Here is a 72,089-nt window from a genome sequence, read left to right on the forward strand (position 1 = left end):
TAATGATTCAAGGACTAGGTACCATTTGAGTTTCCACTAACCAAAATTGAAAGAACTCACTGAACATATAGGAAAATCAGTAAAGATCTTAAAATGGTCATATCATATAAATCCAAGGGTTTATTATTTATAGATAATCTAAACAATATTTTTAAAAGACTTAGAAGAAGCAAGCTTCAAATGGATTGTTCTATGAGTAACTCAACCGTTTGCCAAAAATATTTCAACACTATTTAAAAGAATACAATAAAATCTGGCACTCAACAACAAAAATCCTGTAATATTTGTCATGCTGTCAACAATAGAGACATACAATGAAGCTTATAACCTGGAAAATATCAGCTAACAGACACAGGCAAAGGAATTATAGATAAGAGAGAATTAGCAGAAAAAAAAAGCAGTAAGACAAATATAATTACAAAGAACATTATTGGGTAAATGAGTACATCTTAGTAATATTGATAGTTAAAATGGAAATAGCCTATATGGGAAAGGCAGCTTCCACCTATGGAAAATATAGACCTGGAAATCAATCGCTCACTAGATGAATTTACCACCAAACCAGAACCTAGTGGAAAAGAAAAGAAAAGTGAGTTTAAAGGTAAAACAATAGAAACTAGCAAAAATAAAGAACATAAGGTAAAAAAGACTAAATATACACAGTGCTTAGTGACTTAAAAGAACATTAAGTTGTCTAACATTTGAATAATGGACATTCTAAAGGGAGCAAGGGATAAACACATTACAATATTTGAAAAAACTCTGAAACTTTTTTCCAACTCTAGTGAAAATTAATATCAGTCAAAGTAGACTTCAGAAAATTAGATGATGTGTGCATCGCCATGTCTCCACTATCTTGTACCTCATAAAATGTATGACTACAATCATTAATAAAAAATTAAAAACAAAAGGAAATATGTGCATAGATTTTTTAAAATAATGGTTCTATTTATCAAGGTACAATGATAATCCCAAATATACATGTACCTGGTACACTTCAGAATGGTTTCAAAACACATGAAACAAACCTTAAAAAATTAAAATGATAAAAGAGACAAAGACATAACTGTAATTGGCTATTTCAACTTTCTTTTATAGAACAGCGGTACAGAGAAGCAGTAAAGTTATAGAAGACTTAACAGTATTAGCCAATTTTTCTTTTGACATATATAGAAAAACATACCCTACAATTTTAAATATATATTTTAATCTGGGCATGGTGGTGCATGCTTGTAATCCCAGCATTCAGGAGGCTGAGACAGGAAGCATCACGGCTTGTGGACAGCCTCAGCTACTTCTTAGTCAGGCCTTTTCCAACCCAGTGAGACCCTGTTTCAAAATAAAGAATAAAAAAATAGAGCTGGGTGTGTCCTTCAGAGGTAGAATGCCCCTGAGTTCTATTCTCAGTACCACACACAAAAAAAAAATATATATACATATATATGTACATATATACATATATATACACATATATACACATATATACACATATATACATATACATACACATATATGTACATATGTACATATATACATATATATTAGGAGTACATAGAACATGTATGTCAATAATTATTTAAAATAACAAATAATCTTGGAACAATGTCATTATATTTAAAATCAATATAAACATACAACTACTATCACTTTTTGGCTATCTTGAAACATATTCTTTTGTTTATTGCATTTTTAAGGAGTCTTGTTACACTGTTAATCAGTTTTGAATTATTATAACAAAATGCCTGTGATATCCCCCTTAAAGAGAAAAAAAGTCTGTTTTGGTTCATGGTTTTAAAAGTTTTAGTCTTTAATTGGTTGGTTGAATTGCCTTTGAACCTGTAGCAAGAAGACACATTATGAACTTTCTCTTAGTAGTTATATAACAGGGGAACAGAAAAGCAGTAAAGTTATAGAATACTTAAACAACAATAATAGCCAATTTGTCTTTTGACTTATATAGACTTATCCTATAATCTCACTTATCCTACAATCTCATGTCTCCAAGTCTCTCACATCGTGGTGACTGGGAAAAGAGTGAATAGAAAAGACTAAGGTCTCACCATCCCTTCTGAGAACATGCTCTTAATGGACTAGGCTTTCCCTGCAGGTCTGTCTTCCTTCCTTCCTTCCTTCCTTCCTTCCTTCCTTCCTTCCTTTCTTTCTTTCTTTCTTTCTTTCTTTCTTTCTTTCTTTCTTTCTTTCCTTTTTCCTCTCTTTCTCTTTCTCTTTCTTTCTCTTTCTTTCTTTGGTGGTACTGGGGTTCCTGGAAGCCCTTTTACTTCCGGGCCACACTCCCAGACCCATTTTTGTGTTTTTATTTGGAAACAGGGTCTCTTAAGCCAGCACGGCTGGCTTCGAACCTGCAGGATCCTCCTGTCTCGGCCTCCCAAGCGCAGGGGTTACAAGTGTGCGCTACCACGCCCGGCCCCTGCAGGCATTTCTTCTTAAAGATTGTTCTACCTTCAAATGACACCAAGCTAGGAGACAAAACTTTAACACAATAAACTTTGGGAGGAAATTTGAGATGCACACTGTATCATCAGACAAAAGTAGGCCCAGATCTAGACTGGCCAATGAAATTAGACTATCCCAATGAACATGTTCCAAGCAAGAACTTATTTGTGATCGATTTGGACATGCGCAGAAAGAGGATTTTATACTTTTTTTTAGGTTACTACTATAACAGAATATTTAAATGGAATTTCAACTAAAAGAGGCAAATGAGCTGTGAAAATTCCAAACTAGATTATTATACAAAGAAAATAATCAGCATAAAAAGTGTCGACATCTCTGACCTCTTCACCAGACGAAGTCTATAAGAGTGTTCAGAGCTTTAAGAAAGGTAAAATGTTGTAAGTAATTTCTCTGGAGAGCATTGCTGCCATCCCCCAAGCCTCTATCTCCAAAGGCGAAAAAGCTTGGGACTTGGGTAAAAGAAATGAGATTTCTATGTGGCCTCTTGGAGAGTTCGATATGCTTATATACAACTGGGAGCCACAGTGCTGAATTTAGTCACACCTAAGTTAGCTAAAGTAGCTTGTGCTAAAAAGATAAAGTTGCAGAGCAGGCATCTGGAACTCTTAGGACTACAGTAAGCCATAGTATTCCTCAGTGTCTCCTGTGGACCCAAATGGAAAGAGAGAGTGGAGGTCTATCAAAGCTGCTTATGGTTCCATCCAATATGGCTTCTTAGAAAAGTAGAAAGACCATGGCTGCACCAAGTGAGATGTGGATGTTGGAGTCCTAGGTTTGCCAAAGATCTGCTAAGCAACTTCCTAAAATGTAGACACTCCATCAGATTAAGAAAATGGAAGTGTTCCTCAGCACTAAGATATTCCAACTCCAAAAGGCAGTGTTTGAAAATACCTCAAAATCAAAAGAATTAGTTTTCACTAGCTTTCATACAAAGAGTGTGTGAGATACCCAGTCTACTAAGAGCTGGTCTCCTGTATGCCCCTCTTCTATCCTTTGTAGTCATCTTTTTAAAAATATTTTTATTGGTGCATGGTAGTCATATATTTTAATGGGGTATAAGATGGTAAAGGCAGACATGCACAAATCCCTCACTTAGCCCTTCCCCAATTCCCTCCCCATTTCTTCCTCCTTCCCTCATTCTCATCTTCCTAGTCATCTTGGTAGGCTTGAATAGAGAAAGTATAGAGGACCTCACCCCTTTTCAGAGGCAAGTAGTTGTCAACCTCTGATTTTTTTTCTTTTTTTTTTTTGGTGGTACTGAGGGTCCTGGAAACCCTTCTTCCTCTGGGCTACACTCCCAGACCTATCTTTTATATATATTTTTTATTTGGAAACAGCGTCTCTTAAGCCAGTGAGGCTGGCTTTGAATCTGTGATCCTCCTGTCTCTGCTTCCCAAGTGCAGGGATTACAAGGGTGTGCCACCACGCCCAGCTTAACCTCTGATCTTAGCTGGGCAATTTCCCTTTGCACTTCTTGAGATGGTATCTCTTCTCCTTTTCCATCTCTCTCTGCCTTATAAACTGGTTTAATCACAATTGCTATTACTTGGAACACATGGAAAACTCGTACATGTCACTTTCTCAGAATACAACCCAAGAGTAACCAGTAGCTTACTATCTTGTCATTTCATTTGGCATTATACTTGAGAATAGGATTTTAACAAGATTGTGAATAAAACCAAACTCATTATAATTTAAATATTTTAATTAGATGCTTTTTCCAACAATAAAATCTACTAGTTACTATGAAACAAAATGATCTGTCCCTTCTCTCAGCGCCATTGAAAAAGTTGGACTAAAGACCAGGCAACAAGATTCGGATATTAGCAACCACCGTTCTAATCTCAACTTCTATGAAATCAATTAGTTTAGATTTCGCATATGAGTGAAATTATGCAGTACATTTCTTCCTGTGCCTGGCTTCTCTCATTTAATATAATAATATCCAGTCAAATCCATGATTTTGCAAATGACAGAATTCCATCACTTTTTTTTTTATAGCAGAAGAGTATTCCTGTGTAGATAGAGACCACATGATAAAAATGTACATTTGTATGGAAACAGCACACCATACTCCATAAATATGTACTGTCTTTAAGTGGCAGTTAAAATTTTGAAAAATTAAAAAGGCATATGAATATTTAAAAACACAAGTAGATAGCAGAATAAGATTGCCAGTCATTATATAGGTCAATATTGTTTTCCCTTCTGCTTTAAAATTTTTAGATATATCCAGTATTCGCTTATTGCATATCCCTTGTACAGTATGAATAAACGTTCAGCAGGTTATAGCTAACTTACCATCATTTCCTTTTTTTATACATACTCCTTGGGATCATAATGTGAAAATCAAACGTTGTTTTTTCTGCAAATGTTACTTGGTTGAACAAATTTGCCTTAATGAGACCCTAAAATTGCTGCTTCACATTTCAGTTGTATTCTGCACAAGTCACTCACTCTCGAGCTAACCACGGAAAATTATGAGAGAAACAAGGCAGGGCTTGATGGTTCAAAATGAATTATCTCTTCCCTTTCATGTACAAGATTAAGATCCAAACCCATTTTTAAAGATTTAAAAATTTTCCTATTAGAAAAGAGTTTCAGAATAATTCAGTTTTATTATGTGTAATTTCATATCCTCGTAATAAAATAATCATAATGAATAAAATTAGGCACGTCCAAATTTAGTATTGTGGGATAATTTTCATGTTATCATAAGTAATTATTTGAATCATCTCAATGTCTGACTATCAGAAATTTTACGTGCATATCCTTACTTCTTTTGAACTTTCCAAATTATACTTCCTCATCAAACTCTTTCAGGCTTCCTGTGCTTGTTCTTAAAATGTTTCTCCATTATGACTATGTCTCAATGTTTTTAGGGATGGAAGAGAACTTTCTTCATAGAAAAAGTTGGTATACTTTCAGTGCCAAAATATGTATTTTAAAACCTACATCCTTACTTTGTGCTCCAAAGACTAAAAACAGATTTAGAAGTAGGGATTTAAGTTATATTGTTTTAAAAAGTCTACAGCTGGGCACAGGGGTGCACTCCTGTAATCCCAGTGCTTGGGAGGCCGACACAGAAGATTGCAGGTTTGAGAGCAATCTTTAGCAAGTTAGTATTAAAATCATGCTAAACTTTTAATGGACATAAGAATTATACATGAGGTATTGAAATTCTTTTTTCATATAAGTTATTAAAATCTTACAAGAGTGAGGTACACTTTAGGTGCTGAGTAGCCACATATATCTTATGGTCACAATATTGTACAATGTGGAGCTGCTCTACTTAGAAGCAACCATGGACTTGAATAGTGGGTATACTGTTTATTCATATAGAACTATGAGCAGTTTCCTAACCTCAGCATTCAATCTATAAATGATGGTCACTTGAGATTAGCTCTAAGTAATATTAACTATAAATAATTAGATTTAATTATAATTCTCATTATGGCTTATGCACTCTGGCACAATTTTTAACATCTAGTTTCTGAAATCTTTCCACTAGAGTCATTCAGGAAATGTTTAAGTGAGTGTGAAAAATTAATATGAAATATTTATAACTTATCACCATAAAGGTTTCTAATTTCAAGAACAGTTCCCCTAATTGTGTTTTGTGAAATACATAGACCACACTTTATGATACGATTCTGATCCAAGTATTTCACGGTATATTTTCTTTTTACATATACTGTTATCAATTATATATTATAATGAGATTCACAGTGATGTAGGCGTACATGCACAAAGCACTTACTGTGCTTCCCTCTGGCTCTCACACCTCTCCCACCTCTTCCTAACCAAGTTAGTGAGATTGGTAGTGATACCTTCATATATGGACATAGCATTATTTAAACTGCTTCAACAGCTCTAGACTTACTCCCATCTCCCAATCCACTTCCATTGTTCTACTTGTCTCTTTCCTCATTTATCCAAAGTTCCTTGTATTTACCATTTCATCTCTAGCTCCCACATATGAGAGAAAACACATGGCTTTTGGCCTTCTGAGACTGGCTGATCTCATTTAGCACAATGATACAGCCATCGATTTTCCTGTAAATAAAATATTTTTGTTCCTCTTTATGGCTGAGTAAAATTCCATATTACATTCTGTTAGCCATTCATCTGTTGATAGACCCCTAGATTGGTTCTATAATTTGGCTATAGTGAATTGTAGTACTATAAACATGGATACCCATGTATCGCTATAGTATTCTGATTATGATATATCGCCAAGGAGTGGTATATCTGGGCAATAGGGTGGTGCCATTCCTAGTCTTTTGAGAAACCTCTATACTCATCTCCATAGTGCTTGTTCTAATTAACAATCCCACCAACAGTGCATACATTTTCTATTTTTCCACATTCTTGCCGGCATTTTTCATAGTTTATTCTTAATACTACAATATATGATGACATAAAACTCAGAGTAACCCATGTGAAAAATTATAAATTATATTTATTCTTGTAATTCTCAATCACATTTGACTGTGAAATCCTTTATTTTGTGGAACATCTATTAAAATTCTGTGAAAATGGGATATGGTTTGGTAAATATGCTGAACATACCTGTTCTAGAGGCTGATCACTGTAATTGAGAAGAGCTTTATTTCTATTCAGGTTCATCAATGCCATTGCCTTAAAATAAATAGACATGGCAGGTACGCCTGATAGATAAGTCATAGATATTGTTGAAATTGATCACCAACCTTCTCTCCATAGCCTCATCATGTTTGTTTGCTGAATATGATAAGAATTCACTCCTCAAGTTTTACCGCTAATCACTTCACACCAAAATGCTTAGGATGGGGTCATTTCACTCTTTCTCTTCCCCTCACTTATCTTTTAGAAATGTAGCTAAAATAATTCAAAATCACATACTGAAACAAGTTAATGAAAGTTTTGAAGTTTCTTCCACTTAATATTTTTTATTGGTGCATTGTAGTCATACATCTTAATGGAGGCATACATGCACACATCACTCATTTAGCCCTTCCCCAATTCCCACCCCATTCCCTTCCCACTACCTCCTTCTCATATTTGGCTTAGTGACTGACTTTGATATGTTTGTGAATGTACATTATGTACATTAATGAAAGTTTTAATCAAGTTTAATCCCTGGGCTTAGAGGTATCTTTGATATACAGAACTGTATCCCTAAAATTTGGAGTCTTATAACCAATATAAAAATAGGAAAGCCGGGCATAGTGGGACTTGCTTGTAATCCCAGCATTTGGGAGGTTAAGAAAGGAGGATTGTGGTTCAAAGACAGCTCCTTAGGGAGGCCCTTTGCAAGTCAGTGAGACTCTGTTTCAAAATTAAGAATAAAAAATAGGGCTGGCAGAATAGCTCAGAAGTAGAAAGCCCCGGGGTTCCACTCCCAGTACTGCAAAAAAAAAAAAAAAATTAAATACTAGAAATTTGCACTTTTCATTTAATATAATCCAACAAAAGATAATTTGGGGCTTGTTTTTTTTTTTTAAATCTTGAGAGAGAATTTACTATCTACTTAAAAGCTAATTTCTCAGGTAGCATTTCTTTTAGTGAATTTCGGCATTCTTTCTCCCCTCCCCTTCCTCCCTGGCTCTAGGATGCTACCTGCAACTGTATATACATGTGAGTATAACATTGTTAACATAGACACTTGGTATTGGGAGGGCGGGAAATGGGGGTGTGGGGAGCAACAAGAATTGTGTGAATGTATGCCATTGTCAACACCAGCTACATTATGAGACTATAATACACCAATAAAAATAAAAAATAAAAAGGCTAATATTAAATAATTATATTAATATATTAAGTGTATTATCTCTATAATACCTGAAAATATTTCTCCTTTTGAAATCTATCATGAGATTTATAGTAATTATCAATAGTAAACTTTAACAATAAGGTAAATAACTGCAGCCTATAGGTTTGGAGACCACAAATTATACTGTTTGAAGCACTCTATAATTTTAGCCGTAATTAAAAGTGACACAAAACTTACATTGAAGTAGCTAGAAGAGACCTATTTGAAGTGCTTGCCTTCTATCACGGGAGTCTGAAGTCTAACAACTTGGTAAAGCTCAACCCCTTCCCAGAGAGCCACAGAGATAGAGCCGTTGGAGTCTCCCTTTCCTAGAGCACCTTGACGACTCCTTCACTGTTCCCTTTTCCCGACCCTGCCAAACAAACATACAAAAGGAAAATTAAGGAAATACTGTTTTTCTATATAATAGTGAGAAAGGCAATAGTGAAATTTCAATAGTGAAATTGTTGAGTTCCTCATCATACAGATTTTCTGGTTCTCCAGGGAAAATTGCGCAGATGTTTCTTTCTGGGAGAACAGATACTTTGAGACTAGTACATTGGTAGATTTCTTGGTTTGGTTTTGGTTTTCAGGTCTAGAGAGAGAACCCGGCCCTTTTTGTGTTTTTATCTGGAAAGAAGGTCTTGTTAAGTTGCTGAAGCTGCCCTTGAATCTGCAATCCTCCTGTCTCAGTCTCCAAAGTACTGGGAGACCTGAGCAACTACGCACAACTGACTGGTGAGTGAAAAACAAGATCATCCTTATACTTAGTCTCTATATGATTTTTTGACCCAAAATATGTTGTTACTGAGGTCTGGTATTTTTTAAGGCAGAATAAAAAAGAAAAAAATCTATAGTTTTCATAATTGTTTAAAAAATAATATATGAAAAGGGAATTAAATAAAAAAGTAAAACAAACAAAAACGAATTTGAAATTCAGTACTTATAATGTTCACCCTAAAGGGCATTTTTCTACTTGAATTAGCAATTAGCACCGTAAGGGAAATGCTGAACAACTGATCTGTATTATGCTAACAATTGATTTTTTCCTTCTCCTTCTGTTGTGTGATTAATTTATTTAGCAACTTAGCTGAAAGATGCTAAACACTTACAAGTGTGTGAATACACACACACACACACACACACACAGAACAATGGTGTTATGAATCTTAATTGACTGGGTCTGTATGATACACAGCGAGTGCTTCTAACCCTAATTTTACTTAAGAAAACCATGTTATATTATGGCAATGCCATATAGCCATATAAAATTGGATCTCAGAATAGCTATCTAATTCATTTGTTTTATAGAGTACACATACCATTTAGGGGGAAATCTGTATGGGGGGAATTCTGATTTTTTTTTTTAGTTATTAGATTAAAAAATGGAAAAAGGTTCTAATAAAAGTACTTCCATGAAACATGTTTAGTTAGATGTGGACAAAAATAGGATTTATTTTAGAAGCCAGGCATTGTGGTGCACACCTGTAATCATAGTACTTGGGAGGCTGAGACAAAAGGATTACAAGTTCAAGGCCAGCCTCAGAAAATTAGTGAGAGAGGCCCTGTTTCAAAATTAAAATTAAAGAAAGGCTGGAGGTGCAGCTTATGTTAGAATGCCTTTTGGTTCAACCTCCAGTATATTAAAAAAACATTTATTCTAGAAATACAATCTATTATGGTATAATGTATGTTTTAATATGTGACATTGATCCAATGTAACTGACATATTAACAAATAAATTGAGCATAAAACTATACCTCTATACCTCTGTGTTCACTAATGCACAGTAGTGTCCACTAGTTCAACACAGAAAACTGCACCCACCAGAATAGATAAGTATAAGCATGCACACACATGCACACACACGCGCGCACACACACACTCATCAAACTACCAACTAACTCCATCTGCGTCATGTCCATCTGTATCTGGTGCTACAATTTTTGTGCAGTTTTAAATAACCCTCCCTCCACCACTTCATAATAAATAATAAGCCTCTATAAAAAGTAAATTCTTATCTTTTGCAAGGTAAATGCTGAATTTAAGATAGTATTTTCTTGTAGTTCTTAAACATTTAGTATGGGTAAAACCACGCGGCCATTTTTGGTAAGTTCCTGTCTTTCTAATTTTTATGTCACTGATGAAGATTTTAAGCATTGCCTCTCAAATTTGGAATGTCATAATGAAATACCCAATACTAGGTAAAGATTATAAATATATTTCCCACAGCTCTGGGGGCTGGGAAGTCCAAGAGCAACCTGTCACCAACTGGTGAGGCCCTGTTCTTTTCCCTCATACAGCAGAAGGATGTGGGGTAGTGTAATAGTACATGAGGCTTCTTTCTTGTTTGTTTGGGAGGTGGATATTAGGGCTTAAATCTCATGGTATTCTACCTCTGGGCTACACCTTTCTCTTTCTTTCTATCTATCTTTCTTTCTTTCTTCCTTCTTTCTTTCTTTCTTTCTCTTCTTTCTTTCTTTCCTTTTTTTCTTTTGAAACAGGGTCTCACTAAGCCACTGAGGCTGCCCTCCAGTATTTAATGCTCCTACCCTAGTCTCCCAAGCACTGAGATTACAAGTGTTCACTACTACAGCTCAGATATGACTCTTTCTTAAGAATATTAATCCCACCTCTACTGCTAGCATATTAGCAACACCTGAATTTTGGAGGGATCCATTGCATGCTTCTAGCCCAATTTCCCCCACAAGCCTTATCATTTTTATTATATCATTTTCTAGTGTAGCTCAGGGTTGAATTTTAGGAACACAAATGTTATCTTTTAGCAGAAATTTTACTTCGAAGAGACACTTATTCTGCTCTTTGGAGGTAAGTTCTCATCTACTGTTTTTGGTGACTTAGCTCCACCCTCTGGGGTTTGTTTCTTATGTTTTTCACCCACATCTGAGGCAAATGCATGTGATCTGTGCCAGTAAATCCCAGTTTTATTAGGCTATTTTCTGCTCATGGAGATGGTACATCATTGGGAGAAAAAATCCAGAACATCAAGGTAACTATGGTTCCATTGTACAATACAGACCCACGCAGTGTGGGTAGGGAGGCGGGTTCTCCTAGGAGAAAGGGAGAAAGGATATCAGGCAGATACAAGTCACTAAAGCCTGAGGGTGTGTCCTGACACAGAATCAGAGCCAAATCTCATTTTGTCCTTCTGACTACCCTGAAAAGGATGCAAATAAGTGATCTCATTCCTGTATAGAGCCCTTCCCCTGAACTTCTTCCAGCTCAGAGAGATCCACATTGGGCCTGTCTGCTCACACATTAGGACTCATTGGCCTTTGTTAAAGGAGCCAGCAAAATGTGAAAATATCCACTTTTCTTCAAAAACATCCTGACCTATAAGGGGAGTACAGGGTGTTTTTCTGTATAATTTCTACATTATAATAGCTTGACTTCATTTACCTCTATATACTTTCCAGTTCTTTTCATTATTTAAAAATCTCACACAGGAGTTCTGAGTCTCTTATTATATTACAAGTATTTCAAATTACAAAATTTCCAACCAACTAAACACATATGTTAAGGAAAATGTGAAGGTCGCATGGTCTTGTAGAATCTTTCTAGCGGAAAAAACATGAAATTCTACAACCAAGAATTTACCAAGAAAGATTAAAAACTTTATTTTTATGACATTTAAAGGCCAGTAGTTTCAATTATACTGAGAAATATTACATTTTGGAGGAAGAAAACTCACATTTTTGTAAGTGCATCACATGGAATGACTTATACCCTAACACATGGCTTGAGTTGGACGATATTCTTGTGCATTTATAAACAGGTGCATTTCCTTCTTATTGAGCGGCATAGTCCATATATGCAGTTGGGTCAAGTTTGTTGAAAATGTTCAAATGTTCTATATCCTATTCAATTAAAAGGATAAAAATCATAAAAAGCTCTTTCCCTGAGCAAAATAGAATCAAATTAAAATTCAAAACAAAAGCCGGGCATGGTGCCACATGCTTGTAATCCCCGCGCTTGGGAGGCAGAGACAGGAGGATCATGCAGGTTTGAAGCCAGCCTCAGCTGGCTTAAGAGACCCTGTTTCCAAATAAAATATAAAATAGGTCTGGGAGTGTAGCCCGGAGGTAGAAGGGTTCCATCCCCAGTACCACCAAAAGAAAACATTCAAAACAAAAAAATGGGGATACAGCAAATATTTGGAAATTAAGCAGCACAATTCTAAGTTAACCATGAACAAGGGGAAATAAGATTTGAGGTGCATCTAATACTGTGGTTTGAGCAAAATAATAGCTTTAAATGCTTACCTAAAAAAGGAGGAACAATCTAAAATTCATAATCCAAGATGATTTTCCAAGAAATTGATTGATAAGAGTAAATCATCCAGGCATGGTGGCACACACCTGTAATTCCAGTACTTAGTAGCCTGAGATAGAAGGACCCCAGGCTTGAGGCCAGTTTTAACAACTTAGTAGAAGCCTGTCTCAAAACAAAAAGTGCTGTGGGTGTAGATCAGAGGTAGAATGCCCCTAAATTCAATCCCTAGTACCTCCAAAATTCAAATTCAGAAGTAAATAATAGTCAGGTGAGAATTACATAGAAAATTTTTAACCAGAAAAACTTAAAGAAGACGAGCACTGGTTCTACAAGTTTGATAAACTTTTGTTTGAATTGAAGAAGAAAAAGAGAAGCCACAAGTTGCTGAAATTCAGAATGAAAGTTATATCAACCTTAAACCAATTAAAGTTATTATAAGAGAATATTTGGAACAAACTTATCATACTATATTAGACAATTTAGATAAAATGGATAAAGAGCTACAAAAATACAAATAGAAAATTTTCAGGAAGTAAAATCATTAAATGACCTATGTAAAGTAAAAATGAATGAATCAATAATTGAAAATATTCTCAGAAAAAAAAGCCTAGATCTAGGCTATATCTAAGTACAGGCAAAAAATCTCAGCAACTCAGGAGACTGAGGCAGGAAGATTGCAAGTTTGAGGTCAGCCTGGGAAACTTAGTGAAACCCTGTCATAAAAAAAAAATAGAAAGAACTTAGAATGTAGCTCAGTGGTAAAGCATCTGGGGTTCAATACCCAGTATCATGAAAAAGTGAGAGAGAGAGAGAAAGAGAGAGCAGAGAGCGAGAGCGAGCGAGCGAGCGAGAGAGAGAGAGAGAGAGAGAGAAGGAAGGAAGGAAGGAAGAAGAATAAGAGGATGAGAAGGAGGAGAAGGAGTTGTTGTTCTAAATATTTTCTATCAAACATTTATGTAATAGGTATTTCTATATAATTTCTCCTACTAATCAATAACTAAAAATGGGGAAAAAACCTACAACTATTTCTGGGATTATTTATGGAAACTTTTAGTGAAGCATCTCTATAACAAGTACCCACAAATATGAAATGTTCATTTAAAATTGTCATATAGGCCAGGCATGGTGGCGCACTCTTGTAATCCCAATACTTGGGAGGCTGAGACAGGAGAATTGTGTAGGTTCAAAGTCAGCCTCAGCTAGTGAAGCTCTCAGCAACTTAGTGAGACCCTGTTTCCACATAAAAAACATAAAATAGGTTTAGGAGTATAGCCTGGATGTAGAAAGCCTCTGGGTTCCACTCCCAGTACCATAAATAAATAAATAAATAAATAAATAAATAAATAAATAAATATAAAATTTCACAAGCCGGGTGTGGTGGCGCACACTTGTAATCCTCGCACTTGGGAGGAAGAGACAGGAGGATCGCGCAGGTTTGAAGCCAACCTCACTGGCTTAAGAGAGACTCTTTTCAAATAAAATTATAACATAGGTTTGGGAGTGTAGCCTGGAGGTAGAAGGGTTTCCAGGAACCCGAGTACCACCAAAAAAAAAAAAAATTTAAAGAACAAAATTAAAGAAGACCTTGGAAGATGGAAAGACCTCCCATGCTCATGAATAGGCAGAATAAATATCAAAATGGCCATTCTGCCAAAACTGTTCTATAGATTCAATGCAATTCCCATTAAAATACCAGTGATATTCTTCATAGACCTAGAAAAAGCAATCATGAACTTTATATGGAGAAAGAAAAGACCCAGAATAGCCAAAGCAATTCTCAGCAATAAGAAACATGCAGAAGGCATCACAATCCCAGACTTCAAATTATACTATAGAGCAATAGTAGTAAAAACAGCAGGGTACTGGCACAAATAACAGGTACACTGACCAGTGGAACAGAATAGACGATACAGAAACAAATCCACACATCTTTAGTTAATTAATCTTTGACAAAGGGGCCAAACTCATACACTGGAGAAAAGACAGCCTTTTCAACAAATGGTGCTGGGAGAACTGACTATCCATTTGTAGAAAGATGGAACTAAATCCTTACCTCTCACCATGCACAGGAATCAACTTGGGGTAGATCAAAGACTTAGAAATTAGACCAGAGACTGTGAAGCTATTAGAGAAGGGCATAGGCTCAACATTACAACATATTGGCATAGGCAGTAACTTTCTCAACAAAACCTCCAAAGCTCAGGAAGTTAAAGCAAGAATTAACAAGTGGGATGGCATCAAACTAAAAAGTTTCTTCTCATCAAAGGAAACCATCAATAACCTAAAGTGGAAGCCTACAGAATGGGAGAAGATCTTTACCAGCCACCACTCTGATAGGGGGCTAATATCCAGAATATACAAAGAGCTCAAAAGACTCTGCACTAGCAAAACAAACAACCCAATCAAGAAATGGGCAATTGAACTGAAGAGATACTTTACAAAAGAAGAGATACAAATGGCCAATAGATACATGAAAAGATGCTCTACATCATTATCCATTAGTGAGATGCAAATCAAAACTACACTGAGATTCCATCTAACACCAGTTAGAGTGGCAAGCATAGATAAATCAAATAACAATTGCTGGCAAAGATGTGGGGAAAGAGGAACTATTTTACACTATTGGTGGGAGTGCAAACTAGTTCAGCTACTTTGGAGATCTGTGTGGAGAATCTTTTGAAAACCGAGAATAGATCCACCATATGATCTAGCTCTACCACTCCTGGGTATTTTTCCAAAGGGGTTGAAATCAGAGAAATACAGCAACATATGCATACCTATGTTGATAGCAGCACAATTCATAATAGCCAAAATATGGAACCAACCCAAGTCCCCATCAACAGATGAATGTATTGCAAAATTATGGGAAATACACACAATGGAATTCTATTCAGCTATAAAGAAGAACAAATCATGTCATTTGCAAGAAGATGGAAAGCTCTGGGGAGCATTATGTTAAGTGAGATCAGCCAAGCATAGAAAGAGAAGAGACATATCTTTCCTCTAATATGCCCAAACTAGGGAGCATAGGGGATACCAGAGGGACTCCAAATAATAGAAAGGAAATCTCATAAAAGTTTGAATGGAAAGATAGGAGAGGAAGAAGACTAAACTTGATTAATGAGGGTCTATAACCGTATATGTGTTAAAGTATGAATATAGCATGGTTACCCTGGACAATCATTGGTGGGAGGTGGGGAAGGGAAAATAGGGGTGGTGGGAAGAGGGCACCAAGTACAGTTTAAATGTATACCATTTGTTTTCAATAAAAATATGTATAAAATTCACATAGTACTTAGCTGGATGAATAGTTCATAATTTACTAAATCAATTGCTTATTTTGGTCAAGTTTATTTTTTCTCTATTAACAATGCTATAAATATCATTGAGCACAGTGCTTATGCATATGTAAATTTAGGATATATCCTTAGATACAGAAATAGAGGAATTGATTATTAAATTTTGATTATTTTTCATCAAATTGTCCACTATAAGCAAAATATTCAGTTGTCTAAATGGTGTTTCATTTTTTTTATTAAGCTATCAAAACATAGCATTCGTTTTTTGCAGAACAAAAGGTAGAGTTGGAAACTGTACATTTCAGCTGTTATTCAGTTATTCCATCTTCTTAATGGAAGCATCACCTTAGATGAAGCAGGTGCATTCACATGTCACAGTGTGCATTTCGCAGCATTCCCAGGTCAGTGTCCTGAGGGACATCATAAGACCTGGGAGACATAAGTTCCCAGGCTGGTCAACCTTCAGGCAACTTGTTTCCACACAAAAAACTCATTTGCATGAGTACAACATCTTGTTTATAGGCCCACACAGCAGGATACCAAATCTGGCAAACATAACTGAAAGAGGAATGAAAGGCTAAGAACAGCAGTGGCTCATGAGGAAAAACTTGCTAATGATTCCTCTGTAGCAACAATCGTAGAAATTCCAATTTTGAGAACATTTTCTGGGTCTTTGGTTTCATTTCCAAATATGACTAAAATCTTTTTAACTAAAAAGTTTAAAAGAGAAACATTGGTGTTTTGGGTATAAATTTGTCAAGCATGTAATGCATGCTCGATTTAACTTTTAAAATAATATTTCTAATTAATGCTGTAAAAATGTGCTATTTAGAAAGAGTCAATATACAAAATATTGTTGATCACATGCACTATAAAGTCCATACCTGTTTAATCCTAGGTCATTTTCTTTAAAAATTAATTACCAGACACTATAGTCAATCAATTTAACTTTAATACTGTTATGTTTCTACCTTCATGCACAAGTAAACTAGATGCATAATGAAAATATACATAATATTGTTAAAGAAAATGTAACATAAAAATGTATTTTAATGTTTAAATGGGACTCCTATTTATATAAAGGGTCATTTTGAAATATCCACTTATACTCAGAAATCTGAAATTAAAATGGCTATAATTTCTGTTTCTTACCTTTTATTTCTAGGGTTAAGGCAATAGATACTACAGCACACATTTTTATACATTTCATATTTTATTCAATAGATCCAGTAAGATGATGTGCCCTATTTTTCTTTTTCTTTTCTTCCTTTCTTTTTTTTTTTTTTCTTTTTTGGTGGTACTGGGGTTTCTAGAAACCCTTCTACCTCCGGGCTACACTCCCAGACCTATTTTTATATTTTTATTTGGAAACAGGGTCTCTTAAGCACTGGTGGCTTCGAACCTGCGTGATCCTCCTGTCTCTGCCTCCCAAGCGCAGGAATTACAAGCGTGCGCCACCACACCCGGCGATGTGCCCTATTTTTCATGTGCTTGTTTACTCATACATTCATGTAACCCATATTTCTTGCACTCCAATTAAGTATTAGGAGGGTGCTACCGTTTGGTAAAAAAAAAAAAATGGGGACCATTCATCATGGTAGCTATCTTTTACTAGAAGAGAGACCTGCTTTAGAAATCACAAATTAAATGCACAAATTCAATCTTTAGTCCTATGAAGGACAAATATGAAGGAACAAGAAAAGATATCACATTGTGACCAGTTAGAAAATTTCATCTCCTCAGGAAGAAACACCATGACCTCAAGGATGAAAGCAGGTTAATTTGATAAAGCATGTTCCAGGCTACAGGAACAGCAAAGACAGGCCAGACAAAGCAACGCTGGGGGGAGACTGATGTGCAGCAAAGGCAGAGCAGCCAGTGAGAGTCAGGATTTTCACAGGCTCTGTGCTTTATTATTGGGCTTGTTCTTCCTAGGAGAAAAGAAGAATTATACTGGGGTTTTAAGCAGGGAGGTGACATGGTTTTGTTTGCACATTAAACATTTTTTATGTTTTGATATTTATTTTACTTTTATTTATTTATTTATTTTAATTTTTATTTTTCATAAGTGGAACATATTGAGAGTGGTGTACATTTACATTGTGCTTCATGCTCTTCCCCCTCCATTTCCCTCCCCCCCAGTAGAGTCCCTCTGGTATTACCACTACTCCCTAGCTTGGACATATTAGAGAAAACATACGTCCCTTCTCTTTCTGTTCTTGACTAATCTCACTTAACATAATGTTCTTCATCTCCCTCCATCTTCTTGCAAATGCTATTATTATATTTTTTCTTTATAGCTGAATAGAATTCCATTGTGTGTATTTCCCATAATTTTGCAATCCATTCATTAGGCATAGGAAATTAAAGCAAGAATTAATAAGTGGAATCTCTTCAAACTAAAAAGTTTCTTCTCATCAAAGGAAATCATCAGGAACCTAAAGAGGAAGCCTACAGAATGGGAGAAGATCTTTACCAGCCACCACTCTGTTAGGGGGCTAATATCCAGAATATGCAAAGAGCTCAAAAGACTCTACACTAGCAAAATAAACAACCCAATCAAGATATGGGCAACTGAAATGAATAGACATTTCACAAAAGAAGAGATACAAATGGCCAATAGATACATGAAAAGATGTTTAACATCACTAGCCATCAGGGAGATACAAACCAAAACTACACTGAGATTCTATCTAACCCCAATCTGAGTGGCACATTAAACATTTTACTTTAGGTACTACAGACTCAGTGAAAATTTGAGTGAGGCAAGGAAGGCTTTGGAGGACAGGGGCTATTGTTGTAGCTCGGGAGAGTAATACTCATGGTTTCAACTAGAAGGCTGGCAGAAGAGACAGAGAGAAGGGGAAATACTGGAGTGAATTTAAAATTGGAAGGATGTAATGCGTGATGGGAGAGGTGGGGCAAGGGAGATCACTGAGGCTGAATGGGTGTGCAGCAGAATGGACAGTACCGAGAGAATATCAGTGAAGACTTGATTTGAAGACATTTGATACTAGGATGGTCAAATTTGAGGCAATTTTCTTGTTGATGTGCAGGGTTAATTTTATTTAATTATCATCTTCATTTAAGAGTCGGCCTAGTAATCTCTTTGTGATTAATCTATTAAAAGTTTCTGTATTCGAATAGTAATTTTCAATGCTCTTGAGCAAGGTTATGTGCTCCAAGATGCAAAAGTCCCATGAGAAGACCTGGGGATAATTATTTTTAAACCATTAGCAATGGCCACCGTGATAAAGTGTCTCCAATGACAACACTCCAGCAGTATGGAGAAAAGTCAGTGAAACTGAATTAGTGCTACAAATGTATGAATTCTCAAAATAAAATGCATCAAATAGATTAAATGGGTCATATTTACATTTTAATCCAAGATGAAGATTTTCATAATGGCATATTCATGGTGCTGCAAAGCTTGATTATTATAGCAGTATATAGTCAGCAGAAAAGTGACTATTATCAGTTTTCCTATGACCCTGAATTACTTGCTGACTGAAGCTATCAAAATATAATGTATGTAACCTTGGAGAGAACACTTTAGAAGCCATCCATCTTTTAGTAATCAACTACTTTTGATTAATGCATAAAGACTTCAGAACATTTCTCCGCAATGACCAAGTTAAATAATTAGTAAAAAAAATGCATTTTTATTTCACTGGACATGTATCTTATTCTGAGTCCAAACTGTAAAAATATCTTCTCTTGTCTTCTCTTTTCAGTGCAAAAATTTACAAATCTTAAAGGGAAAAGGCACTTAATATAAAAACACAATTGAAAATAAAGAATTTTCTGTAAATTATCCAAGGGCAAATTTAATAAAAAACTTACTGAGCATATTTGAGTAGAATTTTAAACTACAAGGATGGTATTTTTCTGGTAATTAAAATAACTATCACCACAGAGAAGCACAGAAATCATAGGCTTAATAAAATAAGGATTTAATTGTTGCTTCTACAAAGTCTGGTGCAAGCCAGGCAACCTTCTTCAACTTAAATACTATGTCATGTAGAATGTCTTAGGTCTTCACAGCACTGAGAGAGAGAGAAGCAGCTCATTAACTCTAAAAATTGCTTAGCTTTAAAGAGATACACGTCACTGCGCCTACACTCCATCTTCTAGAACCAGTCACAGGAACTCAACCTAATTGTAAGGAAAGTAGAGGATTCATAGATAGCCAGTGAATACAAGCTATGTAGAATGAGTGATTTTCAACATTGTAATCTTCCAGGTATAGTCAGGGCTCTTTATATTTCTGTGTGGAATATGTCTTTTAATTCAAGAGTAAAGAAGTATTTTATATAATACAGAAAAATTAAAGTATTTTCATTTTCTGTTTAAATTTTTTACTTTTAGTAAACAATTTCTTTTTTATCCTTGAACATAATTATAATAACTATATTATACTATAATAAGTTATGATTCTTTACCTCCAATATCTTTAACATAGTAACTCATCCAAGGTACTATAGTTTTTCAGAAGTGTTCGTGGTTGGTGACTAGAAGAACATAGAATTATGAGGTATATTACAATGTTTGACCAAAAATATCTGCCAAAGAGTTCAGGTAATGGTGAAGGATTTAAAAAATAAAATATATTCTTTAAAAATATTTATTTGTGGGCCAGGCATGATGGTGCATGCTTGTAATCCCAGCATTCGGGAGGCTAAGACTGGAAGATCCAGGTTTGCAGACAGCCTCAGCTACTTAGTGAGGCCCTCTGCAACTCAGTGAGACCCGGTTTCAAAATAAAGAATAAAAAATAGGGCAGGGGGTGTAGCTCGGAGGTCAAATGCCCCTGGATTCCATCCCCAGACCCGCAAAAAAAATATTTATTTGTATATTGTAGTTATACTATAATGAGAGTCACATATGCACACAATACCACTTGATTTCTTCCTTCTGCACCCCACCCTCTTGCTCCCTTTTCCTACCCATCCATGATAGTGCAATTGATAGTGATTCATTCTGTAATAGTTTGGATTTGGAAGGTCCCAGGAGCCCTCATAGAAACAAGGTAGCAATGCTGGAAGCATGGCTTGGTTGCTAAAGAGGGGTCCTCCTATGCAAGCAAAAACTTTCCACTTCCTTAGCTTTCCTCTCTTCACTTCCTTCCACCATCCCTGAGATCCATGGTTACTGGCCTGCTGTGGACTGTGGACTGAACCTAAAAACTTCCAAGGAAACCATGAACAAATAAGTCTTCCTTCTTTTGAATTTTATGATCATTTTTGGATTACAGCAGTGAGAATGTTGACTAAGGCAGAAACTGCTTGACCCCACACCAGAGGAGTCGGGCTAGGAGGATGTTGAGTCTTTGGAACTCGTTTGTGAGAGACTGGAAGGGCCAGAATGTGACTAGATAAGTGGATGCTAGAGACTGTGCACAGGAGATTTTGAAGAGCAAAGAAAATGGAGTAGACACTACACATTCTGGCAAATAACTTATTGGTATTTTGTCCATGCCTTGAAACTTCGTCTGAGGCTGAATTAAAAGATGATGGACTGACGAATAAACTGATAGAGGACATTTGAAAACAAAAAAATTTCAAACTGCAAAATGGATATTAATATTCACATTCAGTGAATTAAACACTGAATTTTGGGAGCAGAAAGTAAGAAGGTAGACTGTATAGATGTGCAGTTTGACCAGAAAGGCATATGTAAATCTGGGGCCCAAAGAGATGATCCCATGAGGGAAACTAAGAGGGCTGAAGGGAAGCTGAATTTTTTGCATAGGAACAAAAAAAGGAGTGTTGTTGGAATAGTTCAAGACCATGTAGGAAACCAAAGAAATAAGGGTGGTGATTTTTACTGAGATACGTTCCTATGGCCTTGATGAAGGAGGCCCAGCACAACCTATAATGAGGATGGGCTCAACTATGGTCAAGATAGAGGCAGGCCCAGCAGCAATGATTAAAGGGGGTGTAATTACCTTTTCTGTTGATGTTCCATCTCAGGTCCCATATAATGCTGGCTGTATTGCAAAAAAGAAGTCATGAAGCATTCCCCTTATCCCCCAGATTTCAAAGAAAGGCTTGGAAAGCCAGGCAATGTGTGGCAGGGCTAGAGTCCCTGAAAGAAGGACCAAATGAAGAAATTTGTGAAGCTGTGAGGATGAAGCTAAGGGTGCCCAAAACAAAATAAAGCCATGAGGAAATTTTACAAGGAAGTAAGAGTATACTGCCTCTTGCAATCAACCAAGCCACAGGCATGGGGCTGCCAAGACCCCCTGAAGATCACTTCTCACCGCCATGCATCCCAGATACCAAAAATGGAGCTGCAGGATCAAAATGCATGTTCTTCTGGGTTTTCATACTATTTTGGTCCCATTCCTTCCTTCTGAGGTCCTATTGCTTCATTTTGAAATACAAATGCTTATCCTTATCCATTGTAATTTGGATATTGGATACATGTGATTTAATTTTTCTTTTATTTTAATTTTCCTTTACAAGGGTTCACAACAAATAGTTGACTTTCAGTCTTAGAAGAGACTTTGGGACTTCGGAGTGATGCTTGAACTCTTAAGACTGTGGGAACTCTTGGAGATGGTCCAAATGCATTTTACATGTGAGGTTACCATGAGGTCTAGGGGGGCAGGGCTGGAGGATAATGGTTTAAATTTGGAATGTCTCTTAGCCCTCATGGAACAAGGTAGCAATGTTGGAAGCAGTGCTTGGTTGCTAAGGAGGTCCTTGGGGTGTGGCCTTGGGGATTATATATTGCTTCCTCCTTACCTTGTTTTTTTTTTTTGCTTTCAACCTCCATGATGTGAGAGCAAAGCTTTGTGCACTCCCTCTCTCTGCTTCTGCCCACCATCACCTGAGATCTGTGGTCCCTGGCCTTACATGGACTAAACCTCCAAATCTCCAAAGAAAATATAAATCGTCTTTCCTCTAAATTGTATGATCAGTTCTTTGAATTATATCAGTAGGAATAGTGACTAAGAAACATTCGTATACAGACATAATATTCTTTTGTTTGTTTTCTTCTTTATGCCTCCTTTGCTCTCTCTTCTTCCCTTCCCCAACCCCCTTCTACTATTCTACTGGTTTCTCTCCTCATTTTCATGAAGTTCCATTTCCTTCCTATTTTTTCCTTAGCTTCTACATATAATAAAACATGTGGCCTTGAGTTTTCTGAATGTAGCTGATCTCAATTAGAATAAAATCTTCCACTTCCATCCATTTTTCTGCAAATTATCTAAGTTTGTTCTTTATGGCTGCGTAAAACTCCATTGTGTATATAGACTATTAAATAAGAAATACAAATGGTCACCAAATATATTTTCAAATGTTCAACATCATTAGTATTAAAGGAAATGCAAATTAAAACTATCCTGAGATTCTATTGAACTTCAGTGACAATTGAGAATTTAAATAATAATAAATGTTGGTGAGTGAGGATGTGGAGCAAAAGAAAGGCTTATTCACTGCTGGTGCAACTGTCAATTAGTACAATCAATATGAAGATCAGTATGGAGGTTCCTCAAAATACTAGAAATGGAACCACCTTAAGACCCAGCCACACCACTTCTCAATATCTTTTCAAAAGAATTAAAGTTAGAATACTATACTGACCCATGCATACCCATGTTTATAGTAGCACATTTCACAATAGCTAAGTTATGAAACCAACGTAGGATTCCATCAAAGGTAGCGGATAAAGAAATTGTGGTATAAACATACAACAGAGTTTTCTAGTTAAGTTTAGAGATATACCTCTCTTTTCTCTTCAAAACAATGCAATTTGTGTTCAAATATTAATCATCTACATTCCAATTTTACTAAATGATCAGTGAGCTTTTATTGGACTGATTCTTCTCAGATAACAACTGTACCTATAGATTAATTGTATAAACAATTATAGAAGTAATTGAAGAGCATAAAGGAAGAAGAATGATGGGAAGGAGGAGTAAGGAAAATAATAAAGGGAAAAAGGATTATAAGGGAAGGATAAGTAGAGAGCATCAGAACAGTTTGAAAGAGGAATTATTTCTTAGAAGAAGAAAGCAGCATTAGGTAGTTTCTATTTTTTATGTTCTTCTACTTTGCGGTACCTTAACAATCTGGGCCAGAAATAACGGTTAAAAGTATGATAAAAACATATCATACTTCTGGGATAAAGAAACAGAAAACGCTTCAGAACAACCATAGCCAACAGAAAATAAGATCAGATCCCAGGAAGAAGGCAAACTGAGAAAGGGAGAAGCAAATTCTATACATGAACTATGCTAAAATTTTTGGCTACCATAGAAACCACTCCTAACTGTGGCAGACTTCAAGAACTATATATAAGGCCAGCACTTAACTGAGGTATATATTTCTGCCTAAAAGAGAATTTTCTATTTAAAACAAATGAATTAATTGCTAAAACAAACAAAATGGTCTACACTCTTTTGAAAGTCTTCAGAACATAACCCTAGTTCAAGTTAATCAACATATAAAGAAGGAAATCTCATCACCTGATAAGATTCAATATGATCCATTTGTTCAGATTGAATCAGGGAGTTAAAGGCAGTTATTATAATTATTCTGAAAGATATAAAGAAATTATGTTTGCAGAGAACTAAAGATTGGAAATCTTAACCGAAAAAAAAGGAAGCAGAATCTGACCAAACTTCTAGAACAAAATAAAAAACAAAATATTCAGAATCAATTTAATATCAAACTGGAGATAACATGGATGTAAACATGAAAACCATTTTTCAAATAAAAGATTTTAGAGCTGGACATGGTTGTGCATGACTGTAATCACAGTAATTGGGAAGCTGAGATAGGAGGATCCCAGGTTTAAGGATAGCCTAAGCAACTTAAAACTTAGCAACCTAGTGAGACCCTGTTTCAAAATAAAAAGTAGAATTTGGGCCGGGCGTGGTGGCGCACGCTTGTAATCTCCGAGCTTGGGAGGCAGAGACAGGAGGATCGCGCAGATTCGAAGCCAGCCGCGCGCGCTGGCTTATGAGACCCTGTTTCCAAATAAAAAAGTATAAAAAATAGGTCTGGGAGTGTAGCCCGGAGGTAGAAGGGCTTCCAGGAACCCTCGTACCACCAAAAAAAAAAAAAAAAAAAAAAAAGTAGAATTTGTTTGGGGGTATATCTCTGAGGTGGCATAGCCTGGATTTAATCCTCAACACAAAAAAGGAAGGAAGGAAGGAAGGAAGGAAGGAAGGAAGGAAGGAAGGAAGGAAGGAAGGAAGGAAGGAAAGAAGGAAAGAAGGAAAGAAGGAAAGAAGGAAAGAAGGAAAGAACAAAAACACTAGTGACTGGTGGGATAATGTCAGTCAATGAAGAACAAATGGAACCTCCAAGGGAAGGAGGTTAGAGAACAAAGCAGAGTATATTTTTGAAGAAATGATGGCCAAAAGTTCCCAAATTTGGTAAAAGGTATAAATTTATATGTTCAAAAATTTTCTGTAATAGCATACTAAATATAAATAATACCTAGTTACATGGTTTGTTTCAAAATAAAGAATAAAAAAATAGGCTGGGGGTATAGACTGAAGGTAGAATACTCCCAGGTTTAATCCCCAATACTACCAGGAAGAAAAAAAAGAAGCAGAAACAAGGCATTTCAGATCTAAAAAAAAAACAAAAACAAAAAACCAGTTTAGTTGACATACAAATTGTAAGCCTAAAATGATCAAAGTGTATGTTTTAAAACTGTATATAAGTAAAAAAAAATCAAACAAAGATTATAAGATGTAAGATAAATAATTTATACTAATAAAAAGGTTAATTAGTTGAAAAGACATAATTATAATTGGGCATATATCTAATAATAGTTCAAAGTGAATGAAGCAAAATTAACAGAAATTAAAGAAATAACATTGAAATCTATAATAATAATTATATATTATAATGACCTTTTCTCAAAAATAGTGAGAACCATGTCTCCAAAAAGTAGATCTGAATAATAATGATAAAATTCAGCAATTATTGTATTATAATTATATCAATAATTATATCATAATTAATTATTGAATATTATAATCAACAATCTAAATAATAGTGGACAGTTTTTACTTAATTGATATTTATAGGACTGTATTCTTAATATCAACACAATGCCCATTCTTTAAAGTATACATGATACTTTTCCCAGGAAAGACCATTGTTGGACTAAATTTAGTTTATATAAACTAAAAAAGTATGGAAATCATGCACAATATATTCACTAATCACTGTGAAATAAGCTTTGAAATATAATAACAGATTTCTATAAAATCTTACTTGAAAATAAGCTTCTACATAATCTACAGCTCAAAAAGAAATCAGAAAAAATATTTAAAAAAATTTTAAACAAGTGAAAATAAAAATGCTAAAATAGTACGGAAAGCACTGTTCTAAAGCACAGATCTACACGTTCAAGTGATTAGTAGGATTACAAAAGAAATAGAGTATGTTAATAATTAAAGAAGAGAGAGTAGTTAAAACTAGAAAGTAATGAAATGGAAACAAAAAACAGAAAATAAACAAAGCCCAATGTTGGTTCTCTGAAAATATGAATAAATTTGATCAACTCTGGTAAAAAAGCAAGCAAGCAATAAAGCATAAAGAAAAAGAAAGAGAGAAAGGAAGAAAGAAAGAAAGAAAGAAAGAAAGAAAGAAAGAAAGAAAGAAGGAAAAACAGAGATAGAGTAGATAACCAATATCAGGAAGAGTAGAGTATTAGAAAATCTTACTTATATTGAAAAAGATTTAAGGAAATATCATGAACAATATTATACCACCTATCTTGATAACCTAAATTAAATATAAAATTTTCTTAAAAATATAACTCATCAAGCCGGGCGTGGTGGCCCACGCTTGTAATCCCCACGCTTGTGAGGCGGAGACAGGAGGATCACGCAGGTTCGAAGTCAGACACGCTGGGTTAAGAGACCCTGTTTCCAAATAAAAAAATATAAAATAGTTCTGGGAGTGTATCCCAGAGGTATAAGGGCTTCCAGGAATCCCAGTACCAAATATATATGTAATATGTACACAAGACAAAATCTCAATGATTTTGTAAGTACTGAAAACAACAATTTTATTATCAAAACCTTCCTACAAGCTGGGCATGGTGAAGCAGGTTTGAAATCCCAGCATTCAGGAGTCTGAGACCAAAGGACAGTGGTTTGTAGACAGCCTCAGCTACTTAATGAGGCCCTCTGCAACTTAGTGAGACCATGTTTCAAAATAAAGAATAAAAAAATAGGGCAGTTGGGTGTAGCTCGGAAGTCGAATGCCCCTGGGTTCCATCCCCAGACCCTCAAAATAACAAAAAAACAAAACAAAACAAAACAAAACCTTCCTACAAAGAAAACTCTAAGTCCTCTAGGCCTAAAAACTGATGAAAGAAGTCACATCTTTCTCACTACTTCAGAAATAGAAAGTTAGGGAAGAGTTCTCAGTTCACTTAATGAGATCAGCCTAACCTATCAACAAAACCTGTTAAGGAAAATAACATATCTATAACCCTCATAGAAATATATGAAAAAATTGTTAAGAGTGCAAAATATTACCAATAACTCATATCGATGGCTTTACAGTTTACTCAGTTTTTTTCAGCAAATATTTACCTAATTTAGGAAATGAAACCAGAATCTCACCCTGGAGAGAAAGATCTGTAACATCACTCAGTGTAATATCCCTCAGTTACAGCTTAAAATATTCTAAACACTGCATTTGCTTTGGTCTATTTGACATGTTTGAAGATAAAAGGAATTTCAACATGTTTTAAGTGTGTGATATGATCTGGCACTTATGGAAATTTATTGTGTTTGTGCTTACAGTACCATTATTTGTGTTCTATCATATATGTAAACAGAGTTAAAAGCCAGGAGAAACATAAGCTAAAAATATTGCTTTTCCATTATTATTTTCTACCTCATGTAAACAAAGATAAACATAATAAGAACAAATGGCAAGGTTTATTTTTTCAACTTGAAATTGTTATTGATAACATAAACTAAAGTGATAATTTTGCCTCACTTGATTATGAATAATCCATCCCGTGGTTCTCTGTGATTAGAGAGAAATCATATATGTATGACACAATTTATGCTTAATTACATTTATTTTAAATTATCTTATCCCTGTTTTTCTTTGGTTTATTTTATTATAGGCATGCGATTTTTTTTTTTTTTGCTTATTTCCGGGAAGGCAATTTTTATTAAAATCCAAAAGGAAATTCCCTGTATCCAACTCTACTTGCCAGATTTTCAAAACTCACTCATGACTTATGAACCCCAGATTAATATCTAGTCTAAAATACTTTTACAAGGACTTTGACTAAATACTATAGTCATACATGAGTACACTTGTTTATAGTGGCATAATCCTCAATAGCCAAATTATGAAACCAAACTATGTGCCCATCAACAGATGAATGGATAAAGATAATCTGGTATATGTGCACAATCAAGTTTTGCTCGGCTGCAATGAACAAAATTATGCCATTTATAGGAAAATGAATAGAACTTGCCAACATTATGCTAAATGAGACTGGCCAGTCACAGAAATTGAAAGGTCATATGTCTTATCTCTTATGTGGAAGCTAGATAGAAAATAAGAAACAAAAGGGACTTCAGATAAAATAGAAGAAAGTTACATTGGTAGAATAGTGAAAGGGGATGTGGTGGGAAGAAAGAGATCAAATAATTCTAAATTCATATATGATGATATCACTACTATTCTCATTAATGTGTGTGGGGGATGGGGAGAATGGTGGGAAAGGTAGTGTGGGATCTGAATGGAAACACACCAAGTGACGTGTGGGTATATATTATTTAAATCTCACTATGTTGTATAATTTCAATGCACCAATAAAATTACTAAACTATATAGAGAAATAAATTATCTAAGAAAAAAATTAACTTTAGGACTCTTAAGTATGAACTTCCCAGATGATACTTCCTCAAGTCTTCACATATGTGTTCTGACATCATCCTCGGCACAGCAGGTGCTATACTGTGACTGTGAAAGTCTACTGAAGCTTGAGCTCATGTGCTCAATGATTTTACGCCAGAGTGATGCTACTGGGAGGCTCTGGAACCTTTAAGAAGTGGAGACTGCTGAGAGATCTTCAGGTTCTCGGGGTCATGCCCTTGAAAGGTATTGTGAGGCCCTGGTCCCTTCCTTTTTCTCGCTTTTGGTCCCCAGTCATGAGGTGAATGGATCTGCTTCACCATATACTTCTACCATTATATGCAGCCTTGCCATAGACTCAAAAGCAACAGGAACAAATAATCATTAGTAATAATCCTCAAATCTTTAAACCAAAATAATCCAGTTTTTGCAAAAGGCGATTATCTCAAGTATTTGATATAGTGATGGAAAGTGACTAACACTGTAGATATAAAAGCTGTCAAAGAATGTAAAATTGTTTCCTGTTTATTTTTCTTTGATGTTTGACTAAATCAGAAAGTTAGAATTCATTCAGCCTACTTCTAAGATTCATTACCAGATCTTCTCACACTTTGTCTTCAGTCTCTGTTGTTCCATCCGGCCAGGGATTCACAATTCTCCTAGTAGGTTCCATCCTCAGTCATACAAATGTTCTTTCTGTTTATCTGAGAATTTATATGCATTTTCCATTCTTGGATTTTTTTTTAATGTTGGTGATCGAAAGATATTTGCTAAGTAAGGCTGTCCCCAAGGACATTTAACCTTTGATATCCAATTTTATCTTCTACCTAGCCTTAAATAATAACACTTCAGGCAATGTGATTTAGTGTGATTCATTTGAGTTTAGCTTTATTAAACTGAGAATGAAAAATGAGTATACTGTTGATGGGATTATAAATTAGTACAACCAATATGGAAATCAATATGGAGATTCCTCAAAAGACTGAAAATGGGTGCCAGGTATGGTGGCCCATGCCTGTAATCCCAGTCCTTGGGAAAATGAGACAAGAGAGTCACAGGTTCAAAGCCAGACTTAGTTATCTTTGAGAGACTCTTAGCAACTTAGTGAGACCTTGTTTTTAAATAAAAATAAAAACTAAGACTGAAATTGTAGCTCAGAGGTAGAATGCACATGGGTTAAAACCCTAGCAACACACACACACACACACACACACACACACACACACACACACTAGAAATGGAACCACCATATGACCCAGCTATACCATTTCTCAGTACCTTTCTCCCCAGTTAAATTCAGGATACATGTATATCAATGTTACATGTATATCAGTGATACATGTATATCAATGTTTATAGCAGTAAAATTATAGCAGTAAAAATTCATAATAGCTAATTTTGAAACCAATCTGGCTATCTGTTAACAGATGAATGGATAAAGAACATGTGGTTTATATACACAATGGAGTTTTACTTAGCCATAAAGTAGAATTGTGAAAGAGAGCTGGGGAGAGGAGGTGTGGAGGGGGAAAAAGAGGACTGATAAGTCCAAATAATGCTGTCTATACATGAAGATATTACTACCCATCTCACTGACATGTGTGGGAGGGAGGGCGAAGAAAATGAGATTGTGAGGGAGACACATGAGTATTGCGTGCATGTATATTTTTATCACCTTGAACCTCACTCTGATGTATAATTATAATGAACCAATTAAATATTTTTAAGTTTTTTGAAAAATTAAAAATCAAGAGTGGTATCTGAATATCTGTTTACTAAAAGTACCTATTCCAAAACATTATTCATGGCTAGGAATTCCTGTTAATAGATATACGTTTTGCAGTTGCCTGAAATCTTTGTGTCTGAATGGGGCCTTTCTCTCTCTGTCTGTCTCTGTCTGTCTCTGTCTCTTTGTCTCTCTGTCTCTCTCTCTGTCTCTGTCTCTCTCTCTCTCTCTCTCTCTCTCTCTCTCTCTCTCTCTTTCTCTCTCTCCCTCATTGGTTCATTATACTTATGCATCATAACAGGGTTTAGTGTGAGAGGGTACATGCACACAGTACTTGATGTTTTCCACTGAGTCTCACTCCACTCCCTACTTCATACATACATTAAAATTGGTACGGATAACTTCATATATGATAAAGGATTATTTGAACTGTTTACTTCATCGAATATCCCCTTTTACTTCCTTACCACCCTCCTCAAATCCCTTTCTACTGAGCTAGAGAATGTGTGATAGTTGTCTTTTTCATCACCCATGAGGAAGCATCTGTGATTTTCATCCAGCTGTAACAACTGGGATCTTCTGCTCGTCCTCCAGCCTCTCAGTTTTATTAACCTATTGATTTCACTAAGCACATTCAAGATTGAATCTTTAAAGAGAGAGGTAGAATTACAGAACAGAAGAGGACAAAGTCCATGTTTAATCAAAATAATGATACTGTAAACATCAAGCCCTGTGTACTCTGGTCATGAGTTGTGCTTCCTTTACATGTAGCTTAATATTGATTAAGAAGCTTAATATTAATCTAGAAGTTCACAATTGAATTTCTAAATTTATGCAGTCGAAATACACCTCCATGCCTGGGGAATTAACAGAAAAAATATGTTGCACTTAAAATATCTTTACTTAATATTCACTTCATGGATATCACTAATTTGAATTGAGTAGTCCCTGGGTGTATAACTTTTGTCAAGCATAATTCATCAGCAAAAAAAAAAGCTTCCCTTTTCTCCAGGAACTTAGATTTCAAGATGAACAGCACTAAATCGATGAGGTTGCATAAGAACTTTTGTCTTTCCTTCTCATTAAAAAAAAAGAAAAAAATCCACATTATTTCTCCTACATGTTCTAATGTTTACATCTGAATGGATGAAAAATAATTTGGTCTCTGGCATATTTGACTACTTGGTGAGTTTTTTATGCATTTGCCCATGGCTCACTTCTGTTCCTGAGTAGATGACATTTGGAGCACCCCATGCCTCTGGACGCCAGGAGCAGTATTTGTCATAACCTGTGCTCACCTCTCCTCCCCAGGCAAGCATTGCATGTGGCCCCTTCTCCCTGTATAGCCCAACCAAAAGAAATGTCTTGTACAACCTTGTGATCTAAATCAGGTATATATGGACATTTATGTTGCAACTCCTCATAATCTAGGCACATAATCTGAAAAGATATATTCTCTTACTCCCAATTCACCCGGAATATAATGTTGAGACAGGGACAGAAAAACTGCAATAAACACTCATTTGAACAGCAAGAGAACAGTTTCCATCAAGTTTTCTAATGTTCCATTGGCCAATAAGCCCTATTAACAAGCCTGGAGTCAGTACAGGAAGGCACTGCCCAAGGAAACAGATACAGGATAATAAATTCTTGTAACCATTTTTGCAACGATCTACCATAAACTGTGAGAACACTGCAGATCAAAAGGAAAGGAAAAATAGATTGCCTATTAGTGGATCACCAACTCCAAGCCACATAAAGTTTCACAGAATATACCCTGAGATTTAAAAACAAAGGATATTGCAAGGTTGCACAATACTCTGAAGGCAGCATGATTTTATGAACACTCAATCTTATAGGCCACAAACTACAATTTATGTGCACAATATAACATGAACACATAGGTCAGAGAGCAAACAGCTCCCTACTTGGGCTGTGTCCAGTCACACACATCCACAAATCCTGCCATTAATGGATATTAGATATGAATGTGCATTCCAATGGATCACTCTGCAGGACTTTAGTGATCAGCCACTTTATGGGCAACTCAGAATATTAAACAATCTCTGATTCTTTGATTTTCCTCTACTCGAGACACCTAAAGATAGGTGATTTCCCCTTTTTCATTTGAACTCATCTGATGAAACTGGCATTCTTGTGCTATCAAATCTCTATCTTGAAAAATTAAGCTTTGGTACCTAAGATGCCTAATCCTTTACTTGGCACTTAGGGAAAATCCTCTCTGCTACTGGGAATTGGACCCAGAAGCATTTTGCTTTAAGCTACCCTATTTGATTTTATTTGATTTATGAAAGTGAATTACTTGTATTTGACATTTCTACATCAAATGCTGCAACCTAAGCTTTAAACATTATCATTCAATTCATTTTTTTCATGTCAGATAATAATCAGTGATGCATCTTAACAAAAGTTTAGTAATGGTGTTAATTACCATTATGCATATTAGGGATGTTTTCTGCCTACAGGTTGTATCTGGAGAACATTATGTTAAGTGAGATTAGTGAATCACAGAGACTGAAGGGTCATAGGTTTTCTTTAATATGTGCAGGATCAGAGTAATTGGGATACAAGAGGGACTCCAGGTAATATAGGAGAAACCTCAGTGAAGCCAGAGAGGAGATGTAAGGAGGTTAGGGGAGTAGGAAGACTGAGGTTCATTAATGGAAGTACTACCATAGACTATGTGTATACATGTGAATATATACCAATGTCAATCTGGGTACTCTGTATTGGGAGGAAGGGAAATAGGAGGTGGGGGGCATAAGAGTGTGTGCATGCATGTCATTGTCAACATGATTTACATTATGATGTGAGAATATAATGTACCAATAAAAACACAAAAAATAGAAAACCCAGTTGAACAGTGTTATTTAATTTTTGAAAATGGAACTCAGTCTAGTTGCTGAGTACCTCACTAAGTTCCTGAGGCTGGCTTCTGATTTGCAAGCCTCCTGTTTTAGCCTCCCAACTACTGGAATTAAAGTCACACATCATCACTTCTGGCTTGATTTCTTTACAATAAGGAGTATAAATTAAAATGGCATTATTATATTTCATATAACTCCAGAGAAGGAATCAATCTAAGGCAAGAACAAGGAAGAATATGAGATAAATTCAAAAAGAAGGGTAGAAAGAGAGAAAAGGGAGAAAAGATATTCATTATTAGGGAGACAAGGGGGAACTGTTTACTATTACCCAGCTTCTTTTTGAAAGCTTAGCATAAGTAGGTGCCAATAATAAGTTATTAACTAGTTGTTCAATCTAGAAATTGGGGGTCACCTACCTTCTTAACCACATCCTTCTCTCAGCTAAACTGAGTTCTCAACTCTTTTACTCTAAGCATCTTCTAGGTTGCATGACCAAAAGAAAAATGAATGAGGACACAGGCTACACTGGGCAACACTGCTCCTTCAGAGAAAACTAAATGCCCTCTAGTTATTATAGCTTTATACAGAGCATCACTGCAGTGACAGTAGATCCAGATTTGTTCAGCTTGCCCAGGAAGATGTAGTAAAATGATCTCAACAATATAGCATAAGCGAATTAAGCCTAGCTCAGTCCAGAAAGTCTCCTGACAGCCTAGCACATCTAGTGACTTTAGCACCAGCAATACTCTTCATCTCTGTTAGAAATTAGATTGTTCCTCGTTAATAAACTGAAGAGCTCAGGCATTAAAAAAGCAGGATAAAAACATTTGGTATCTGTGTGTGTGTGTGTGTGTGCGTGTGTGTGTGTGTGTGTTCTGTGTGTGTGTGCGTGCGTGTGTGTGTGCGTGTGTGTGTTCTGTGTGTGTGCGTGCGTGTGTGTGTGCGTGTGTGTGTGTGCGTGTGTGTGTGTGCGCGTGTGTGTGTGTGTGTGTTCTGTGTGTGCGTGCGTGTGTGTGTGCGTGCGTGTGTGTGTGTGTGTGTGTGTGTGTGCGTGTGTGTGTGTGTGTGTGTGTTTTAAGCATGTTGCAGCACTTTTTATTTTATTTTTTGTGGTACTAGGGATGGAATCCAGAGGCGTTCTACCTCCAGGCTACACCCCCAGTCCTATTTTTTAAAATAATTTATTTGGAAACAGGGTCTCACTAAGTTGCTGAGAGCCTCACTAAGTACCTTAGGCTGGCTTCGACCCTGTGCGATCCTCCTGTCTCAGCCTCCCAAGCACTGGGATTACAAGCATGTGTCACCACACCCAGGTGCAGAATATTTTAATATGGCACTAATTCATGATTTGTGTATAAAAATAAATAATACTAAAAAATAAAATTAAAAGACAGGTAGCAAAGGAGATCCTAGAACACCTGACTAGGATCAATGTGAATTTCAAGGATCAATAGAATTTAGTGTTTTTATTACCTTTAGTACTTTTCCATATTGTAGAGATAAAAGTGGCCATTATCATAAAATTCTTGTAATAACTACATTGCAATGCATATTTAACGTCTGTAATCAGTATAAGTAATATGTCAGCCTATCAGAACACTATTCTTTTCTCCTTAAATATTGTTATCTTAATTCATTATGTCCCATAATTCTATACATGGGACACCAATAAAAACTTATATTTAGTATCCTATAAATGTCTATAGGTGTATAAAGGTGTCATATATAGGCTAATGAGACAAATGAGTTAAAATGACATAGTGGTTTAATAAAGATGGGTCATACGGGGTCAATATGAAAGCATTATACCACATCTGAAAACAGGCCAAAGAGGGCCATGATTTATGTGGTTTTGCTCTGCATTCTCCCTCAAAGTTTAATTATTGCTATATCTTTCTAATTATAGGATTTTTATTTATTATTATTAATTGGTATTGGGGATTGAACCTAGCTGCATTCTACCTCCAAGCTACATCCCCAGCCATTTTTATTTGTTTTTGTTTCAAAACAGGGTCTCAAGCCAGGTGTGGTGGCGCACACTTGTAATCCCTGCGCTTGGGAGGCTGAGACAGGAGGATCGCACAGGTTTGAAGCCAGCCTCAGCTACTTAGTGAGGCTCTCAGCAACTTAGTGAGACCCCATTTCCAAATAAAGTATAAAAATAGGTCTGGGAGTATAGCCCAGAGGTTGAAAGCCCCTGGGTTCCACCCCCAGTACCACATGCACACACACACACACACACACACACACACACACACACAAAACAACAGGGTGTCACTAGATTGCTGAAAGTCTCACTACATTACAGAAGCTATTATCCAACCTGAGATCCTCCGGTTCGGTCTCCCCAGTGCTGGAATTACAGGTATGCACCACAACACTCAGCTTATAGGATATTTTTATAATAATGCATTTGTTATTGTATTCTAATGGCTAAGATTTTGTTTATTGAATCATGACAGGATTCTACTAGAAATACCCTGAAGCATTTATTATCTGAAATATAGCACAGATGGGAAATATACACATTTGGATCAAGAGTAGATACTTTTCCAAAATAAACAAGCACTAAAAACACAAAATCTTGCTCTTTGAAATTTGCACTTTGCATATTAAAATACCCAGAATTCATAATTGTCACTGAAGATGGCATGTTATTTTCTGTGCTATCAAATGAATTTAAATGTAAATCTTAGCTGGCAGAGTCTAAGAAATGGTGCTGCAATAAACATTCTTAATGCTGGGGTTGATTTTCTGTTTTTCAGTTTAGAAACTGAAAGTAGTAGAGTTCTTTATTTCAGAATCCTAAGTATGAAGCATAATTTTCTTATTGTGATGAAAAAACACATAACATGAAATCTACTATTACACTTTTCTGTTGTTGTTTAGTACCAGGGATTGGATACAAGGACTCTCTACCTCTAAGACATATCCCTAGCCCTCTTTTATGTTTTATTTTGAAACAGGGTTTCACTAAGGTGCTGAGGCTGACCTCATACCTATGATCCTCCTGTTTGCTCCTCCAAAGTACAGGGATTATAAACCTGTACCACCACAACTAAGGAACAATGCTACTAATTATAAGTACAATGCTGTACAGCAGATCTTTAGAAATTTTTTATATTGCATGACTTAAACTTAATACTCAGTGAACAGCAACTTCCCCTCTTTCCTTGCAGCTCACAGAAACTGTTTACTCTTTATTTCTGAGTTTGGCTATTTAAAACACCTTATATAAGTGGGATCATGCAGTATTTGTCTTTGTGCTGGTTTATTCCATTTACCATGATGTTCTATAGTTTCTTCCATTTTATTACATAAGGCGGAATTTTCCTCTTGTAATGTTGAATCATCATCATAATAATATAACCACATTTTCTTTTTCTCTTCATCCAGGGATAAACACTTAGGCTGCTTCCACATCTTGGTTATTGTGAATAAGTACCTATTGGAGATTCTGATTTTAATTATTTTGAACAAATACTCAGAAGTATGGCTGCAGGGTCATATTATAGTGCTTTTTTTATTTTTTAGAAAACGCCATGGTGTTTTCCTTGTGGCTGTATTGCTTTACATTTCCATTGAGGGTGCACAGGGTCCCAATTTCTCCGCCTTCTTAACAACATTGGTTGTTTTTGTTTTTATTTTTACTAATGGTCATGTTAATAAGTAAGAGGTGATATTTTATTGTGGTTTTACTTTTGAATTTCCCTGAAGAACAGTGGGATTAAGTATCTTTTCATGTACCTATTAGCATTTGTATGTATTTTTAGAGAATATTCACTAAAGTACATAGCCTAATTTTTAACTAGTATTTTTTGCTCTTGTGTTAAAAGATTTTCTTATACATTTTGATTAAGTGAAGCATAATTCCTAATGTATAAATGTTGAATGTAAGTAAAAATAACAAATGAATAAATCATAAATGCTTCTGGAGTCATCCCTTATAATATCATGGATTCTGAGACTTTAACCAAAAAATAAAACAATAGCAAACCATAAAACATTAAAGAGATAAAAGAACAATGATAAGGCCTGGTGTGTATCCTCAGAGGAGTTTATAATACACATACATAAGTATATAGATGATTTTCAATCAGTGCAAGGTATGCATTGAAATACTTTAGTTTTAATAATATTTACTTTTTAATCACCTAAACAGCAAAAATTATTCAAAATAACTCAGATGATAAAGTTTATATGATAAATCATTTCTAAACCAAAAGGTGACAAAAGAGAGGAAAGTAGAAGTTGATTTGATGCTTATGCAAATGCAAATTTTACCAGTTGTCTGCACTTCACACCAGATCCTTACAAAAAATAGAGTACATTAGAATTATTAATTCAGCAAATATTTATCGTGCAGGTGCAGAGATTAGAAGAAAAAATAACATGGTTCTTCTTCTTAAGCCTTTTAGAGTTAAATTAGAAAAGAAGTACTAACTTGGAAGCCTGAGCCAGGAGAGTGACAGGTTAGAATCCAGGCTCAATGACTTAGCAGTGGTATAGGTGGGACACCCACTAGGAGTCTATTGTAGGAGGTCAAATATGGGAGAAGAAAAGGCCGAAAGCAGACCAGTGGGAAGAGAAGTGGAGAGAAAAGGAGGAAGAGATTTTACAAGCCACAGTGAGGCTTAAGGGAAGGAATGGTTTTTGGAAGCATTGTGAGCCGCGATGTCACCATCTGTAAATAGAGGTGTTATTGAAAGATTAAATGTGATCTGGACCTGAAATAATTATCACAATGCCTGTAAAGGAAAGAACCCGGGCAGTAGTCACAGTTTCATTTGCAGATAGAGTTTAGTGACTGATCTGAGTGAGGGGGTGGAGTGTGAGGGCCACGGAGAGCAAGATGTTTTTCTGAGTGGGAGAGATTTGTGCAATCTAAAGATTCTAAGCACCAAGATGAGAATATGATCAGGGGAACAGGTCGGGAAGTGGGAGCTTATGACTGCGTAGATGTCAGTGAAAAGGTTGAGAAGGAGCAGGTGAAGTTTACACATTGTGTGGTGTCTTGGTGTCAGGCTGAGTCTTAGACACTGATATGGTTTATTTTTAAAATGTCCCCAGACCTCAAGAATTGGAGGCAGCCCTGTTGGAGGCTCCACTTGCTGCTGAGGATGTGGACAGGCACAATGTATCCTGGTCCTGCCAAAGTAAAGCGTTTGCTTTAACCCTCTCTGAGATGCTTTTGCTTTCTGCCCCCAGCCACGATGCCTGAGGATTTCTAGACCCAGCTCCTATAAAATGGACTATAGAGAGATGGACTAAAATATCAGAAACATGAGAAAATCAGTCTTTCTTACTCTACATTTTGTGTGTGAGATGTTTGGTTGCAGCTGTGAGGATGCTAACAGAAACAGACACCTATGGAACATCTGGTTGGAGCTATTTGGGTGGTTGGACATCTGAATCTAGAACAAGAAATGTTTATTATATAATGAATCAGCCATTAACGTGGATATAAAACATCTGAATTTGGCTTTAATATCATCATTGTAAAAATATTATAATCATATACTTACTGATGTGTCAAGTATCTACTACCTAATTTAATTATTCATCAACCCTATAATGTAGTATTTTGAAGATGAAGGAACTGAAGTTTAGAGACTGTAGGTAATTACTCAAAAACTTATACCATTCACAATAATTAACTTATACCATTCACAATAATTCTAAATATCAACATCATATAAAAAATTTAGACCAGCAGCAGCCGAGCTCACCATGCCTGCCAGAGATCCAGATCAGTGTGCACCAAAATCGAACCAACTCGAGATGGATCAAAGACTTGGAAATTAGACCAGAGACTCTGAAGTTATTAGAGGAGAGCATAGGTTCAACACTACAACATAAAGGCACAGGCAGTAGCTTTCTTAGCAAGACCTCCAAAGTGCGGGAAATGAAAGCAAGAATTAATAAGTGGGGTGGCATCAAACTTAAAAGTTTCTTCTCATCAAAGAAAACCATCAGGATAAAAGGAACCTAAGGATAAAACCTACAGAATGGGAGAAGATCTTTACCAGCCACCACTCTGATAGAGGGCGAATATCCAGAACATACAAAGAGCTCAAAAGACTCTACACTAGCAAAACAAACAACCCAATCAAGAAATAGGCAACTGAATTGAATAGACACTTCACAAAAGAAGAGAAACAAATGGTCAATAGATACATAAAAAGATGTTCAACATCATTAGCCATTAGGGGAATGCAAATCAAAACTACACTGAGATTCCATCTAACTCCAATCAGAGTGTCAAACATAAAGAAATCAAATAACAACAAATGCTGGGGAGGATGTGGGGAAAGAGGAACTCTTTTACACTATTGGTGGGAGTGTAAACTAGTAAAGCGCTATGGAGATCAGTGTGGAGATTCCTTAGAAAACCTGGAATGGATCCACCATCATTATCTGGCTATACCATTCCTGGGTATTTGGCCAAAGGGGTTGAAATTAGAGAACTACAGTAACATATGCATACCTATGTTCATTGCAGCACAATTCATGATAGCCAAAATATGGAACCAACCTAGGTCTCTATCAACAGATGAATGGATTGAAAAATTTTGGGAAATACACACAATGGAATTCTACTTAGCTAAAAAGAAGAACAAAATCATGTAATTTGCAAGAAGATGGAAAGACCTGGAGAACATTATGTTAAGTGAGATCAGCCAAGCAGGGTTGATATGTTTTCTCTAATATGCCCAAACTAAGGAGAATAGGAAAGAGAAGGGACATATGTTTTCTCTAATATGCCCAAACTAGGGAGTATTAGAAATACCAGAGGAACTTCAGATAGTGGAGGAGAAACCTCAGCAAAGCTGAAATAGAAGAGCAGAAAATGAAGAAGGCTGAGGTTAATTAATGGAGAAACTATATTTGAATATGTGTAAAAGTATGAATGTAGCATGGTTAACCTGGATACTCATTGTTGGGACAAGGGAGGGGAAGTGGGGGATGAGAGAAGGCACCAAACACAGTCTGAATGTGTGCCATTTTCAATATGATCCACATAAAAATTAAAAAATAAAGGTATCAGGCTTGATTTAAAAAAAAACACAACACCAAATGGATTCTAGATAGTCCTCATTGCATTGACCATGTACCAACAACAACTATATCCAATTGATAATAAATAATGGACTGGAAAAAATTGAAAATAAAATGTGTATAACATTTCAGTTGATGATAACTGATTGGGAATTTGTGTGTCACCCATTAGTTCAGGACTTCCCAGGTGAGTTGGAATCTGCTTGCCTATGTTCTGAAAATATTCCAAAGGATGCACTCTGAAGCCATAAACCAATTTGTTAACCCAGCAGATCTCCGAAACAAGCTCTCTATAAAGGCAGCTAAAAATTAGAGAAAGTTCTTCCCAGCTGCCCATATCCTGCTGCTTACCAAATCATGCAACTTCTTGTCTTTTCTGAGAATGCTTCATGTTGAGAGGAGTTCTTATCTTTGGAAATTTTGATATGAGAATTTTGTTCCTTTACTAAAACTGATAAAAGAGTTTTATGAAAAAAATCCACATGAAGCTCATCTGGTTAATATTTGGATAGGCAATATTTTCACTGCTGATTATATTAGCATAAATATTAGCAGAATAATTTCCCAAAAAATTGAATCTGAGAAATAAAGGATGAATAAGATTTCCTCCTACTCCCTTGAAATAAAAGAGAAAAGAAAATATGTGTGGAATGGTGTGCACACCTATAACCCTAGTATTTTAGAGGCTGAGACAGGAAGATTGCAAGTTTAAGGCCTTCTAAGCAATAAGAAAACCCTCAGAATCTTAAAAAATAAAAATGAAATAGAAATGGACTGCAGTTTGGAGGTAGAAAGCCCTGGGATTCAGTCCCCAGTACCCCAAAAATTAAAAAGGTGAGCCAAGTGTTGTGGCAAATGTCTGTAATCCCAAACTTGGGTATTGGGGCTGAGACTGGAGGATCACAGGTTCATAGCCAGCCTTAGTAATTTACTGAGGCCGTCTGCAACTTAGTAAGCCTTGTCAATATGTAAGTAAGTAAGTAAGCAAGCAAACAAACAAACAAACAAACAAATAAATAAATAAATAAATAAGACTGAGAATATAGCTCAGAAGTAGAATGTCTCTGAGCTCAATCCCCAATAATCTACCCCTCCACCACACACACACACACACACACACACACACACACACACACACACACACAGAGGAGAGAGGAGAAGGAGGTAAGGATGATCTAAAAGAGGAAGAAAGAAGAGGGATAGTGATAGAGAGAGAAAGAAAAGAAAGATGAGCAGAGAAGGGGAGGTATTAGAGAGGGAAAAGATAAAGGATAGAGAGATTAATATCTATATCTATATCTATATAGGTATATATAGATATAGATATAATCTATATCTATATAGATATGCTGTAAAAATTTAAAATAAATCCCCACTACATTTTATTAATTTTTCTTATTCTTTTTCTGTTGCAGACCTCGATTGATCCCAGGGTCTTTCAAATGTAAAGCAAGTGCTCTACCACTCATTTTTATTTTGAGACTCTCACTATGCTGCCTGGGCTGGCCTCAAACCTAGCACCATTGGGCTTCAGCCTCCCAAATACCTGGGGTTACAGGCATGTACACAACCAAATCTAGCCTTTTTTACCCATTCTTGATAAACATTATGTTTGACCCAGTCATCATCAGTTTCACTACTGGTTAATAAGGAAAAATTGCTGAGATATGTTATGGTGGGATGCTATTGGTTCTAGAGCAGAGATGATAAAGCTTTAGATTAACCATATAGAGATAAGAAAGATAAGTTTAGAGATAAGAAAGATGACTAGAGAATATTAACATACAAATAATCATGACACTTAAATGTATACTCGCTTGCTATTTTATCAATATGATTTTGAGTTTCTAAATCTGTTGACTGAAAAAGGCCAAAAGGTGACATAATATGAAACACTATGATACAAATATTCTCATAAAACAATAATTTATAACTCTAAAGTTTATAAATGTTTGTCTCAGATCATATATTTGATAGCAATATTTTTGTAGAAATTTTTTATGTTTTGGAAACCATGTTTATTATAGGAGATTTATTTTTCTTACCAAACTTGGACTGTCTAACACACTGATTCTGATCTCACATACTTAATATTTCCTACTAATTAAAAGCACACAGTGATTCACGTGTTATTGGAGAATTACAGGATTTTCTAAGGAGAAGAAAATTTTCTTGATAGTACTTCTCCAAGGTCTATAAGTCAATTAATTAATTAATTTGGTACTGGAGATTTAACCTAGGGGCATTCTATCACTGAGATATACCCCCAGCCCTTTTTATTTTTGGTTTTCATTTTGAAGCAAGATCTCACTAAGTTGCTGAGGCTGTCTTTGAACCTGTGATCCTCCTGTTTCAGCTTCCCAATACTGAGATTACAGTCATGCACAACTATACCTGGCTAGGTTTATTTTTAATGTGCCTACACAGCATGCTGTATAGAACTTGGCTTGGAACCAAACAGGTTAGCATCAATTCCAGATCGACTGCATGGTATGTAAGTTTAAATCAGGTACGTTTTTATTGCTTTAGTTTCACCAGCTTTTTAGATGATGAGGTAAGGAATATTAGAATAGTGTCTAGCACATGCAGACATAGCATTTATTGAATAAATGAATGAGCAAATAAATAAACATGCTTATTATACTCAGTTCATAAGGTTTTCAATACATGTTTTTATTTTTCTACCCTTAACAATTACTTTGCCAGGCATGCTGGCCCACTCTGTAATGCCAGTACCTGGGAGGCTGAGGCAGGAGAATTGAAGGTCCAAGGCCAATCCCAGCAAGTTAGCAAGACCTTCTTTAAAATAAATATATGAATAAGTAAATAAATAAAGGAATAAATAAATAAGGCTGGGATACAGCTTGAAACCAGAATGCCTCTGGGTTCAATCTCTGGTGCTAAAACAGAAAAAAAAATCCAATAAGGCTACAATAAAGATATTTCTTACTTACAATTTTTAAATTATTTTAGCAATGTGGCAACCAAAGGCTTATGTTAAGTGAGATTACCCAGACTCTGAGAGTCAAGGGTAATATGTTTTCTCTAATATGTAAAAAAAAGCTAGAGAAAAAATAGGAAACAAAGTGGACTTCAGATAAATGAGGACTGAGACATGTAGAACAAGGGAAGAGAATTAGGAGATAGAGGTGAGGAGGGGACAGTTCAAACAGTAGGACCGAGGAAGGAAACAGTTCAAACAATGCTACGTCCATATGTAAGGGCATCACTACCAATCTCATTAACATGTATGGCGAGGGGGAGGGAGCCAGTGGGATTCTGAGGGAAACACGTCAAGTACATGTATGTTTGTATTTTGTATCACTTTAAACCTTGCTATGATGTATAATTATGATACACCAGTGACAGCAAAAAAATAAAAGTTAATCACATAAAAATGGTTAATTTTATAAAGTCCACATTCATCATTGTTTCAAGTTCAAGGCAATCCCACCTGTCAAGGACTCCATCAGATTCAAGCTCTACAGTCGAGGCGTTCACCAGCCATTTATGTTCCCCTCATCACACTGTGCTTTCCATGTTGAGCTTGTCATTGGTCTAGGCCATTATAAGTTTCTTCATTTTCTCTTTTGAATGAGATTCCTTTTGCAGAGACAAGAATATGCATTTCAGAGCACCTACTGAAGTTTTATACCTGGATACACAGCAGACAGGAAGGAACAAAATGCATTCTGCCTCACCCTGGGGTACACTTAAACCTAGTCATCGCCAACCTTGTAGAGACCGAGACCAGACCTGAAAAAGCTGGCTTTAGTGGCAGTTCATAAATGGCTATTTAAAAATGATGTCAACATTCTTCTGCTATGATACTGATTACGAATTAACTTTAGTGCCTATTTGATGTGCAACATAAAATAGTGTGTGTTTATGTTATACAGCAGATTGAATGCGGGGGTGCTCTAAAACTATGATACACCCCCAGACTCTTTTTCTTTATTTTGAGGCAGGGTGTTGCTAAGTTGCCAAGCCTGGTCTCCAACTTATGATCCTCTTGCCTTATCCTCTCAACTACTGGAATTATAGGCATGCACAACCATGCCTGGCTAAATCATTATAATTGTTGAAATAAAACACTGATTGTATTAAATTTAAAAGAATATAAGAAAAAAAACCAGATCTCCCATTATATTGAAATGAAATAGTCTGCAATATTAACTACCTGTTATTAGATACTCAGTGTGTGACCATAATGATATTGAGTGCTTCCAAATGTCATGCCATTGAATGCTCCTCGTCACAGCCTAGAAAGAAGATGACTATTGTTCTCATTATACAAACAAGGAAAATAGGAATAGAGAGAGAGAGAGAGAGAGAGAGAGAGAGAGAGAGAGAGAGAGAGAGAGAGAAGCAAGATAGACATAAATTAAGCACACATTTAAGCTTATCCCACAACTAAGTGGCAGACTTGGGATTCAATGATGTTTGTAACTCTGCAATGTATTTTGCTTTTTCCATTATGCTCTGCTGCCTCTCCAAGGCCACAAGCCTTTTTTTTTAAATAAAGGAGAATGTTTATTAGTATCTAGCTAGACAGAACACTGCCAATGGAGAAAAATAGAGAAAGATCAGTCAACTTTCTGATTCATCTCTAAAAACAAAAGGTTCCCATTAAAACTAACAAAAGCTCAAGGTGAAAATTCTGTATTGTTCATTAGGTTCCAAAAGTTCCGTGACTAAGAATGGTCTGCTTCTACTAGATTTCTCTCGATTTCTGAAGAAACAAAAACCAGTGGCTTCCATGCTGCTAAGTCCAGTGTAAAAGCACAATCACAAATGTTCTACATGCAGGGTAGTGATTGTCTCAAAGGAGCTGCTGCCCACCATTTACTGGGCTTATTAAGGAGTTCTGTGCAAGACTTTTGAGTGTGTATTACATGGAGAAGAGGGAATCGAGATAGATTTATCTGCCATATCATAAATTCAGTTGCAGCTGAGAATTCTAAGTGGAAACAACAGGTTTTCCCAAACATATTGCTAAATAAAACCCGTTACAGTGTGGCAACTGTGCTTCCTGCTGCCAGTCTTTCCATAAGCTTATATTAGTACAATTGCATTTCAGTCCCACCAAGGTGAAGCTGGTTTGTGTCCTCAGGATGGACATTTTAGGATTTGAGATTCATTCTTTTCATTTATTAGCAAAAAGGCAGGGGGCTGAGTCTTCTGACATTCTACCTCTAAAAGAAGACAAAGCTAAGAAAATATTTTAAGCTAATAACTAAGATGAATACAAATGGATGGGATCCTTTTTTAAAGTTTGTAGAATAAGGCTGTATTCAGACACCTTACTTGCCAATATTAAGCTGAAAAGGTCTGCTTCAAAATCAGATTGAGAATACCAGGCTACAACAATTCCACTTTTCCTCAATGTCAAAAGTTTACCTCATACTTTCTCCCCAGCCTCCAAGAATGAGAAAAGACATATGATCCTTGACTTTCTGAGACTGGTTGCTCTCACTTAGCATAGCATCCTTTAATTCTATTCATTTTCTGTAAATGACTTAACTTTGTTCTTCACTTCTGAGTCAAGATCCATTGCGTGTTGATACCAATTTTTTTTATCCATTTACCTGTTGATGTACACCTACATTGGATCCCATACTTTGCTTACTGTTAATTGTGCTGCTATAAACAACAGGGAATTCAAATAAATGAAGAGAAAGATCGGTAGAAGACTAGCAGGGGAAGGGAGGTGGGAAGTGGGGAAAGGAGGCTCGAGGAAGGAAATATTTCAAATAACATTATTTTTGTATATGAAGTTATCACTACCAACCTCACTAACATGTACAGGAAGGGAAGCAGGGGGAGCAGATGCGATGTGGAGGGAAATACACTGAACTCCGTGTGCCTGTAGGTTTGTATCACTTTGAACCTCACTATGATGTTAAAAAGCCCACCTCCCTTCAAACTTTGGTGATATTTCCCCCCATTATCTGGAGTCCCACTGTTATCCTCTGTGTTTCCTAGTTTGGGCATATTAGAGGAAACATATGTACCTTCTCCTTCTGTGCTTGGCTGATCTCACTTACCATAATGTTCTCCAGGGCTTTCCATCTTCTTGCAAATGGTATTATTTTGTTCTTCTTTATGTCTGAGTAGAATTCCAGTGTGTGTATTTCCCAAAGTTTTGCTATCCATTCATCTGTTGATGGTGATCTGGGTTGGTTCCATATTTTGGCTATTACAAATTGTGCTGCTATGAACATAGGTATGTGTCTATTGCTGTATTTCTCTGAATTCAACCCCTTTGGAAAGATACCCAGGAGTGGTATAGCTGGATCATATGGTGGATCTATTCCCACCTTTCTTAGGAATCTCCACACAGATCTCCATAGTGGCTGAACTAGTTGGCATTCCCACCAACAGTGTAAAAGAGTTCCTCTTTCCCCACATCCTCGCCAGCATTTGTTGTTGTTTGATTTCTTTATGCTTGCCACTCTGACTGGGGTTAGATGGAATCTCAGTGTAGTTTTGGAGAGGAGGAAGGTTGATCTTGATTAATGAGGGTCTACATCTGAATATGTGTAAAATTATGAATATGACATGGTTAACCTGGACAACCATTGGTGGGAGGGGGGAAGGGAAAACAGGGGCGGGGGGGTAGAGGGCACCAAATATAGTTTAAATGTATACCATTTATATTCAATAAAAAATTGTTAAAAGAAAAAAAAGCCCACCTCCTTGGTATGGCTGGTGAGAGATCTGTTCCCTTTTCTCACACTGCTCTGAAAGCTCTATCTCAGCTTAGGGTAAAAAGTTCTTCCTCAGAACAGTATTGTCTTTCAGGCAAGTACATGGTTGTGGGACCTAACTCCTTAGAAATGTGTTCATCTGCAGAATATCATTTGTAAACCCTTTTCAAGCTTGTACTCTTACCAAGGTTCTGCAGATTTTCCACGACTTAACCATTGAAACACACAGCCTCGGTATATCTCTTGGTCAGAAATCTCTCCACATCTCTACAGTTCCCCTGTGACTGAGTCACAGTCTATGCAACTCCACTTCCCATACTGGGTTGATTTCCTCTGTTTTACCAGCTTCCATGTATTTCATGATTTGAGTATTTTTTTTTTTATAATTTAGGGTTAGAATCAGTATTAGGATGTGGGTCATACAAAGAGGTACTATCACAGACTATAACATCAGCAAACTAGCTGGTTCATTTTTCATTTTTTCTCTCTCTCAGATGTGCTTGAGTTGAATTCTGCTGTCTGAAGCCTTCGTCCTGACACAACCCTTCAGCTCCACAGAAGCACAGAGTACATATTCTACAGCACCCCTCACAGAAATTCATCCCACCACCTTCTCCTACTTATTCTTTATTGTACTTTCAACTTCAACCAAAGGTTTTACTAACTCAGCATTTGAGTCTTTTTGTTTTGCTATGATCATTCTTTCTTTCAGTTTATTGACATATTATTGACAAAATTGTATATATTTAAAGTGTACAATGTGATATTCTATATACATACATATTATAAAATTATTTCTGTAATCAAGCTAGTTAATTCATCCATCGCCTTAATAATCACCTATTTATTTTGTTCATCTATTCTGATAAGAAGTATAATACCTGCTCTTTTAGTAAGATGCAAGTGCATAACACAATATTTTTTAGAATTTTATTGTTGTAACATAATGTTAGATCGTAGTGAGAATCTAAGGTGATACATTCACATATACACACATCTCTCGGTGTGGTTCCCTCTTAACCTCAACCCTCTACCCTCAAGCCTTCTTTTTCTTCCTCTCCTCTCTCCTCTGCTACCCTTCCACTCTTCTACCGGTCTCATTATTATTATGAAGTCTCTTTTCTTTTCTATTTTCTCTCTAGCTTTCACATGTGGTAGCATATGACCCTTGCCTTTCTGAGACTTGCTGATTTTACTTAGCATAATGTTGTCTAGTTCTATCTATTTTCCTGCTAATATCAAAATTTTGTTCTTCTTTATGGCTGAGTCAAACTCCATTGTTGTTTCTATGTTACATTATCTTTATCCATTCATATTGACAGAGCCTCCTTCTTTCTTGACTTCTAAAATCACAGGAAATAAAGAAGCGAGAAGCAAGTGAGGCATAGAGAAAGGAGAACCGTTTGTCCTCTGATTTTATAACAGAAACAGATTTGGTAGCGACATGAATGATAGGAACTTTTCCTCTGCTCAGTTTTGATACTGTTCAAACCCCACAAACCTATTTTCATGTAAAACAAGGCTAAATGAAAACAAAACTGTCAACACTCATTTTCCCTAATTAGAGGTATCATTTGCAAAGAAAATATTTTAGTTAGGTAATTAGTAAAATAAATAATTAGGATTTAACTGAAATGTGAGGCTGCTTCCAACTCTGGAAGTTTAGATTACTTAAGTATCTATAATTTAACATTTGGCATGTAGATAATTAGGGCAATGTGAAAAGCTCACTATTAGCACTGTTTATTTTTTGTTTTTCAGATAAGCAAAAGGTATCCATGGGAACACATTGTATACCACGGTACAGGAAAAAATGCTTGTGGGTCTGTCACTGCAATATGCAATATTAATATCAGTAATTCTTCCTTCCCCAGGTCATCTTTTCCGTGATGACACACTTCATGATTAATATTGCCTCTCTTGTGAGGAACCTCAAGGGTTTGTCACAGTGTCTATTCAAATTCTTTAGTAGGTGTTTTAAATGACTCATGATTTTCCCACTGATGTTCCCATCACCCCTGGCCAAATTGTTTGGAGTAAAATTAAGGGAAGTTTAATCTCTGGATAGTAAAAGATTCCTCCCATGAATAACTTGTAACTTTCAACCTAGGGCTCATATATATGAGTGGAAAGGGGAATAGAAAATGAAGCACCCTGGAGACTTTTGAAAATCAACCTTTTTAAAAATAAATTAGAATGCTTATTTGGTATCCTAGAATCAGATAAATCTGGTTAAATTACTTACTTTTAATGACAGTAGTGAATATGTGTAATATACAAATATAATCGTACACACACATGCACACACACTCTCTCTACCTGAAGTTGTGACAAGAGCATCACTGAGGTCTCTGTGGCTGATCACTTTTACTGTAATTCAAGGGTTTGGAAACGTTTATGAGAAGAATGACTGAGATTACAAGCGTGAGCCACCATGCCCAGCCATTTTAGTTATTTTTAACTTAGCCTTAGGGTTAATTGAAGGTTTTCCTGTCCTGAAAGCTACATATTTAATTGTTGCACTAAGAATAATAATTGTTTTATTTTGTTTTCTTCATCTGGAGTGAAGTGGATATGGTAGGATTCTGTTTTCTCTCCTTTGACAGGGACTCACATTTCACTGGCATTGTGATTCCACTACTATGTAGACTTGAGCCTGTTGCTCAAAATTTTCAATATCTTTTCCTTCAAATTTTTGAGGAAGAGTAGAGATTATCAATGGAACTCTAAGTCTATTTTAAGGAAAGCCCTCTGAAATTCTTAAAATTTCAAGACTCAAATGTTATTACTTAGACTTGATAACAAGACTGACTCCCTCAAAGACCCGAGTTATCACCTCCATTCTTAATAACATGCCATTCCACATAGTTGGAGATTTTGTTTCTTATCTCAGAGCCTACCGTTGACAAACTGATATCATTTAATTCTACAAGGGGCTCACATAGTAACTTCAGCTGCATCACCAATAGGTTCAAGTTCCATTTTAAAACAACCATGTCAACAGTCCCTGCATGACCTAAGGCCAGAGTATTTAGTGTTCAGGGAAAGAAATCAGATAATTCTTGCTCTGAACCATAATAAAAAGAACATTATCACATACTCATAACTGACAAGGCAGCAGAACTCCAAGACACTGATCCTTAGACCCATGCTTCTCAATAACAAAGACATGGGCCATTTCCTCTAAACCCTTGGTGTCCATTCCACTTCCACTGGTAAGACTTAAACTGAGGATTTGGGGAAATCATGCAGAAACAGACAGCTGCAGAGGGCGAGCAGTGTTCTCCCAAGACCTTCTAATAAGGCTGATTGCTTCAGACACAAACTACTTCCACCCAAGACAGCAGAACAGATTAATTTTTTTGATTCCCCAGTGTTTTTAAATAATTTTAGTTCAAATCCAATCTTAAGTAGTATTTGTATACCTCAACATGCTCTCTTAACTCTATAATGGTTTTTCAACATATTCTACATTATCTTCATTTGTTATCTTTTATCCCCAAGGTCATCTTTTGCTTCTTAAGGAAAAGCACTCTCTTGTTTGTTTTTCCCTTAGCTACTATTCTGAATTTAATTTATGACTAGATCTGTGATCCTTCCACTGAAAGTACTAATGAGAAAATGGAGTTGCCATTTATTTAAACATTCCACAAGGTCGATTTTGTTTTATAGGACCCCTTCTGGTCCTTAGATTTTTAGCACATCATGATAGCACATCAAACTTCATATATATATATATATATATATATATATATATATATATATACATACACATATACATGTATATGTATGTATGTATATGTATGTATTTACATTCCATATCAACAAATTGTTTTTTCTCAAGTCATAGTCCTCTGAGAGCAAAAGTTCATACATGAGAAATGGAAGCTAATGTTGGAACTAATATTGCTATAATCATTAGCCTTTTTTCTTCAGAAACCATCCAGCCAAGGGGGAAAATTTTTTTCTTTTACTTTAATGGACCAACTACTGGCTCACTACTGTTGAAGTAACCAGTAAGACCTGTGTTCTATCTCATATATATGTACATTTATATATTATATTTATATATAAGTACATATATATACGCATTTCTAGTGCTAGGGACGGAACTCAGGGCCTTCCATTTGCCTTCCATGTGCTATATAAGTGTTCTGTCACTAAGATATACATCCCAGCTTGATATCTGTGTCCTTTTAATATAGTTCTATGCATATATCTTCTGCTTTGGAAGTTCCACAAACTGGGTTTAACCCTTTATTACCTGGTATTGGCATGAATAATCACATAGCTTTGATTTCCTCTTGGCTAGCCAAGGTAAATTGTGAGTTATAACAAATGTTTTTAACATAAATATTACATCTCCATAAATACTAAAAGTGCAATAGAACTGTCTGTGGTGAGGGAAAGACTCTTATAGCTTTGTAGAAGCATTGGGTCTTCTGCTAAAAGAGGAAAGAGAACACAAAAGTTGGGGCCATTTCTCGAAACTAAAGTTTTAGAACATGTGATCATTTGCATGTGGTAGTTTACATGTGATAACTTACATGTGATTGTTTAGATGTGATTTTTTACATGTGGTAGTTTATATGCAATGGCTTACACATGGTAGTTTGCATGTAGAAGTTTATAAGTGATAGTTTATATGTAGTAATTTTTATATGATGTTTCATGTGCTAGTTTACATGTTATGTTTACATGTTATAGTTAACATGTTGTGTTTTACATGTAATACTGTACATGTGATGGTTACATGTGATCATGTAATGGATCACTCTCATCTTCACTATCACTCCCTTATGAATTGTCTTTAAAATGACTTCCAATATTGGACCCAAAACAGTGGGACTGGAGGAGTTCAATGGAGAAGGGAGGGTTAGAAAAAAGCTTACTTAGCCTAAATACCCTAAAGGATAGCCACCTTCTGGGTTAAACAAAAACATGGAATTTTTGTCAGTGTTCACTTTGTTCCTCTTAGATTTTCAAAAACATTTTCTCTGATTGTGATAAAACCAAAGGAAATGGTTTGAGAGTTTCAAATTGAAGAAACAGCAGCTGTAATCGGTGCCCTGTCTGCACCCACAGCTGCTGTCTGTGCTATTCAGGGATCAGATCTGGCATTTTCTCTGGAGCAGTTCTCTGTGTAATGCTGCTGCCTCTGCCTCTGCGTTTGCAATCCCCAAGGAAAGAGAGAGAGAGAGGGAGAGAGAGAGAGAGAGAGAGAGAGAGAGAGAGAGAGAGAGAGAGAGAAGCGCAGAATAAGGTATATGTGATTTACAGGTTCCTTCAAGAGGGTCAGACCAGGACTGGACTTCACCTAAGATTGCACCCTGCTTAGACTTCTTCCCCTTCCATATCCTCTCTCCCTATCTCCTGTATACAGTCTTTGAACAAATTAGTCGACCATGATTATATTATTAAAGTATAATCATGGAAGCTTAAGGAAACTGAACCCATCTTCTCTCAGGGACAACATAATCTGCAACTTGGTTCTTGTCCTTTCTGGTTGAACTCATGTTCTCATGTATAAGTTTAATTGTCAGTATAGCTCTCCTGCCATTACTGTTGTATTCATTCAGTCATCCATTAATTCAACCATTTTACATGTGTTGAATACCTGCTCTGAGTTAGATTTTTGCTGCCTTTGAAGGATGCATGAAGGACCAACCAAGGGGCAATTCTAGCCTCCCAGAGTCTATCATTCATTGCCAGGCACTGATTTGTCTTCAACTTTTATTGGTAACATTTCCCTCAGTAGTAATGCAGTGTCTGTCTCATTTCCTGTTAGGCAGAAAACTGAGTAAAATTCTGGCAGTTTATATAAAGGGTTGAATCAGCAGTAGGCAAACCCCTATGCCATCTGGACTCCACTGTTTTCCTTACTACCCAACCTCTTTGTATTCCCCCAAAGTGCACCAGGTGCAAAAAAAATTATTTTAACAGCTCTACACAGCAATAAAAACACTGAATTGTGAATAATTCTCCCAGGAATTATTAAAAGTTTTTAGTTTCACTGGGAATTGTCTCTAACATGTCCAAATAACCAAGTCTATAAGCCATAATTCATATTGTGATCCTCTAGCTGCTTTTATCTTTATAATATTACCCTTTAATACAGATCATAAAATGTACTGATCTATAGTATTCAATAACTATTGAACTTTTTAATAGAAAAAATAAAATCTTATGAATAAATTATATTTTTGTTAATTTCTTAGTGGTATTAGTTGTTCTAAAGGAACTCTTCAGGGCTGGGGATGTAGTTCTGAGCTTGCCTAGAATGCTTGAAGCCTGGATTCAATTCCCAGCACTCACTGCAAAAAGCAAAGCAATAAACATGACAGTATTCTAATAACTCAATCTTGGGTCATAGAAAAAGCTAAATTAAAGGAGCAAGATATATATGTATTTATTTGTGCTTATGCTGAGGGACTATAGTATAGGATAGTGAGAAAGACTTGGACTCCAGATAACAAATACATAATTTTGAAACCCAGGAATACCACTTGCTGTGCACCTGTGCAGGTTAATGGAATGCTCCACACCTAAATTTCTCCTTTACAAATTGAGAATGAGAATAACAGTAAAATAACATCTACCTCTGAGGGATGCTTTAGTCCCTAGTGTGCTTTTTAGGATTAAATGACTTCAATTATAAATTGCTTAAAAGTATGCTCTGCATGCAGTAAATTCCCACTACATGCTGACTGTTGTTATTATAATCATTATCATTATAATAACTGGTTCTAATTAGCTTTTCTCAAGAAGAAAATGTTGCCTATGATCTTAACATTTTGATAACCCTCTAGGATATTTAAGTAATTTAAAAGAAAAATAGAATATAACTCCAAACAATTCAAAATAACACATTTTACTCTTATTGGTACAATTGCTGATAAAGAATCCTAATGCAGAACACTTAATATAGAAACATTCAGGTGCAAAATACTGCTTCCAGGAGGTAGTCTAAAAGTGGAAGGTTTGCCATCACTCCTGGCTGTTGCTTGCTAAATGCAGATTCTTCCCAGCCAAGGTGATTGTTTGCTACGCCCTAAGAGAACTATGGAAGGTAACCAAATTTACATCATTATTTAAAGGACCTTGCTGCAAAGGACAGTATCCTAATTTCGAAGTCTTTTATCCATCTTGAATTGACTTGTGTGCAGGGTGAAAAAGTGAGATTTATTTCCATTTTTCTGCTTATGGTTAACCAGTTTTGACAACACCATTTGTTGAAAAAGGTATTTTTTCCCAGTGTATGATTTTTGTCCCTTTGTCAAAAATCAATTGGCTGTAAAGTGAAGATTTGTTTCTTAGTCTTCTATTTTAATCCATTGGTCTATGTATCTGTTTTTCTGCCAGTACCGTGTTGTTTTTATTATTATGGCTTTGTAGTATAGTTTGAAGTCAGGTATTATCATCCCTCCTGCATGGATTTTGTTGCTGAGAACTACTTTGACTATTCTGGGTTTTATGTTGTTCCAAATGAATTTAAAGACTGATTTTTCTATGTCTTTAAGGAAAAACCTTGGTAATTTAATGGGTACTGCGTTGAATCTGTAGATAACTTTTGAAAGTATGGCCATTTTGATAATATTTATTCTGCCTATCCATGAACATGGAAGATCTTTCCATCTTATAAGGTCTTCTTCAATTTCTTTTGTTAATATTTTATAATTTTCTTTGTTGAGTCCTTTTTACCTCCTTGCTTAAGTTTATTCCTAAGTATTTTATTTTTTTGTGGCATAGATATCCAGAGACCTTGAGTCTCCTTGAAGAATGCATAGGTCCAACACTGCAACACACAGGCACAGGTAAAACTTTTTCAACAAATCCTCAAAGGAACAAGAAACTAAAAGGAAGATCAATACGTGGGATTGCATTAAACTGAAGAGCTTCTGTACAGCAAAGGAAACTATCAAGAACTTCAAATGAGAGCCAGTAGAATGGGAGAAGATTTTTGCCACCTACTTCTCTGATATAAGACTAATATCTAGACTATACAGATAACTCAAGAAACTCAGTACAAAGAAAACAAATAACCCAATCTAAAAATGGGCAAGGGAACTAGATACTTCACAAAAGAAGAAATTCAAATGCCCAATAAATGCATGAAAAAGTGTTCAACTTCATTAGTAATCAGAAAGATGCAAATCAAAACTATTCTGAGATTTCACCTAACTCCAATTAGAATGACAATCATTCAAAACACAAACAACAAATGCTGGCAAGGATGTGGAGAAGTGGGAACTTTAATACATTGTTTGTAGGACTGCAAATTAGTGCAACCACTTTGGAAAACAGTGTGGAAGATCCTCAGAAGAATGGGAATGAATTTACCATATGATCCAGCCACTACAACTTCTGGTAACCAAACTACCAAACTAATGCATGTGTATCTATGTTCATAGCTGCACAATTTACCATTGCCAAACTATGGAACCAGCCAAGATGTCCATCAACAGATGAATGGATTACAAAACTATGAATTATGTACACAATAGAATTTTACTCAGCCATAAAGAAAAACACAATTGTGTCATTTACAGATAAATGAATGGAAGTGGAGAACATTATATTGAGATTAGTCAGTCACAAAATATAAGAAATCAGATTCTCTCCCTAATATGCAGAAGCTAGGGAGAAAATGAGTCATCTGAGGAACTCTAGATGAAGAAGGGGTACTATAGATGAGCAAATAAGGCAACCTGAGGGGATGGAAGGGGGGACAAGGGAAATTCTCTAATGTTCATGATGTACATTAACAAACATGTCAAAGTCAATCACTAAGCCAAACATGAGAAGGAGGAAATGAGGTGGGAATTGGATAAGGGCTAATTGGGTGATTTGTGCATTTATGCATCCATCATCTTGTACTCCATTAAGATGTATAACTAGAGGCTCCAGAGAGGAGCGGTGGGCAGCAAGCCGAGGTGAGCTGCTGCGGATCAGCACAGCGGGATTCGGCAGATTTTTTGGCACAGGGAGCATCTAAAGCTCCCAGTGGCTGGGCTCAGCACATGCTGCAGGCACTCAGAGCAGAGCTCAAAACCAGAGAAGAAATATGCCAGCCTCACAGCTGAGGGCATAACACCGGCGCCATATTGCAGCAGTAGCGAATTCACCGAGTCCACTACAGCTCCATCTGCATACTCAAAAACAGTGAGTCAAATTGCGGGCCCCAGAGGAGAAATCCCAATACTGAATCCCAGGGACTTGACCCAGTGGGGGAGTGGCAGTGGCAGAGATATCACACCATAGGAGAACGTGCAACCTGGCACCCCCCCATGGTCTAAAGCAGCCGCTATTGACTTCTTGGGTCTGAGACTCTGCGATACAACCCAGTAAAGGAGTAGTGGGGTCAGAGATACCACAGACTCGAGATCCAGAGCACCTTAAGTGAAGTCATAGTGACCGAAGGGAAGAACCTAGAGAAGGCACAAACTTCCGAAATCATGGGAAAGAGGAATAACAGTGGAGCAATGAATGCCCACAACCCCACAACATCTGAACCTGATAAAACAGAAATTCAGAGATTTCTAGAAGATCAAATCAGGAAAATAACTGTAGAAATAATAGAGGTGCTTCGAAATGAACTCAGAAAGAGCCAAAAAGAGATAAAGGATGCAATTAATGAAGTAAAGGCCTCAATTCAAAGCACAAACAACCGATTAGACCACATGGAGAACAGAATCTCGCTCTTAGAAGATGAGCAATCCAAAAATGAATGCATAGTTTCTAATCTAGAAAAAAATATCCAACAGCAGGAATCTGACATTGAAGAAATATGGGCCCATCTTAAGAGAGCTAACCTAAGAATAATTGTAATAGAGGAGGGAAAAGAAAGTGATACCAAAGGGATCAACAATCTCTTCAAGGAAGTAATAGCAGACAATTTTCCAAACATAGAGCAAGAGGTCGATACACAGTTCCAGGAAACTTATAGAACTCCCTTTAGACAGGATCGGAGAAGAGGATCCCCATGCCACATAATTGTCAAAATGACCAATGTGGAAGCCAAGCAGAGAATCTTAAAGGCAACAAAAACAAAGGGCCAAGTGACATTCAGAGGCAAACCAATTAGAATCACTCCAGACTTCCCAAACCAAGTCATGAGAGCCAGAAGGGCTTGGAGTAACATATTCCAAACTCTGAAAGAAAGCAACTTCCAGCCAAAAATTTCCTACCCAGCAAAACTTTCTATCAAATTAGATGGGGAAATAAGTCGCTTCCATGACAAACAGAAACTGAAGGAATTTATGTCTTCAAAACCAGCACTAGAGAAAATACTCAAAGAAATTAACCACAAAGAAGAAATAGGTAACACACACCAGAACCAGAGAAACAAGATTTTCCATCCAACAGACAACTAAGATTAGTTATCGGTGGAGATTCAGTATTTATGTTAGTCTTATACCTATCTCTAAATTGTATTGTTTGCTTTTATTGTTGCTAATTTTTAGGATTTCTAGGTGGAATATTAATATACCTTCAGATATAGCATTTGGAAATATTTTATCCCATTCTATCAGTAACTTTTAACTCTGTTTACATTGTCTTTGGATATACAATGTCTTATTTTTTAGGGAATTTGTATACCCTTCTGTTGCCTGTGCCATTGAAATCATATCCAAGAAATCACTGCCAATTTCAGTGTTGTGAGGTTTTATGACCCAGATTTTCTTCTAAAAGTTTATAGTCTTAAGATTTATATTTAGGTCTTTTATCTATTTTGAGTTAATATTTGTATATGGGATTAGGTAAGGGTCCAATTTTATTCTTTTTCATGTAATTATTATTTTTCAACAATATTTAGTTAAAAGATTATTATTTCCTCCACCAAATGTTCATGGAAATCTTGTCAAAAATAACTTGACAATATATGGAAGAATGTATCTCTAGGCTTTTATTTAACTCCAATGGTTTATATATCTGCCTTTATAACAGTACTACACTGTTTCAATTATTGTAGCTTTATATGGTTTGAAATCAGAAAATATATATCTTCTAGCTTTGTTCTTTTTCGAGATAGTTTTGGGTATCTAGAGTCCATATTCCATATTAGGAATATATAAATATATGATAAAAACAAATATATAAATATATGATAGTTTCACCTAAAAAAAAAGAAAAAAAATTCTCTGGTAAGAAAGAAAGCAAAAAGAAATATTGAAATGCTATCTTTAAGTTATCAAAAGCTTGGTATCAGAGAAATGAAACTGTTTGTGAGATTATCATTTTTAATTTTGGATAAATTGCTATAATACTAGATGTCAACCACTAAGCCAGGCATGGGAAGGAGGGATGGGGAGGGAATGGGGTAGGGATCGGGTGGGGGCTGACTGGGCGATGTGTGCATGTATGTCTACAAAAGTTTTTTTTGTATCCCACTATGATGTATGAATACAGTGCACCAATAAAAATTTAAAAAAAGATGTATAACTATACTGCGCCAATAAAAATTTAAAAAGGGCACCAACCATGGTTTGAATGTACGCCATTTTCAATATGATCCACATAAAAAACAAAGATAAGTTAAATTCCAGGCATAAAAAAGTACTGTATCCTAGAATGAAAAAGAGCCAGCATAGAAGCCAGTTGGGCTGCACTGCTAGGCAGGGGTGGAGGAGAGGTTTAAGAGGTTATCTGGGCAGGCCACCCCCACCTCAGCGACCACAGTGCAGCCTCAGAGGGACCCACAGGTCTGCCAAAGGATCTCTATTGCCAGGTGAGAAAATGACCCACTGTCAAATATGAAAGTTCATTTGATATGAAAAATATCTGCAAACATCTGTATCTAAATAAAACACATTCTTTGTCCCCTTACCCACCATGGATCATGAGAAGGTGAAGATTCTAAGACAATAGAAACAGAACAAAACAAAACAAAAAGCAGACCTTTTCTCCTCTACCTCAACACAAATGCTAAACTGTGGGAGAAGAGAGATTTGAATCAATGGCAGATTAAGATTTTAGTGTCCTTCAATTTGTGATACCTGAAAATGGAGGTCTGCATGCATAACAAAGGTGGCCAAAAAGCACTGGCACTTATGCAGGGTTGCCTTTCAAAGATGAGAAAAGCAATGGGCCTGGTTAAATACTGCCAATTCCTCAAATGACATTCTTGGCAACTTTGTGAAAAATCAGTTGGCTGTAAATGTATGGATTCATTTCTGGGCTCCCTATTCTATTCTATTGTCCTAAAGGTCTGTTCTTATCTTTGGGGTGTGTGTGTGTGTGTGTGTGTGTGTGTGTGTGTGTGTTACTGGGAATTGAACGTAGGGGTGTTTCACCTGTGACCTAAGTTTCACTTCTTTCTGTGAAGAATGCCATTGGCATTTTGAACAACTGCATTGAATCTGTAGTTTTCTTTGAGTGGTATGGACATTTAAAAAATGTTAATTCTTTAAACTCATAAACATGGGATATTTCTCCATTTATTTATGTCTTCTTTAATTCCTTTCACTACTGTTTTATGGTTATAAAGATCTTTTAGATCCTACCTTAAATTTATGCTTAGGTAATTTTTATTAATACTATTATTATTGTTATTATTATTATTATTATTATTATTATTATTGTTAGCTATTGTCTATTCTTGAAAAACCTCAACACAGGGAGATACTAACCTGAAAGAATTTGAGAAACAAAGAAAGAGATTTGAATTTTAAGTTATTCATATTATGAATTAGGTCAAATATGGTTTAACACCGTTCAGATATTACAAGTTTTAATGGAGCATAAAGAAAATGTATTTTGGTATATAATTCAAAGTAAGACTTTGATTCCTAGATTTCCTACTCTGTGATTCTCTAAACTCACAAATATATAAATATGAGCACAAAAATATGTTTTAACTATTGCAGTAAATTCTTGCTGATTTTAACTAATTTAGAGAGATAACAGACTATTTGAGGGGAATAAGAAAAACTATATCATGTTTAACATATGCAATATTACAATTTTATTATCAAATGGAATTTGATTGAAGTTTTTTTAGAGGAAGTCTTATATTGGTTATATGAGGTACCCAAAAAATATTCATCAGCATTTTACGTAAATTGGTGAAAAGAATTTGAATGTGTTTGAGATTATTTTCTAATACAATGTGTATATTTTCCATTTATGGTTTTTTTTATTTGTTTAGAAGATTTTTTGTTTTTTTGTTTTGGTTTTGGTTTATTTTTGGCACTTAGTATTGAACCCAAGGCATTCTATCTCTGATCTATACCCTAAGCCCTTATATTTTATTTTAAAGCAGGATCTTGCTAAGTTTCTGAAGACTGGCTTCAAGCCTACAATCCTCCTGTCTCAGCCTCCTATGTACTGGGATTATAGGCACCACCATAGTCAGCTCAGATTGCTATCATTAATATTAATCTTTAGTCTAGCCTCCCTTCACATTATTTCAAATTTTAAAAAATGTGTAGAATTGAATGTACAATCAACACATTTTGTCTTATTTTTATTATAATTTCAATCAACAATAGGACATACTGGGCAAATTGAAAAGGCAGTGAGAGATACAGAAGTAAATAGAAGAATGGAAAAACCCACAGCAGAGCTGGGTCCATGTCAGGGCAACTTTGTATGGAGCTCTGAAACCATCACTGTGGTGGTCTATGGTGGTTGCCAGAAGGCTGTAGGCCAAAAGGCAGTCACCAAACACTGAGGGCCCCATGACACAGTGCACTTTCCCAAGAGAGCAGAGCAGAGCCATAGAGGGTCTGTGGAACCTGCTAGCTGAAGGTTTGGTAGTAGGAAGGAGAACATTTAGATATTTTTCTTGATGTTCAAGGCAAAAACCTTTGAAGGGAGCCCGAAAATGGCAAAGCAGGCTCCCCAAATCAATATTTAATCCCAGAAATGCTATCAGAGCAAGCAAGAACCACATTCGCTCCCAGTGTGATCATCCTCAGATCACAGAGCTAGAGGTTCCAGCTGCTTGGGCCACCCTGAATATGAAGGTGTGCTCAAGTGGACTTCAGCATTTGAAAAGCAGAGAGACAGAAAGAAGCAACATAGTGGTGTTTTGTGTTGGGTGCTTTCAGATATGTTACATCCTTTAAAGAACTACTCTCATTTGACTCAGTTTTTCCAGTTCCAAGATGAGAGAGATTGTGTGTGTGTGTGTGTGTGTGTGTGTGTGTGTGTGTGTGTGTACATTTCTCAAGAGAAAGTTGGGATAATTTAATGTGATTATGGCTCTAAAATGCTTTGCATTTATTTTCTGTGTTGGAAAGTCTCAATTTCAAAGCTCAGTTTAGACAAGGCTTAATTGAAAGCAATTTGTATGCATATGTGTTTTACTGTGAAACATGCCATTTTTAGAAGTGTCACATTAAGTTTTACTAAATAAAAGAATCTACTCTTTTTGGCCAGAGTCCCTCAAATTGTTTATTTATATACAAATAGATACACTCTATTGCAATTTTTCTCTCAGTATTTCTTCCTTTGTGTATAAATATGTATGTACGTTTAAATAGATTATACATACATATAGCCGGGCATGGTGGCGCACGCTTGTAATCCCTGAGCTTGGGAGGCAGAGACAGGAGGATCGCGCAGGTTCGAAGCCAGCCATGCCGCGCTGGCTTACGAGACCCTGTTTCCAAATAAAAATGTAAAAATAGGTCTGGGAGTGTAGCCCGGAGGTAGAAGGGCTTCCAGGAACCCCAGTACCACCAAAAAAAAAAAAAAATTATACATACATACATAAATGATGAAAACTTACTCTTTATGCAAGAATAGTAAAAGTAACAAGTTTCTGAGGTTAAATAAACAGGAAGAGGAGTATTTACTTTACCCAAAGCCCAATGCAATCACTTCTTAGCCTTTAACAGGAAGGAGACTAGAATTCAATAGCAATTCTTCTACACAGTTTATTAATGCAGAAGATAAAATACTTCCTCCAATCTAAAAAAAAATTTGAGAGTGTAAAAGTATAAACTCTGACAAAGCTGCCTGTGATCCTTAATGGAGCATAATACCCATTTTCATCTTCTGGGATAAAGTAAAAGGACTTGCCACAGCATGGAAAACGGAAACAGACTCATTTCACTGAAATACCTCTTCCCATTTTACACATCTTATTGTGAGACCTGGACAGCACCCTTGTTTTTCCTTAGTTTATATTTTCATTTTCATTGTGCTCTGTAGAAATTTGATAGAACTCTGCTTATTAAGAACTTCTCATAGGCTCAATTACCTTTGACTTTTCTTTCACTCATTCTCTTTGGGTATATATATATAATCTCATCAACTAGTTTCCTTTCTCTCATGCCTATTGTTCTTAACTTGTACAATAGCATTTCATTTTATTATTACTTACCATCTACCCCTAGACTTGAAGTTATACATAACTGAAATACCTCATGAGGCTAATGTTTTAACTTCAGACACTAAACGGAATCTCTCTCTTCCTCTTCCTCACTCACTCCCTCTACATCCTCCGCTTTCCTTCTGTCCCCCTCTGTCCCTCCTCTGCCTCCTTCTCACTCTCATCAAATAGGAATAGTATTCTATTATCCACACTTCATCTTAGACCATCACTTTATTTCAGGAGCAGTGCATGTACTTTCCTTTGGGCGGGTCTTTCCTTCTGCCAGACATTTCAGAGTCTTACTCAGCAGCTCCCAAAGGGTTTAATTTCTTTTGCCTAGACATTTTTCTTAGAGTTAATTTATAGGCATTGAAAATATTCCTTTGATCAAACTTTAACTCTTTATTTGGTTTCTCCCAGTACCGCTCTAATAATCTCATGTGCTTCTGGCCCCATGATTCCCTCTGTCTAAGCCCTAGATCCTCCTCTCTCTTAAGCTCTAAATTTTGGATTCCCCTACCATACCCTTTACAGTAAGAGATCTCATCTACAATCACAGTTCTAATTATCAGAATTTTTTCAAATTTACTACACTTTCAAAAATTCCAAACAGAATTTTTAATTCCACATTCCCAAAATTGTCATTTTTGTCTTTGTCTTACCAAAATTCCAAACTAAGTGTGTTCTAAACCAAGAACTTTAAAAACTTTCCAGACATAGATTTCATTGTGTAACCTAAGCCTTAAATGGAAGCTCAATACTTCATCAAATTAAAGCTAACAAAAGAGCTTGTATTGGTGAGGAAGTCCTTTAATGTAAGAGATTGTTTTGTTGTGCTTACACACACATAAACACATATGTAGATATGTGTATATACATATGAGTCATTGATTACGGTTGAATTATATTTGGCAACTTGTTTTGCATGCAAAGTATAGATTTATAATATACCCATCTTAGCAAGGCCAACTTCACAAAAAGACCATTGAAGAGCAATAATTCCTCATTAATATTTTTATTAGAATTCTAAATGTGCTTGCATAGTGGACACATGCAGCTTTATTCTGAAGTTCATGCAGGCAAAAAGTAGGTTGGGAGAGGGCTGGGTTATGGCCACCAATGAGTTAAATATATATGCATTGAGTTAAATATATAATACCTATAGGTGAGTGAGTTGTTTTTTTATGTTATAATTTACTGTAGTGTTTCAATTGAGGTCCATGAAGTACTGGAATAGTTCTAAGGAGCTGTGATAATTCATAAAACACAGTTTAAAGGCCATCCTTTTTCTGTACCTTTCTCATCATTCCCTATCAAAATCATTTTTCTATATTCTATATGCTTTTTTAAAATGATTATTCCTATTTTCTCTTCATGTAAATCATCAAATAACTTTACTCCTAATTTCGATGTGTTCACATTTCGTTCAGATGTTTTTTCCTACTGCATTGCAATTGCTCTTGTCTAGACTGTTACTTAACATTGTCATTGTGCTTTCATCACTCCACAACCTAAGGCAAATACTGCTCTTCTCATGTTGGTCCCGACCTCATAAAACTCCAGTAGCTCTCTATACATAGTCCAGACAATAAATGGGTAAATGACATAAAATATTGTTTCAGAAAATAAACGCCAAACACTCCTGACTGACTTCTAAGATAACTCCTTACTCTTTATATCTCCAACATTAGATACACAGGTATATACATTCCTAACTGAAATGCTTTCTCCCTCTTCTCACCCCAAATGGGTCACATCCTACTCTTTTCTAAATGTGCTCTAGGATTTCCCTTTACTTCTTCACCAGTTACTTAGAAGCATATTAGTTTGTGTGTACCTGTCTTGATTTTCCATGCCTTTGCTTTTGGCAAATACTAATATGTTTTTTATTTCTCCTTTTCTCAGTGTTCTATACCTGCATTTCTCCTCCACAGTAGACAGTATGTTTCTAAGGGAAAGGAACCTCTTATTTTCTTTATTATCAACATGAGGACACACACACACACACACACACACACAGAGAATAACTAAATCACTTGAATATTATCAGGTTTTGGTATTTTTACTGAATTCCTAATTCATTCCTTTTTTTCCTCAAGAATGTTTGGGTCCTTTATTTTTTTTTTAATATCTTTATGATTAGCTCAGTAAGTGTTTGCATATCTATTTAATTCATTTTGGTTATGTCAAATTTAATTAAACATTGGGGTGGGAAAGCAATTTCAATTACAGTAATTACCAAATTCCTTTATGGATAAAAAGGATATAGTTTGTTTTCAACCCCAGCTCTATTTTTTTTTTAATTCTTTATCTTGAAATAGGGTCTCACTAAGTTGCAGAGAGCCTCACTAAGTAGCTGAGGCTGGTCATGAACCTGTGATCCTCCTGTCTCATCCTCCCAAGTATTGAGATTACATACATGTACTACCTTGCCTGGCTAGGATATAACTTTTATAATCTGAATATTTGGGGGCAATAGGAAGAAAGTTTATAAATTATACATGACATTCACACATACACACACACACATGCACACAAACACAGAAAATGAGCAAGAGGGAGGGAGGGAGGGAGGGAGGGAGGGAGAGAGAGAGAGAGAGAGAGAGAGAGAGAGAGAGAGAGAGAGAGAAATTGAGAGAGAGAGAGAAATTAGACAGATATTCTCTGTCTTCTATTCACTGCTGAGAACCAGTGCCTGAAAAAGTTACTAATGTGCCCATGTCATATCTCCAAATTTGTTTTAAATAAAGGAAAAATTGAAAAGGAACTAAAATAAAAACTGGAATATTTTATTACATTAAAATTATATTTGCCAAAATATCTTAATTGGATTAAAACTATAAAGATTTAGATCTCTTCTTACCTTGAATCAGCCCTGGAGAAGCAACCACAGTCAGAAGGAATCAAGGATTTGGAAAGCTAGTACAGAGTCTTAGCAACAGACTGAACGCCATGCCTCATCTGTGAGAATGTGTTGGAGGTGATGTACTAAATTTTATTCTTCCCTCAAGTTTGTTTTTGGCAGCCCTTGACTCTCTGTGAGTTTTATCACACGTCATCACTATGGAAAAAAATCCCTCAAGCTCAGGCTACCTAGCCTTGGGGAAACAGGTGAATAGTGAAAAGAATTCAATCATATAAAAATAATTTAAAAAGTCTCGTAGAAGCAAGGAGCTGATGTAAACAGGAGTAGACTAGCATTACTCAGGGAGTCACTCTTTGACCCTTCTTTTCTCTAAAGAGCAGGGTTTATATCACACTGAGAAAACAACCTCCTCCACACAGCCTAAAATGGCTTCTATCCAAAACTTTATGGACAACATAATGGATCTTAGTACCTGTGGCTGTGTGCAAGAGTGTCTCCTCCTCCCTCTTCCTAAACTCACAGAGATGATGATACTGCCTTTAGCTTTTTCCAGGTACATATCACAGATCAGAGCATGAAGACATCCGAAATAGATAAGCTTATAAGCCAGTATGACTAGACTCTTAAAACAATCATTTCAACAAAAATTAAAATCAACATGTCATAGTTACCAAAACAAAGAAAAAAGTTTAAGCAAACTTGATAAATACTCTCAAAGATAAAAAGAACATTAGTAATGTGAAATAGGAGGAAGTTATAAATAAGAAATGAAAATGTTACTTCTGAAATATTAAATAGTTGTCATAGTTAAGAGAAATTGTAGGCTGAAAACAGTTGAAGAATGGTTTAGCGCTCTTATAGGTTATATTGAAGAATTCTTCTCAAGGATAGTATGAAAGGGGAATGAGAAATTAGAGCTTAGAGATATAAATGAAATAAGTAGAACTATTAGCATAAAGAAAATGAGAGTATTATAAAAAATGAAAATATAAAATAAAGACACAATAAAATACAAAGACAAAAATTCTAAAAAGCATCCTACAAAATATTAGAATCAAATTTATACCAAATTTAACAATAACTTTGATAACAAGGAGGAAATTAAGTAACAGTATTCCTCATTGTACTAAGTCATTAATGTTTCATAGATTATCTAGGAGTGTCAAAGAGCAGTAATATTACCTTAATACAAAGAGTTTTGTATTTTGATAAAGAAATATTACAAGAGGAGGATATAACAGCCATATATGTTTATGTGTGTGTGAACCTAACAATGTGCTTCCAAGACATGTAAATCAATACCTGCAGAAATATAAAAAATGGATAACACAATAATTATATACCTGAAGATTGTAGTTTATCACATTTCAAAATAAGATTATGCAGACAAAACTAAGTAGAGATTAGATAAAAATCTAGAACTATTTTTATCATTATACTTTAGTAGATTATCTATGCCCAACAAACAGAAAATATTCAGTATTTTCAGGCAGACAAAATACTTCATTAAGCACATGAGGCATAAGGATGTAGAAAATCCTCAGTAATTCTCCAGTTCAATATTTTACATATTGAATAAAAATGTACAAACCATAATGCAGTTAAAATAGAAATTAAAAGCAAAGATGTTAAGTGCTTTCTTCTGAGAGCTGACAATAGAGGCACTATGAAAGAGCAAACCACACATTGAGCAGAAGGTGGAGAACACAGCTCATGGCCAAGGAAATGAATCAAAAGAATGATGCTCATGGCATTTCTGGGATGAAATCCTGGTCAAGTCATGCTGCTCTACAAGTCTGTGGGTTTTCCCAATGTCTCTAAGCACTGAAAAGCTGTCATTTCCAGACAACTATGAAAAGCCACCATCTAAGTCTAGACTGCCTAGACCACTGTGGACTCCTGGCAGGAAAGCTCTCATGCTGGTTCTAGGAGGAGGCAGAATTATGGGAGAAAGTGTTTTCTCCCTGAATACAAATCTATAGAAAGTCTAGCAAGTAACAAAGGGGTATATTTGATGGGATGGCAAATGGTGAACCCACACTCCTATAACAAAGCAAACAGAGTGGTCTTTGTATGGCCTTAAAATGATGAATGTTGTATCTTGAGCTGAGAGAGTATGACTAGCTCAATACACTGCAATAACATTCCAAAACAAAAGTCACACATGCTGACATATTATGCAAAAGTATATGCTAAGTAATTTTAAAGTCTAGATTAAATATATATATACATATATATATTTCTAAGAAGAATTAAAAGTATGACAAGAATAATTATAAATTGAAATTGTCAATAAACCTTAAAGAACTAAACAATATCAAACACTATCTTCTCCTTCAACTCTAGGTTAAGACTCTTTAGGGAAAGTTTTACCAACTTCCTTGAAATACTTTATTTCTATTACTTGTATTACAAGTATTAAACAAATACAAAATGGTCTAGTTCATCTCATAAGGTTCATAAGGTTTATACTATCAGTTCCTAAAGTAAATAAAAGCAATAAATCAAAATTATGGGGTTTTACAACCTTTTAGCTTTTAATTTCATAATGTTTATGATTCAATTTTGCTTAGCATTCAAATGAATCAGTCTCAAAACTTTGATTATATTAACAGGATTTTTTTTTTACTATGGCATGTGGTAGATTCTATTACTGTGCAAAAATCTTTTATTCCCCACCCCATCTCCATGGTGAAGTGTCTTTCATACACCTTGAACTTAAGCTGGAATGTGGATTTGCTTCAATAGAGAGGATAGTAGTAGACACAAAGTGACCAATGCCTTAAAAAGTACTTGGTGATTAGTACTGCTCTTGTGTTTCTGTCCTCACCATATAAGAATTCCCAGATGACTTCACTGACCTCAAGAGGATCGGAAGATATCAAGAGCACCCCAACTGATTGTCTCAGCTAGATTTTTTCTAGATCATCTAACCACATCCAACCTGCAGATGTGAGTCACATGGATAGCAGAACTATCTGAGCCTAGTCTAGATCAACTACCCCCATCAGCCAGTTCAGTCCCCAGAGAAAATAAATGTTTATCGTTGGATAATACTGAGGTTGTGTGGTGGTTTGTTACAGAGAAATAATACAGAGCAGAAACAATAACAAAATCTAATAATATTATAAAAATATTAGTGCAGAATACAAGCACCAATGACAAATAAACAAATAGTATAATTAGTCACATAGGGAATTAAAAATTAAATAATTTAATTCATCTTTAAAGAATAAGAAATCCCAAACATTACTCAATTTTTAGATGCAATTGAATAAAGATGCAATTGAATAAAGATGCAATTTTTAGATGAATAAAGGCAGGCAAAAGAGAAAATAATTACATTAGATTTCTAACTTCCAAGATGCAAATTGTCTCACATGAAAATTGTAGCTTGGCGTGGTGGCGCATGCTCGTAATCCCCGCACTTAGGAGGTGGAGACAGGAGGATCTCGCAGGTTCGAAGCCAGCCTTGCTGGCTTAAGAGACCCTGTTTCCAAATAAAAAAAATATAAAATTGGTATGGAAGTGTATGTAGCCTGGAGGTAGAAGGGTTCCATCCCAGTACCACCAAAAAAAAAAAAAAAAAAGAGAATTGCAAAATTTTGTCTAAGATAGGTAACATAAGGAGGAGGATTGTACATATTTATGTAAATTAGTTATAAAAACCTTTTCTAGAAAAAACAAAGTATCAGGAATCTGATAATGTTGTAAAAATCAAATTTACTGTACAAAATTTATAGCACGTTATATTTCATGTAAGTCAGACATGGTGGCACATACCTATGGTCCCAGTACTTTTGAGGTTCAGACAGGAGGATCACAGGTTCAAGGACAGCCTCAGCAAATAGTGAGACTTTCATCAACCTAGCAAGACCATTTTAAAATAAAAATAAATAGCAGCAAAAGTAATTTTATCATTGATATACCATACTGTCAACCAGTGAAAGGTAGGAACTTGTTTAAAAAATCCCACAAATTTGAACCATTATAGAGTATAAATAAAGATAATGTCATCAAGTATCTGAAAATTAAACTAGTAGCTCACTTACTACTATTTTTAAAGTGGTAATTAATAGTTATATATCAATTGTAAATGTAAACAAAGTATCCTTTAGAAAGTGTGGTGGTGCAGGCTTGTAATCCTCACACTTGGGAGGCAGAGACAGAAGGATGGCTCAGGTTCTCACCCAGCTGCGCTGGTTTAAGAGACCCTGTTTCCAAATAAAAAAAAGTATAAAAAATAGGTCTGGGGAGTATAGCCCGGAGGTAGAAGGGTTTCCAGAAACCCTACTACCACCAAAAAAAAAAAAAGGAAAGAAAAGAAAGTGTCCATTTCTAAATTTTACAGCACAGTACCAATTTGACACTATATTTTAAATAAAATTAACAAATTTGTGATAAAAATTTTAATATACTCACTGTCATTAGAAACATTGAAAGGAAGAGAAATTATATGAACTGATACTATTTGTGAAAATATATTATTGAATAAAAACCAACCTATGACAAGTAACTAAACATAGAAATGCCAGGAAAAGGGAGATATTTACTTTTACTGCATATGTCAAGATTGTTCATCTTTGATTTAAAAGTAAAATTTAAAGTCAATTATTTTTCTATGATAGATAAAATTATAGTACTTTCAAAGACAGGTTTATAATTCTGAAAATATTATTCTGACATTCCTTTATCATTCTAGATATACAACTTGTAGAGTTATAATGAATTTGAACTAGTGAAATACTATAAATTTTCACAATTTGCTGAAATTCATAACATCATGGATACATATCAGTGTATAAGGGATAGAAACAGTTAAGATTTCTCTAAAACTTTTTAAGAATGGCAATGAAGTATTTTGCATATTTATTATATTTTTTGTAGCACTGGGGGTGGAACCCAGAGGCTTTCTACCTCTGAGCTATATTCCTAGCCCTATTTTATATTTTATTTGGAAACAGGGTCTCACTAAGTTGCTGAGAGCCTCACTAAGTAGCTGAGGCTGGCTTTGAACCTGTGTGATCCTCCTGTCTCAGCCTCCCAAGCACAGAGATTACAAGCCTGCGCCACCACGCCCGGCTTATTATACTATTTTACTAGACAAACTTTTGAATACTTCCTTAATTATCAAAGGTACCTAATTTGCAAAATGTACCTCCTGTGGAGAAGAGAGCCTCTCAAAATTACTGCTGAAAGCATATAGCTAGTCTTCAGTGTCTTAAGACTACTGAACCTGGCACTCACTTGTAAATGAAATCCAATAATGGAGCATATAAGCACTGAACCACCATAAAGAACTCTCTATCCATGAAAGCAAATAAATAACTTATGATGATTATTATTATACTATAGAGAGTGAATTTATACCTATTGTGATAAAAATTATTGTGTTCAAAAATTTATTTGCATTTCCAAAAATGGTCTTTTGTAACTATTATATAATAATTGTGAAGTTGCTGTAACAATACATTATTTATATACCTGTTATAGAAATAATATAGTGACCTAAAATACATTTTATTTGAGAAATAGCTATTTTTTAAAAAACTGAAAAAGCATCAAAGTCAATCACTAAGCCAAACCTGAGAATGAGAAAGGGGGGAGGAAATGGGATGGGAATTGGGGAAGGGCTGAATGAGTGATGTGTGCATGTATGCCTCTACCATCCTGCACCCCATTAAGATATATGACTACAATGTACCAATAACAAAAAAACTGAAAAGGTTGTTATGTGGGCTGATAGTAGTCCTTTTTATAACCAATTTTTATCTTCATCGGGAATTGTTTGCTTTATAAGGAACAGAATTCATTCAACTTAGCTTAAATTAAAACAAATTAATTTTAGGAGAAAAGGATGTTTTATGGAAGTAAATAACTGGAAATGAAGCCAGGATCTCCTTTTTACCCAGTGCTGGAGACTGAACCCAGGGCCTCCAGTGTGCTAGACCAGTACTTTACCACTGAATTACATCCCCAGCTACAATACCTATCTTTATGAGAGATTGAAGGCAGAATCTTAAAGAGCAATCAGCTCTCAAGATGATCGGATTCTCTTCTGGGATCTCATTCTCTCTCTCTCTCTCTCTATCTCTATCTCTATCTCTATCTCTCATATATATATATATATATTTTAATATATAATAACATGTTATTTCCATATATATGTATGTATTATTTCCATGTATGTGTGTATATATATATATATATATATATATAATTTTTCCATTGGTGTGTTGTAATCACACATCTTGATGCAGTTCTCAGCCTACTTCTTCTCCCTCCCCACCTTCCATGTTCTACACAGTGATTGGCTTTGATACGTTTGTGTATGCATATCATTTCCATTGAGCCCCTTCAAGTCTTTTTCTTCCTTCCCATCTCTTTATCCCCGAATTAGGTTCCCTCCTTCACTCCACTAAGGTTTCTTCTCCTTTGTCTACAGTCCCTCCTGTGTCCCAATTTCTTTCTAGCTTCGGTATATGAGGGAGAACATCTGACTTTTCACATTTTGTGACTGCCTAATCTCACTTAGTATAATATTCTACAGTTCCATCTACTTGCCTGCAAATGACATAAAATAAAAAATGGGCAAATAAACTAAATAGACACTCACAAAATAAAAAATTCAAATGGCCAATAAATATATGAGAAAATTTTTGTTCAATAGCAATCAGAGAGATGCATATTAAAACTACCCTGAGATTTTACCTAACCCCAATTAGAATGGCAATCAATAAAAACACAAACAATAATAATTACTGATGAGGATGTGGAGAAGTAGGAATTCTGAA

The sequence above is a fragment of the Muscardinus avellanarius genome, assembly GCF_963383645.1.
Source record: "Muscardinus avellanarius genome assembly, chromosome: 6".
NCBI classification, from domain to species: domain Eukaryota; kingdom Metazoa; phylum Chordata; class Mammalia; order Rodentia; family Gliridae; genus Muscardinus; species Muscardinus avellanarius.